At 38.3% G+C, this 72,089-nt stretch overlaps 1 non-coding gene and 3 pseudogenes across 1 annotated transcript; 2 read left to right on the forward strand and 2 right to left on the reverse strand.

Annotated features, from left to right (window-relative positions):
• The first annotated feature begins 3,866 nt into the window (after nt 1-3,866).
• Nucleotides 3,867-4,408, forward strand: LOC124965997 (protein FAM3C-like; annotated as a pseudogene).
• Nucleotides 4,409-15,794: 11,386 nt separating this feature from the next.
• LOC124967371 (zinc finger protein 875-like) lies at nt 15,795-33,534 on the forward strand (annotated as a pseudogene).
• On the reverse strand, nt 25,312-25,417 carry LOC124967672 (U6 spliceosomal RNA). The gene has a single exon (XR_007105592.1). It is a non-coding gene; the product is annotated as a U6 spliceosomal RNA (small nuclear RNA).
• Nucleotides 33,535-48,911: 15,377 nt separating the features above from the next.
• Nucleotides 48,912-51,232, reverse strand: LOC124966043 (2,4-dienoyl-CoA reductase [(3E)-enoyl-CoA-producing], mitochondrial-like; annotated as a pseudogene).
• Nucleotides 51,233-72,089: the final 20,857 nt, after the last annotated feature.

Here is a 72,089-nt window from a genome sequence, read left to right on the forward strand (position 1 = left end):
TGTGAGGAGGAGCCCAGGTGGCAGCTCTGTCCAGGAGTGACCTAAGATTCTGCTGTGATGTAGGAAAACACTGTGCCTTCTAGAAGCCACAAAGAACTGGATGCCCAAACTCTTGAATGGCTCCAAATTTAGTTAAATTTCTAAGTGATTTTATTATCACTATACCTTGTCATGTTGCTAATGATAACTAAAGGATCTATGGAGCTTAGTGGAAGAGTGCTTGCCCAGCATGCAGGGGACCCTGAGTTCAATTCTTAGTACCACAAAAAAAAAGAAAAAGAATTTGTGTCTTATTTGTGTAATCAAATAGAAAATAAATAAGCACTACTCCTAGGAAACATGTTGACTGGAAACATAGTTCAGACTATCAAAATCAAAATACACTCCTTACTATTATGAACTACCACAGCTTGCACAGCTAGACTATCATGAACAGCAGTGTCACATTGTAAAGTATGTTCACATTAAGCAGACTATCAAGACAGCAAGAAGGATTTATTGACTAGTAACAAGAAAATGAATATAGTCTATCTTAGGAAATTATGAATATGTTGGAAACATAAGATCCTAACATCAAAATCCTGCAGGACAAGTCAGACACTTTGACACACATCTGTAATCTCTGCCACTTGAGAGACTAAGGCAGGAGGATTGCAAATTTGAGGACTCCTTGGGCTATTTAGCAAGACCCTGCCTCAAAATAAAATTTCAAAAAGGGCTGGGGATGTATGTAGCTAAGTGCTTGCCTACCATGTGCAAGACCTTGGGTTAAGTCTCCAGTGTCAAAAAATTCTCCAGGCCAGACATCTGATCATAGACAACCACAGCAGGTGTAGAACAGGGCAGAAGACATTATGTCAGCCTCCTCAAAAGGATTAAACTAAGTCTGTACTTTGTTCAACTCACAATAGTAATATGTCTAATCTCTGCTTCTACTAATTCAAATATGATAACCCTTTGAAATAGGGTAAAAAGTGTATGTAATTTTCTAGTGAACACAACAAATATAAGATATACTCAACTCCCTTCTACAAGTGATCTTATAAACACATAGGGGCACTGACATGAGAATAAGATAATCATGGCACTTCCCACATTAAATAACCCTAAGTACTAATAAAAAACATAATCTCAAAAGAAGAAATTCAAATTTCTGAAATCAAAAGCATGTTGGTACATTTTAAACAATAGTTTGAACAAAGACAAAACACTTAATAGAGTTCTCCAACAATTATTCCTGAAAATATATGAAGCATCATGCTCATTAGAAGTCCCATCCCCTTGCTTGCAAGGAATAAGATAAACTTTCTGATGAACAGCTTTAATAAGACACATGCATATGCTTCCTAAATTTGAAAAGAAGAAAAAACATGTTTGTTTAAAAAGTTTACTCTTAGTAAATGTCTAGACTTACAAAAAGCAGCTAGGACTGCTCTCATATACTTTAATGATTTGAGTCCTGAAGAAATTTCATCTATAGTGGTTTTAAGTATGCAATATCAATAGTTGGCATTAAAAATATCACCATTCTGTTTCTATCTTCTAAAACTGATTTGAAATTTTTGCTTAGAATCATTTGACCAAAATTTGGAAGCAGTGTATTGTGGTGTATATGCATATATGTAAATACATAATCTTTTAATATCATACCTCTGGGAACTTCTGATGCTTGGGTTCTATGAAAGACATCTTCTGCATGTGGGGTAGGGTAGGCAGGTGTTGGGATCCAAAGGCCTCTCATGTGCTAAGCAAGTGCTCTTGCCACTGAGCTCCACATCCAGCCCCCTAAGACATCTTAATAAGCAGAAATTAATTAAAATCATTTAATATTACCATGGGAAATTTCAAACAAGACAATTCTCTCAATCAAAAACAAAGTAAGTTAGAAGTATATCTTTAAAATATTGCTGATGAAAGATAGCCAGAGTTCACAGGATTAAGAATTTTGTAGAAAACCAAAAAGAGGAAAAATTAAAAGTTGAATAGGAACCTACTGCACAGAACTGGGAACCGGGAAGACATGGGGAATTTTCTTATAAATACAGATATTGCAAAATGACACTAAAATAAGGAAATTACAAATCAATCAATTAGCATATAAAAGCTTGGACTGTTGCTTAGAGATCTCCCACTGGAAAAGACCCCGGTATCACCAGGGCTCACAACTAAGTGTTACCCGACCTTTCACAAATTCTGATTTTATTTCAAATGTTCATGATCTAGAGGAAAGAGAAAGAGGTGACTTTGCTAAATTTACTTTATAGTATATCAAAGCCTAATACAATCAAGGTATTTCATTCAATGTAGGGCATTAATATTTGTACAACAGACATTGTGTTGTGTACCATTATAAACATATTGCCAATTAGCTTACTGAGGTGACAGCCTGCTTATCCTAGCCCAGCAGGAGTGGAGGCCTAGAGAAGGGGTGGGCCTAGAGGAGAGGTGGGGTCAGAAAAGATGGACCTGGAAGAGGTGGGCCTGGAGGAGGATGGGAGGGGCAGGTCAGAAGAGGTGGGCCTGGAGGGGGAGGGGTGTCTGGTGGAAGGTCAGAGGGACCACAGAGAGTGAGGAGCAGCAGTCTTGATGATCCCTAGTTCAGAGTCCTTCAATCTCCAGCATTCCATCATGATATTCCACCCAAGGGAAATGAGCTGGAGCTGGGTGGAGCCACAACATGCCTGAGCAGCCACCCTGAATCTGGGGGCAGTAGTTCCCTGGGCCAGCCACTATCACCTGCTTTGTACCTGCTGGCCTGAAAGTGCTGTGACAGTTGCAGGTATTCATTACACAATGCTAAGAGGAGAGGAGCCAGGCATGGTGGCTGACACCTAAAATAACAGCTACTAGGGAGGCAGAGGAAGGAGGATTGAGGCCAGCCTGGGCAACCTAGCAAGACTGTGTCTCAAAATAAAAAAGAATTGGGGATGTTCAGTGGTGGAGGGCTTACTTAGGATGCATGAAGTTCTGGGTTCAAGTCTCAGTACTGAGAGAGAGAGAGAGAGAGAGAGAGAGAGAGAGAGAGAGAGAGAGAGAGAGAATGCATTGTTAATATTGTAAGAAATTCCCACAAAAACCACGCTGGACATGGGAAATCACATAAGGGAGTTTATTAAGCAAACATTGTCTCCCTGCAGGGTAAGAGAGAAAATGAGAAGAAAAGAGAGGAAAAGAAAAGGGTGCACACTAGAGAGAGTGGAAAAGTGAGGAGGAGAGAGAAAACAAGAGAAAAGATGGTGGGAAGTTAGCCTTAAGCAGTTGAATTCCACTGGGCTAACAGGGAACCAATAATGGAGAAGGATACTTGTAAGCTGACTGATGAACCAATAGCTAGCTAGGATGTTCACAGACTGACAAGTAGTTGGGAGGTAGGGAAAATGGCTGCACAGGAAAGGGCAGGGAGAGGAGCTTTCAGACTGACAAGCTAGGTTGTGATGCAACGGAAAGGGTGGGGATTGCAGTTTTCAGACTGACAAACTAGGTTGTGATGCAAAGGAAAGGACAGGGGGAGCAGCTTTGTATTACAATTATAAAGCTCATTTACTTTTATTCTACTTTCATCATCATTTTAAATCATTTCAATGTTCATGGAAAATGATCTGTTTGGCAGAACTGCAGAACTCTTAAAATCTAAAATATAGATTGGTAGCCATGGGGGAAGCATGGGAGGAGGACAGGAGGCGAGTTGACTTCCTCTTGGCCACTGGCAGCAGGTGAGGGGAAGCCAGAGGAGTCCAGGAGGAAGCTGAGGCAAGCACAGAAGGTGGCTCCCATTGGCCTCCGGAGGGACTGATCTCAGGGAGACCAGAAGGCGGGCTCGGCAGGAGCACCTTTAATGAAAAGTTTCAAAGCCTGAAAAACTAAACATGCGGGTAGCAGGTATTGCAAATTTGGTAGCCGTGGCAGTGTTTTTACTGGCATTTTATGATATTTCTCAAGTATTTGAAATAAAAATGGATACAAGTTTAGGAAATCTCTTTGCAAGATTGGCATTGGACACAGCTGACTGTAGTGTGAAGAATAGTGTTGGAAGAGGGATCAACTTGCCTTGGCAAATGGGAAAACAGGAGAAGTATTAGACACTAAGTATTTTGACATGTGGGGAGCAGATGTTGCACCATTTATTGAGTTTCTGAAGGTCATAAAGAATAGAATAGTATTAATGGGAACATATGATGATGGAGCAACGAAACTCAATGATGAGGCAGGATGGCTCACTGCTGAATTGGGCAGCACGTCTATAACTAGTCTTAGATTTAGATACAACTGGGTCTTCTGTGGTGGGAAGGGCGTTAAGACAAAAAACTCCTTTGAAGTGCACATAAAGAACAATAAGGATACAAATAAATATGAAGGATTGCCTGAAGTTGTAGAAATGGAAGGATGCATTCCCCAGAAACAAGACTGAAGGAAATATGGAGAAAATTGAAGGAAGTGCACTTTCAGTATTAATGAGACACTCAAAGAACAAACTACCTGTAAATATTTTAAGAGCATGCAGTCATCTTGGTGTGTGATGTCAGGATTATTGTGTTGCTAACGTAAATAGCTGTCTTTGTAAGTAGTCCTCATGGGCAAATCACTGAACATTTCCTTGGAAGTACAGCATTTAGACTGCTATGATAATGACACATATCAATTCTAAAAGCATAACCAGTGAATTACTGATCAGATTGTGAACAACATATTGATATATATGTGGTCACTGTGAAAATTGATCATGGAGTAATATGGCCTTTATGAAGGGGATTTTGTTTATAAATATATGTATAGGTATGTATCTGGCCTTGTGATAACATTATCTTTTAAAGTCAAAAGAGATTTGGCTAGTTGTGTGTGCAAAATCACCTTATAGTCCATTTCTCCTGATGTAACTCTTATTCTTTATTTTCTCTTCCAAAGAAACCAAGAAATAAAGTGTTGGATATGAAAACTTATATCAGATTTGTGAAAAGCACAACAAATTCTTTAATGCACACAGCAAAAAGTCAATATGTAAATGTAGGTGGTCTTCAGGACCACACCTTATGAAATTTGTGTTAGTGATGTCAAAAACTTGATCTTGTATAAGCTAGTAGAGTGAAGCTGGAGGTGGAAACTGCACAAACCTGAAGAACCAGGCCAAGTCCCCTCCCTGATCTAATTAGGTCACTTAGGACAGCTAAAACAGTATATTTAGAGCAACACAGGTATATATTTTCCTTGTTATTGGCATATACCAAGTGGTTTGAAAAGGGGCATGTTTAGTATCATGAAACTTTGGATTTATACACTGAGAAATTAATTTTATATTTACTTAACCTAACTTCATAATGGCAATTATTGCCCAAAGCTACAGTGGCATGTTTAGAAAAGTCCTAATTACCCAGTAGAATGATAACATTTTTTAAACAATTTTATTTGACCTAAAATGATTTTATTCCCAATTCTACATAAAAATATAGGATACCTAACTTTTTCTTTAAGATGTTTACTAAATTACTTAGTTTTATTTTATTTTGCTTTAATTTTTCTAGGGCATTAAATACCTATTATGTATGAAGTATCTTAAACTGGAACATAAACAAATTTAACGATCAAACTGCCTTTCACATTATAAGGCAGCACTTAAATTTTGAATTTAAATTTTAGCTATTGTGTATAAAAACAACCTATAAGCACTAGTGTTATTTTTCTGTAAGTTGAATGTATTCTGGATATTTCATAACTATTGATAACCTTTGGGGTACTATTTCTTCCCTCCAACTGAATATCATTCATAAGTAAATCCACCTTATGTGTTTAAATAGTTTTTGTAAACTTTTTAGATTTTTGGTGCTTATATACTCAATCACATTCAGCATGATATTTTGACATTTAAAATACTTCTCTCAATTTTGTAAGTTAAAATAATAGCTGTTTTACAGTTCCAGGGATCATACAACAAATGTTGCAGCTTTTAATAATGAAAATAAATGCATCTTGTTTTAAGAAAACTAAACTTTAAAGTCTCATTTGTTATAGATCAATCAATTCAACATAAAGAATTTATAAAATGAAGGTGTAAGTTAGTGGAAAAGCTAGATTGGGCTCACAGAAACCTGACTCTCCAACATATTGGCACAGGCACTGACTTTCTTAACAAGACCCACACAGGTTAAAAAATAAAATAGAGACTCAAGAAGAGGAATGGCTTCAAATTATAAAGCTTCTGCACAGCAAAGGAAACAGGAGATAAGAAGAGACCTTTGGAATGGGATAAAATCTTTTCCAGCTACTCTTCCAACAAGGGATTAATACCCAGAATAGATAAAGAACCTCAAACACTTAACAACAACAAAATTAGTAACTCAATAAATGAGTAAAAAGAACTAAACTGATAATTTTCAAAAGTATAAATAGAAATAGACAACAAATATAGGAAAAAGTGTTCAATATCCCTGCCAATCAGGGAAATGCAAACAAAAACTACACTGAGATTTCATCACACTCCTGTTAGAATGGCAAACATCAAAATTACAAATAATGAGTGCTGGGGAGGGTGTGGGGGAAAGGTACACTCACGTATTTTTGGTGGGACTGCAGACTAGTACAACCACTCTGGAAAGTAGTGTGGAGATTTCTCAAAACCCTAGGAATGAAATCACCATAAGACTCAGCTATCTCACTTCTTGATATTTATCCAAGAGAAGTAAAATCAGCATACTATAGTGGCATGGTCACATCATTATTGTAGCAGCACAATTCACCATAGCCACATCATGGAACCAGCCCAGGTGTTCATCAACAAAGGAATGGATAAAGAAAATGTGGTGTGTACAAAATGTAGTTTACTTAGCCATAAAGAATGAAATTGCAGCATTTGCTGCTAAGTGGATGGAACTGGAGAATATCATGCTAAGTGAAATAAGTCAGACTCAGAAAGTCAGGGGTCAAATGTTTTAGCTCATATGCAGTAACTAGAGAGAAATAAAAAAAATATATAAAAAGGGTATGGTGCCAAGAGGGTATAAGAGAGGTTACTGGAGTAGATAGAGGGGATAGAGGAGGAGGAGAAAGAATGGATGGGAAAGGGAGGAAGTTTTGAGTTCTGAGGAAGAAAACTGACCAAATGATGCTATGTGCATATATGAATAGACCACAGTGAATTCTATCTTCACATATATCCATAAATCACCAATTTACTAAAACAATATATACATAATATGAAGGCCAGTAGAGGATGGGAGAAGGATAGAGAGGAAGAAAATAAAGTAGAAGTACTGGGGATGAAATGGAGAAAATTATATTCCATGCATGTATGCATACAAAGGGACTCCACTATTAAGTACATATATATATATATATATATATATATATATATATATATGCTAAGAATGAATATATTCAATATAACTAAAGTCTTCTAATAAAAATATTTTTTACAAGAGAGAAAATAAACATGTACTGCAAATTTGACTCTAACTTTATCAACCAAAGAAAAATGTGGTATTGAGATTAGTTTCATGAAAGACTTGAAATAAATTTTTAATAAATTCTGACTGTGTTAAAAGTAATACTTTTACTTAAATAACTTTGTGGACTTAACACATTTACTTTTAATTTTTTATTATTTTTCCTTCTACTTTAACACTGCAAGAGAAAATGAACCATTAAAACATTAAGAAAACAAGTAAGGGGGTGTGCTGGGGCCCCCTCCCGTTAAGCTCAGGACCCTCCCTCAGTGTTCCTCCTCACTCCCTGCCACGTCACAGTCTGAGGGAGAAGAACTTCTGCACAGTGAACCTGGATGAAAGAGTGAAAGAGAAACGGGGTTCACAGCCTGGGTGTCCTCAGCTCTCAGGTCCAGGATGGGGCTCTCTCCTAACCCTCTTATCTTTTTGTCACCTCCCACCTTTTCATTCAGAAGTTTCTAGGGCATCTCCCTGAGACTGGTCTGAGGAGAAGGGCACTCGAGGCATCCCTACAGATCTAACCCAAAAGAGTCCCTGAGGCAGTTGTCTCCCTCAGGCTGCTCTAAGGAGGAAGAGCCCCAGGCATCCATAGAGATGTGACACACAAGAAGAAAAGGGAGACCACCTCCCTGAGACCCCAGCCTCTGCACTCCACCAGGTCAAGTGCAGCTGCAGTCAGACAACAAGCACAGACTTGCACAGCAGGAGGGAGCCCCTGGATGCTTCACTCTTGCACCCAAGAAGGCAAGAAATGGACCACCAGAGAGGCCTCTGGGAAGTGTAGTCTTTGAGACTGAGTGATTTAGCCAGGGACTGCTTCATTTTAGAATGATGGGTTTTAAGAAAATCTGTCAAGCCCATCTCATGGTGACCACTGCAGGGGGTTAGGAGAACCTGAGCTCAGACTAAGGCCCCAGCAGCCTCTGGGAGCTGCAGGCTGCACCCACCTGCCCTGGAACGTTCTAGATAATTCAGTCTGTCCTGCCTGCTCAACTCTCACCATGGATGCCTCTGGGACCTGCAGGCTACTCATTCCTTGAGATTTCCCAGGGATTCTGGACAGTGTAATCTGGTGCTCTGCCCATGTAGTCCTTGCCCTGCAGGACCATGGGAGCCATGTGCCACATGCAGGCCCAGGCACCCTGGAGGACCCTGGCAGTGAAGTCTGGAGTTCTTCCCAGGCAACCTTTGCCATGGTGGACCATGGTGGACCATGGGAACTGTGTGCCACATGCTGGATTAGAAGACCTGGAGGACCCTGACAGTGGGGTCTGGTGTTCTACACATACAGCCCTCACCCCAGAAGAATATGGGGGCTGCAAGTAGCACATTCATCCTCTTACACCCAGGATTCTGGGTAGTGCAACCCAGTATTCCACAATGCAGCCCTGCTGCAGAGGTCTCTGTGAGTTGCAGGCTACACAGTCATCCAGGCACCCCTAGGGATTCTGGACAGTCTGGTTTTCTGCCCATTCAGTCCTCATTATAGAGGATTCTGGGAGCTACAGGCCTCCAAGGATCAAGGACATAGGAGCCTGGTGCTATGTTCCACACTACAGTGGCTACTAAGAATTCTGAGTCCCCAGAAATTCTGAGTTTTGTACTCCTTTCTACTCAGGCAGCCCTGACCTCAGAGATCTCTGAGAGTTGTGGGCCATTGATTATTCTGGGTAGTGCAGTCCATCCTACCTAAGTGGACCTCACCATCAAGGCTCCTGGGATCTACACACCACAAGCCTGCCTAGGCATCCCTGAGGAGTTTGGGCAATACAAAGCCTACTCATGTAGCCCTCAACAGGAAGGTGTATGGGAGCTGCAGGCCCCCAAGGATTCTGGGTAGTGTAGTCTTGCCTTCTGCCACCACAGCCTTCACTGTGGAGGCCTCTGACAGTTGGAGGCAACACAGGCACTTGGGTACTTCCAAGAGTTCTAGGTAGTGTAGTTCAGTTCTCTACCCAGCAGCCCTCACTACTACTGCAGGTCCTGGAAGATGAAGTTTCCCTTGAGGATTCCAGGTAATGTAGTCCAGTAAATTTCTTGCATGCACCTACTGCAAAGGCCGTGAGAACTGTAGGCCATATGCTTGCCTTGGTACTAAAGACCTCACTATGGAGGCCTCTGGGAACTGCAGGCCATTCATTAACCAGGTGTTCCCAGGAATTTTATGTAGTGCAGTCTGGGCTTCATAATGCACAGCCTTCACTTGGGAGACCTCTGGTGATGTAGGACAAATGAGGCTGAACACCTGAGAAAGTAGCAGGAAGGATTTTTGTTGGCTGCAGCTGGTTCAGAATGGCTTGTACCTAAAATTTCCTCTGAACCCAGAGTCTAGAAACTCTTTTGACTTAATACCCAGTTGGGGAGATTTACATTTTTGCAGAAGTCTACATAAAAGTATTTTTTGCCCCAATTTTAGATTAGCCAGAGGTTTTTACAAGTTTTTTCTTCCTGCAAACCTGGCATCCAAGAAAGAGGAAACTACCAACCGCAATGCCCTATGCAGAGATTTTTACACATGTTATCACAAAAGCAGAAGTAATTATACCACCATTTATTGGTGACAAGTTCTGCTGTCTCAGATGTTGAAGTATGATACCAGAGAAGCACACCAAGGCAAGCGTATTAAGCAGGTTTTATTTAAAGGTAGTAACACAGACTTCTCCAAGGAGGGAGAAGTGGGCCATGGCTGATGTTCTAGAATCCCAAGAAGTGAGCATGCCCTTCATCTTTTATAGATTAGGGTCTCCTTTTTTCTCATGTTCTATCCCTCCTTATCTTTCTCCTTAATGCCTATGTGACTAGGCCCAGAATATGCTGGTGACATGCCAAAAAAGTGAGAAACAGGTGGGCAGGGGAAGGGCCAAATAGAGGTAGGGTCCATCCCAGGGGACATTAATTAGCAATTCCTGGTCTGCAGCTTTTGGCAGGGGTAGTATAGGCAGATAATGTTGGTGATCAAAAGGGCTCTGGAGACACTTGACATTCCAATCTCCCAGGAGTGGTCTACAACCTCCCAGACTCTGATGACCTGCACTCCTCCATCTAACCAGATTCCCTATTCTACAGTAAATGCCTGTCCTCAATTCTGGTTTCAGTAACACCATGAATTTCCAAGCCAAACTTAACTCTCACATGACAGAGCAACACAAAATAGGAAGTTGGGCCACATTTGAGCTCTTTTGCAGAAATTTCTGCTGATATTTTATTAGCAACAGTTATGGTGAGGGTCTCTGGAGAAACTTAATTCTTTGGTGAAGGAGGGTGTGCCACTATAATTCCCCCCTGTAATGATGCCTCCCATGATTTAATGTTTTAAGTTAAAGTGCATCATTACCATCTTCTTGACTTAAAACCTTATATATTGCCAAAACCTTGGTTGTTGTTCTTCTTTCAATGGCTGCTTCAATAGTGGACCCAATAGTTTTAATGCACAGGGGAGCCAAATATGGGAGTAACAAACAAATTAATATCAGAATATTCACTATACCAATTAAGTTTTTAAATCTTCCAAGAATTGAAAACCATACTCCAAATAGTGAGCTTGGATTTCAAGCTTTAATGCTCTTCCAAGTTTGAACTGGCACATGAGCTAGTTTTCTTTTATTGTTGGCTATGTATTGAACTGCCTGTCCATTGTCATCTGTTTGGATGCAACAGTCTGAATTGTTGAACTTTCCACATACGCCCCCTTCCTCAACCAGTAGGTAATCTAATGCCAAGCAGTTTTGATGGATAGCTGCTTGCATCTGGGTCTGTCATGTGGCTAGGAGATCAAAGACTGTGGCAGTCTGATTAGTAATAAATTCCAGTACAGTGTGTAGGTGAAGAATTCTGTGTAGCATGTAAATAGGTGTTCTTTAGCCCCAACTGCCATTATGTGCCCAGGTAGCAGGACCATAAGTGACAATAATCCTCTGGGGTGGCCAGTCATCTTCACCCCAAGTTTTTTGACCTCCTTACAACTCCTTTACTAATGAACCTCTTTCTCCTTGGTCCTAGATCCTCATACAAGGGGATCCCTAGGTCTTTTCCAGAGACAAATAGTCATTCAATTATAGCATCTGTCTGGTGAGGCAGGTCCTAAATATGTATTTTTATCACCCTGTGATTATTATAAATTGATTCAACACAAGGTTAACATAATTTCCATCATTGGTGCAGGACTTGGATAGAGCCCCCTAAGACTAAAAAGGAAACCAAATCAAGTGATAGACCAATGTTTGGCTTAGCATGGGTTAAACAGTGTAAGTTAACAAAGTCAAACTAATAGCACCAAACAAACCCTAGAAAACCTACATAAGCAAGGTAAAAAAGTATAATTTTTTTTAACCAAAAGTAGAACTGTAGCAAAAATCAGAGAACTATTATATAGGACTAGAAGTAAGGGTTGGCACTGCACTCCAGTATAACTATCTTAGAGGATGAAAGGGTCTTTTGCCTGGTGATAAGTTGATCTTCCACCATGTGTTGATCAGCCAGTCCCTGAGTCACTGAAGCAGAGTCACTGAAGTAGTTTCCTCAAGCTTAGGCTGTGTGCAGGCTAGTCAGCTTCCAGAGTGACCAGAGCAGGGCTGTTGTCTTTCTGATACTCAAGCTTCTCCTTCTGGAGGAAGGAGGGCTTCCTTCCTCCAGATGGTCAGGTTAAGAGGTGCAGCAGGGTATGGAATGCACTCCCAATCCATGATTCCAGGCTTGAGCCTGGAATAATGAATCCAGGAACCTATCTCTATAGTCTTTCCTGCAGTTGGGATGGATAAAATAACAGCTAAAATTCTCTTCCAAAGAGGTTTTGAGGGCTAAATTTTCCATTCTTTGACCCAGATTGAATCTCCAGTGTGGGGGTCCTCTCTGCCATGTCCCATGTGGAGGAGAAAAGGGTTAACTGCCAGAGGAAGATGTTGGAAATTTTTCTAATTACCCAAAAATCGTATCTACTAAATGAACACACAAGAGTCAATACTCTTTTCTTATGAGAGGGGACAGGATGGGTCTGGCCATACCAGCTCTGGCTTCTTACAACAACATGGAGTCACACAACTCTCCTCTATTTATACAGGTGAAGGGGGCAAGGACTGGGAGGAGTTTCTTCTGTGATGGACAGAATAGGGTGGAGTTAGGGAAGCCATTGTCTTAGGGTGCAAATTCCAGAAGGAGACAGGGAACCACTCCAATGCAGCACCACATGCTTCCTGGCAGTTCCTAGAAGCCAGTCCTTTGCATCCCATGGCTCAGCCTAGTCTGATTCTGCTAAATAAGGATAGCTTCCCACATCTCCACTCATTTAATATCTTAAAATGCAAATAAAGGGCAGTTATCTTGAGGCTCTGGATCTTGGTTCTGAGAGCAGGTCCAAGGTCCCAGTTGTTGGTTTGGAGGGCTGCTCCAAGGTCCCAACTCTTGGTTCTGAGTGTATGGCAACCTATTATCATAACACAAAAAGAATTAGTAGCAAACATATCATTCCAATAGCATTCAATTTAGGAAATATCTGATCAACAAGGAACATAGAGTCCATGAGATCAAGTCTATCTTTTGAATATCCTGGGTGTGGTAATGCAATTTTACAAAATCCAGGCAATTATTACTGCTATGTCAAATGTCCATTACATTCTTATTTATTTCTTAGTCCCATTGGGAAGTATGATATTTAGTTGCAACAACACACATGTTTACAATCACTATGGCATTTAAGTCTTTGTTTAAATTTGAGAGCAAGAGGCTCATCCCTGATATTTGAGATAGTGGCTGAGATTTAATTTAATCTCAATCATTCTATTAATACTTATCTTTCAGGGGCCATAGCATCTAAACAGAAAGAATCTTGCTCCTAGATATAATGAATGTGGGAATAGATAGAAACCTAGAAGAATACATTAAATACATATGAACCAAATTATCAACTGTTAGAATATATATGTGAATTATCCATCTTTCTAGTATAGTATCAATCAGTTTGTTATATTTTAATTTGGTCTTTATTACATGATTACTAGTAGTGCAAAGTAATATCCAAATAATAGGGAATAGTCCCAATTACATGGAATTTCAAAAATCAGAATGATTGTATATTTAATCTTATTTTGTGTATTGAAAATAGTTTTAAAGAACTTAATTATTTGCCTAGTTCCTTAGATCTTACATAGCCTTAAGGGTTTAGATTACATATGGTTGCTTGTAAATTATTTTCAAGAAGAATTAAAGTGAAACATTTAGTGGCAATGTTGCCACGTTAGGCCTTTTTGGCTTTGTATCTTCTAAAGGAAAATATTTTGTTATAACTGTCTTTCATCAATTTTTTTAAAGTAAATCAAAAAACATATCCATCACCTTTAGAAATAATATGTAACATTGACAAGACATTTGTATATTTTATCCATTTAGGAAAGGTGCCAGATTCTATCACAGAATAATTAAGATATTGGTGGATATCTCATAGAAATATCTGACCTTATATAATAAGATCCCATTACAATAACTGTTTGAACATACAATCCTAAGTTTGCTAAGTATAATTGGCTGGCCTAGGTGTTCCTTATTCTGTCTTTTTCTTAAAGGTTACATCTAGACAGTCAGAGAGTCTATCATGAGGCCTGCATAAAGATAAGTTTCCATTACAGCCAGTATAGTCAAATCCTGTCACATGGATGGGTGTAATGTGAATATCTTCAAAACCTTATATCATATAAATATTGTCAGTAAATATTGGAATTGATTCTCCAGTCCACATAGTTGGATATACTAAAGTTGGATCTGGGAAATGGACCCAACAGATTTCCTATGTATTTCACTTACCTCAAAGAGCTGCATATAAATATTGTGGTTGGAGATTTAAGATCTACTTATTATAAAATCTGGTGCATTCTATTGCTCCATTTGTCACTCAGCAGTGGTGAAACTCCTAATATCATAATTTTAGGCAATATTTTTTAAACTGAGTGGGTTTAGATAGGTATCTGTTTTCCCCCTTCTTATTTTTATTTTTTTTAAATTATAGAAAGAGATTGCTATAAACTAGAGCATTATCAATCTTAAATTGTAGACAATGACCTAGCATTGTACAAATATTTAAACCATAAGAAGTGACAATAAATATTTGTATTTGACCAGGAAGATAAACAAAAGTTACCTGTTATTAAGGCCAATGTTGTTAAGTTGAAAGGGCATTACAATAAAAGAAGAAAGGTCCAACTTCCACCAAATATATTATTTGATTTTGTCTCTAATAATAGGCTGAGTTACAAAGCTATGAAATGCACTCAGTACAGACATAGAAAATTAGTCTGATGAACCGTTTGTTTTATAGGTAATGACCTTATTATTCTAAAATAAATAAAACTATTATATTAGAATTGGTAGTATCTGTCAGGATAGTGACTCAATAAATTATTTAAAAATCTCAGACTTTATGTCATTGATCTAGCAATTGTATTTTAAGGGATCTATGGAAAGATAATCACTATGTATAAAGATATGTGTATGAATATCTTTAATAACCTTGTTTTTAAGGTAGGAAAACTAATCCAAATGTCCAAAATAGGGTTTTGGATAAATGAACTACATGACACAAATCTGACATTAAAAGTAATTTCGTAAAAGAATACTAATTGTGAGCAATCTAAAACAATGTTATAAGCCTTAAAATGAACAAAATAATTGTATATGTACAAAATATGTATATCTCTGAGTTTATATATGGAAAGCAGTTTGGAAGATTTAGTAAATGTTAATAATAGTTGGTGGAACCTCAAAAAAATATTTTTATGTATACTTAATTTTTCCTAAGTGGGTCTCTTGACAAAATCTAGGGAAGCTATTTCAATATTGAAATCATCTTTAGCCTCTTTATCTGAATATTATTTTATAAAACTTCCATATATAATTCTTTGGTTAATATACATTAAGTAGCATAATCTAATATCACATCTGAAACATAAAGCAGATAAGCCAAGAGCTTCCATCCCTTCTTCGGAAAAGGTGTAAAAATATATGTCAGCCTTAACTAGGCTAGTTCCCCTCAGAGTCATAGGATGTTTGTCGGTAGCAATTTCATTTAACTTGGATAATGACCTGTAAGGTATAATATCCATCTTCTAAGGAAATTGAGACATGGGGAGAGGAGAGTGATGACTGCCATTTGAACACAGTTTATTGCTAGAATTTTACTTTGGGTGACTGAGTATTTCTCTAGCTGAGTAGTTCTCTTTCAGTAGTCTTTCGCCCTCTCATTCTAAACTGCAGGCAAGGTGGACTTCTGGATAAGCAGGGATGTATTTTGTGTTGAAGGCTTTCGTGGTGTTCAGGGACGTGACTGTGCACTTCACCCAAGAGGAATGGAGGTTGTTAAGCCCTGCTCAGAGGATCCTACACAGGGAAGTGATGCTGGAGACCTATAGCCACCTGGTATCATTAGGTAAGTATGGCATCCATTACACTACAATTTGTCCCACAGAATTTTTTTCCACTTGTCATAAGAAAGGTTATACCTTTGGGTTGGGCTTAAAAACAGTAATTTATCTTTTTCCTTTTAGTAAATCTGGATTTAGCAGGGTTGAAACAGATAGCTTGATTTACTCATGTTATGTATGACACTGCATTTCCAGGCCTCTTTCCCTGGAAAAGAGAGGCTGGGACTCTCATTTTACCTTCTCTTTCTCTAGACACAGGAGATTTTCATCCCCCAAATATGATTCATTTCTGAATGGAGTTCCCTTTCCTTACTCAACCCTTCATCCCTGGAGAATCCACTATTCATGGGTCTTTTGTAACCTCGTGAGTTCTCTTCGTTTTCTTTCCTATAAACAGAAATTCCACTTTCCAAACCAAAACTCATTACTCAGCTGGAGTGAGGGAAAGAGCCCTGGAGAGAGGAGAGAAAACATTTGCCACACCTCTGTCCAGGTGAGTGTGAGCATGGAATAGATGGGACAGCATACGACTTGGCAGATAGGGCAGGAAGAGGCATTTCTCAGATGCTGGGAAGAAGCTCCTCTGCAGGCCTCCTAGGCCACTGGTAAGGCTTTCTGGCATTGCCTTCCTTGCAGAATATAATCTTCAGTTGATGGAGGGACTTTTCTGAGGGAGGATCTCTTCCCTCCTCCTGAAATCCTCCCTTACTTGTCTTTGTCTTCTCTATAATGCTTTCCACGTTCCTAGTGTTTTTTCTTTCCTCCAGATCTTAAAAACTATACCTACCACATTGGCATTAAATCTTCTGGATGCTGTTTTCTCTTATGCTAAGAATAACTGCTTATCTCCACTTCTCCAGATTTTTGCAAGCTGTGAATAATAATAAAATACATACTCATGTGCCAGTACTCTGGTTACAGTAATAAAACATTACCTAATCAGTTGAAGCCGCCATTTCCAAATTGTATCCCCTGTCCTGCCCAAAGGGAACTCTATTTCAATATTAGGAATTTATAATGCCCAATTATGTCTCTCTGGGAAACTGTGAGTATAATAAGCTTTGTTTTATTTTTTTTTTCTGACCCTCTCTTCTGTATTTTCTCTTGGCCATACCTGAGTATCTCGTAAAAGAACATAAAACAGGACACAAATATCTTGCATATGTTTTGGTACATTTATCTGTAGTATTTATATTTATGTTGTTATGCTTTTATATGCTTTTCTAAATGGAATTGTATTTTAAATTTTGACCTTCAGTTGTTCCCTGCTAGTATAGGGAGAATACTGCCTGTCTGTTGTCCTTGTTTCCTGTCACTGTGCTTAATTCATTTATGAATTATAGCTTTTTTTCTAGATTCTTAGAATTTTCCATGTGCAGCTCATGTCATCTATGAGTAATGACAGTTTTACTCTTCCTTTTTAAACAGAATGCTTTTGATCCTTCCTACCTCCATCCCTTCCTCCCCTTCTTTCATCCTTCCCCCCCTTCTTTCATCCTCCTTTCTCTCTTCTTATTTGTCTCTTTTCTTCTTCTTTTTGTCTTATTGCAATTGCTAGGAGCATTGGTACAATGTTGAATAGACATTGTGAAAGTGAACATTCTTTCCCTGTTCTTGCATTGGGTGGGAAGTGTTCACTTTTTCATCACATAGTATGATGTTACGTTTATCAGGTGACCAATTTCCCTTCTGTTTCTAATTTGTTGAGTTTTTATCTTGGATGAGTTGAATTTTGTCACATGAATATTATGTTTTCATTTAGATCACAAAATTAGAACTGGGGTTGTGGCTCAGTGGTAGAGCACTTACCTAGCATGTGTGAGGCACTGGGTTCAGTCCTCAGCACCACATATAAATAAATGAATAAAATAAAGGTTCATCAACAAATAAAAAATATTTAAAAAATTTTTTAAAAAGTCACAAAATGACACCTTGGGTGATCACGTTTTTTCTTTGTAAATAGAATTCATATAAATAAAGTTTTATTAGAAAACAGTCAAACCCACTTAATTTACATATTGTCTCTTGATGCTTTCATATTATCAGTAGAGCTGAAACTTAAAATAGATTGTGTGTTCTACAAGCCTATAACATAATTTATTTGACTCTTTAAGAAAAATATTTCAGACCCTTCCTTTAGGAAATATTACAGCATTTCTTCTTTACATTGTTAATATGATGAATTGTATTGATTGATTTTTGAAAGTTGAATAAGCCTTTCATTTTTGAAGTAAACTTTATTTCATCATATTATATATTTTTAATATATTATTGAGTGTGATTTGATAATGTTTTGCTAAGAATTTTTATCAGTGTTCATGAGGGATTTTGATTGGTACTTTCTTTAAGTCTTAATCTGGTTTTGTTATGAGAGTAATAGTAACTTCATAAAATGAGTTCAGAGTTATCCCTTCTGTGTTTTATTGAAAGTTTATTAGAGGGGCTGGGGTTGTGGCTCAATGGCTCAATGCTCACCTAGCACACATGAGGCCCTGGTTTTGATCCTCAACATCACATAAAAATAAATGTATTGTGTTCACCTACAAAAAAATTTTTTTAAAGTTTATTAGAATTGGTATTCTTTTCTTAATATTTGAGAGAATTTACCAGTGAGGTTTTCCTTGAGGGAAGATTTTAAATTTCAGATTCTATTTTCTTAATAGATATGTGATGATTTTCATTCTGTTTCTTTTTATATCAACTTAAAATTTTTGAGGGGGAATGAACTCATGAACTCATGAGTGTTCAGGGAATGAACTCAGGGGTGCTTGTCTATTTCAATGAATGTATCCACTTAATCTACTTTAGCTAGAGATTTGTTAAATTTGTGGGTTTTTTTATTATTATTGTATACAAATGGGATACATGTTGTTTCTATATTTGTACATGGAGTCAAGGCATACCATTTGTGTAATCATACGTTTACATAGGGCAATGATGTTTGATTCATTATTTTTTTCCCTTCCCCCCCACCACTCCCACCCCTCTTTTCCCTCTATACAGTCCTTCTTTCCTTCATTCTTACCACACTCCTTATCCCTAACCCTAAACCTAACCCTAAACCTAATGCTAACCCCTCCCACCCCCCAATATATGTCCTCATCCACTTATCAGCGAGATCATTCGTCCTTTAGTTTTTTGAGATTGGCTTATCTAACTTAGCATGATATTCTCCAATTTCATCCATTTGCCTGCAAATGCCATAATTTTATCATTCTTCATTGCGGAGTAATATTCCATTGTATATATATGCCACAGTTTCTTTATCCATTCATCAACTGATGGGCATCTAGGTTGGTTCCACAATCTGGCTATGGTGAATTGAGCAGCAATGAACATTGATGTGGCTGTATCTCTGTAGTATGCTGATTTTAAGTCCTTTGGGTATAGGCCAAGGAGTGGGATAGCTGGGTCAAATGGTGTTTCCATTCCAAGCTTTCTGAGGAATCTCCATACTGCTTTCCAGAGTGGCTGCACTAATTTGCAACCCCACCAGCAATGTATGAGTGTTCCTTTTTCACCACATCCACGCCAACACCTTTTGTTGCTTGTGTTCTTGATAATCGCCATTCTAATTGGGGTGAGATGAAATCTTAGGGTAGTTTTGATTTGCATTTCGCTTATTACTAGGGATGTTGAATATTTTTTCATATATCTTTTGATTGCTTGTACATCTTCTTCTGTGAAGTGTCTGTTCATTTCCTTAGCCCATTTGTTGATTGGATTATTTGTATTCTTCGTGTAGAGTTTTTTGAGTTCTTTATAGATTCTGGAAATTAGCGCTCTATCTGAAGTATGGTTGGCAAAGATATTCTCCCACTCTGTAGGCTCTCTGTTCACATTGCTGATAGTTTCCTTTGCTGAGAGAAAGCTTTTTAGTTTGAATCTATCCCAGTTGTTGATTCTTGCTTTTATTTCTTGTGCTATGGGAGTCCTGTTAAGGAAGTCTGATCCTAAGCCAACAAGTTGAAGATTTGGACCTACTTTTTCTTCTATAAGATGCAGGGTCTCTGGTCTGATTCCGAAGTCCTTGATCCATTTTGAGTTGAGTTTTGCGTAGGGTGAGATAGGGATTTAATTTCATTCTGTTGCATATGGTTTTCCAGTTTTCCCAGGACCATTTGTTGAAGAGGCTATCTTTTCTCCATTGCATATTATTGGACCCTTTGTCTTGTATGAGAAAATTGTATTTATTTGGGTTTGTGTCCATGTCCTCTATTCTGTACCATTGATCTACCTGTCTATTTTGGTACCAATACCATGCCGTTTTTGTTACTATTGCTTTGTAGTAGAGTTGAAGATATGGTATTGCAATACCCCCTGCTTCGTTCTTGCTACTTAGGATTGCTTTAGCTATTCTAGATTTTTTATTCTTCCAGATGAATTTCATAATTGCTTGCTCCATTTCTGCAAGGTACATCATTGGGATTTTAATTGGAATAGCATTGAATCTGTATAGCACTTTAGGTAGTATGGCCATTTTGACAACATTAATTCTGCCTATCCAAGAACATGGGAGATCTTTCCATCTTCTAAGGTTTTCTTGAATTTCTTTCTTTAGTGTTCTGTAGTTCTCATTGTAGAGGTCTTTCACCTCTTTTGTGAGATTGATTCCCAAATATTTTATTTTTTTCGATGCTATTGTGAATGGGGTAGTTTTCCTAACTTCTCTTTCTGAGGATTCATCACTTATGTACAAAAATGCATTGGATTTATGAGCATTGATCTTGTAACCTGCTACTTTACTGAATTCACTTATGAGTTCTAAAAGTTTTCTGGTGGAATTTCCAGGTTCCTCTAAATATATAATCATGTCATCAGCAAATAGGGATAGTTTGAGTTCTTCTTTTCCAATTCGTATCCCTTTAATTTCTTTGGTTTGTCTAATTGCTCTGGCTAGAGTCTCAAGGATGATGTTGAATAGAAGTGGTGAAAGAGGGCATCCCTGCCTTGTTCCAGTTTTTAGGGGGAACGCTTTCAGTTTTTCACCATTTAGAATGATATTGGCCATGGGCTTAGCGTAGATTGCCTTTATAATGTTAAGTAATGTTCCCACTATCCCTATTTTTTCTAGTGTTTTGAGCATGAAGGGGTGCTGTATTTTATCAAATGCTTTTTCCTGCATCTAATGAAATAATCATGTGATTCTTGACTTTAAGTCTATTGATATGGTGAATTACATTTATTGATTTTCTGATGTTGAACCAACCTTGCATCCCTGGGATGAAACCCACTTGATCATGGTGCACTGTCTTTTTAACATGTTTTTGTATGCGATTTGCTAAAATTTTGTTGAGAATTTTTGTGTCGATGTTCATTAAGGATATTGGTCTGAAATTTTCTTTCCTCGCTGTGTCTCTGTCTGGTTTAGGTAGCAGGGTGATATTGGCTTCATAGAACGAGTTTGGGAGGGTTCCCTCCTCTTCTATTTCATGGAATAGTTTGAGGAGTATTGGAATGAGCTCTTCTTTAAAGGTTTTGTAGAACTCAGCTGAGAACCCATCTGGTCCCGGACTTTTCTTTGTTGGTAGGCTTTTGATGACCTCTTCTATTTCATTGCTTGAAATTGGTTTATTTAAGTTGTGTATGTCCTCCCCGTTCAGTTTAGGTAATTCATATGTCTCTAGAAATTTGTTGATGTCTTCGAGGTTTTCTGTTTTGTTGGAGTATAGATTTTCAAAATAGCTTCTAATTATGTTTTGTATTTCAGTCGTGTCTGTTGTGATGTTTCCTTGTTCATTCCGAATTTTAGTAATTTGAGTTTTCTCCCTCTTTCTCTTTGTTAGTGTGGCTAAGGGTTTATCAATTTTGTTTATTTTTTCAAAGAACCAACTGTTTATTTTGTTAATTTTTCCAATTGTTTCTTTTGTTTCAATTTCGTTGATTTTGGCTCTGATTTTAACTATTTCCTGTCTTCTACTACTTTTAGTATTGGTCTGCTCTTCTTTTTCTAGGGCTTTGAGCTGTAGTGTTAAGTCATTTATTTGTTGATTTCTACTTGTTTTTTTGAATGCGCCCCATGAAATAAATCTTCCTCTAAGTACTGCTTTCATAGTGTCCCAGAGATTTTGATATGATGTGTCTTTGTTCTAGTTTACTTCTAAGAATTTTTATTTCCCTCCTGATGTCTTCTGTTATCCATTCATCATATAATAGTGTATTATTTAATCTCCAGGTATTGGAGAAATTTCTGTTTTTTATTCTGTCATTTATTTCTAATTTCAATCCATTATGATCTGATAGAGTACAAGGTAGTATCTCTATCTTCTTGTATTTGCTAACAGTAGCTTTGTGGCATAAAATATGGTCTATTTTAGAGAAGGATCCATGTGCTGCTGAGAAGAAAGTGTATTCGTTTTGTTGGATGGTATATTCTATATATGTCCGTTAAGTCTAAATTGTTGATTGTGTTATTGAGATCTATGGTTTCTTTATTTAATTTTTGTTTTGACGATCTATCCAGTGGTGAGAGAGGTGTGTTAAAATCGCCTAGTAATATTGTGTTGTGGTCTATTTGATTTCTGGAATTGAGAAGGATTTGTTTGATGTACGTGGATGAGCCAAAGTTCAGGGCATAGATATTTATGATTGTTATGTCTTGCTGCTTTATGCTTCCCTTAAGCAGCATGTAATGTCCTTCTTTATCCCTTCTGACTAGTTTTGGCTTGAAGTCCACATTATCTGAAATGAGGATGGGAACTCCAGCTTTTTTGCTGTGTCCGTGTGCATGGTATGTTTTTCCCCATCCTTTCACCTTTAGTCTATGGGTATCTCTTTCTATGAGATGAGTCTCTTGCAGGCAGCATATTGTTGGATTTTTTCTTTTTAATCCAATCTGCCAGTCTATGTCTTTTGATTGATGAGTTCAGGCCATTAACATTCAGGGTTATTATTGTGATATGATTTGTATTCCCAGTCATTTGATTCATATCTGTTTTTTGACATGATTTGGTTTCTCCTTTATTTGGCTATTCCTTTAGGCTAACACCTCCTGTTGCTGATTTGCATCGTTGTTTTTCATCTCTTCCTCATGGAATATTTTGCTGAGAATGTTCTGTAATGCTGGCTTTCTTTTTGTAAATTCCTTTAGCTTTTGTTTATCATGGAAGGATCTTATTTCATCGTCAAATTCGAAGGTAAGTTTTGCTGGGTATAAGATTCTTGGTTGGCATCCATTGTCTTTCAGGGCTTGGTAAATGTTGTTCCAGGCCCTTCTAGCTTTTAGGGTCTGGATTGAAAAATCTGCTGATATTCTTATTGGTTTCCCTCTGAATGTAATTTGATTCTTTTCTCTCGCGGCCTTTAAAATTCTGTCTTTATTTTGTATGTTAGGTATCTTCATAATAATGTGCCTTGGTGTGAGTCTGTTGTAATTTTGTATATTTGGAGTTCTATAAGCCTCTTGTACTTGGTTTTCCATTTCATTCTTCAGATTTGAGAAATTTTCTGATATTATTTTATTGAATAGATTGTTCATTCCTTTGGTTTGTTTCTCTAAGACTTCCTCAATCCCAATCCCAATAATTCTCAAATTTGGCTTTTTCATGATATCCCATAATTCTTGTAGATTCTGTTCATGATTTCTTACCATCTTCTCTGTTTGACCAACTTTGTTTTCAAGATTAAATATTTTGTCTTCAATGTCTGAGGTTCTGTCTTCCAGGTGTTCTACCCTATTGGTTATGCTTTCTATGGAGTTTTTAACTTGGTTTATTGTTTCCTTCATTTCAAGTATTTTAGTTTGTTTTTTTTTCAGTATCTCTAACTCTTTATTGAAATGATCTCTTGCTTCCCGTATTTGGTCTTTTAACTGTTGATTGGTGCGATCATTTAATGCCTGCATTTGCTCTTTCATCTCCTCCTTCAATGCCTGCATTTGCTCTTTCATCTCCTCATTTGCTTCTCTGATTGGTTTAATTATGTACATTCTGAACTCCCTTTCAGACATTTCTTCTGCTTTGCTGACATTGGGTTTTATTGATGTAGTATCTAGGTTTGTTTGGGACATTTTCTTTCCTTGTTTTCTCATAATGGTCAGATGTCAGTGGGAATCTGAGATACTGCAGATTTCCTCTTTTGGCTTATAGTGTCCCGGTAGATTTCCAGTGTATCAACTCCCAGCCTTCAGTAGCCTGAAGTCTTGGAGGAACTTGATAATGCAGTGCTTCCAAAGAAAGCTGCCCCTAGCCCCTACTGGTTCCAGGGCTTGGAGCTGGCTCTGTGCGGAAAGGCTCTCACTGGGGGCCTGCACCGTGCAGCTGGCCGTGTGGGGGGAAGCCCACCACCAGAGTGTGGAAGGCTACCTTGGGAAGACTCTAGCTGCCCTACCCTGCTATGATAAGCCACCCCTATCTGTGCCTGCCACCCAGGCCAAGTTTCGCCCAGTGGGGGAGACTCACCCCGTGTCTCTATTTTTGTCCAAGTCTCTCAATGCCTCCCCTTCTGGAGTCCTGGGTTCTGGAGCGACTAGAGATGCAGTCACCCTCTAGTCCGCAATCTTGAATCGCCCCGTGGAAAGAGCCTGCGGCCGGAGTGGGCAGAGATGCCTGAAGAAGTCTCTGGCTGCCCTGCCCTGATCCCAGAGGCTGCTTGCAGATCAAAGCTCTCCATTGGCTTGGGGACTTGTGGCTGTCTTTATGTAGAAAAGCTCTCACTGGGCGGTCTGTTCCGAGAAGCTAGCCTTGAATGGCACCTCCCACGGCAGGGGTCCAGGCTGCTTGGGGAGGTCGCTGGCTGCCCTGTCCTGGTCCCTGAAGCCGCTTGCGGCCCGAGTATGCCCGGCTGGCTCCGGGACTTGGAGCTTGTTCTGATCAGAAAGGCTCTCAGTAGGGGGCCTGCTCCGAGAACCTGGAGAAGCTGGCTGTGTGGGAGGGGCCCAGCGCCGGAGTGCGCAGGGCTGCCTGTGGAAGACTCTAGCTGCCCTGTCCTGCTCCGATAAGCCACCTCTATCTGGGCCTGCCACCCGGGCCGAGCTTTACCCAGTGTGCAGACTCACCTGTGGCTCTATTTTGGTCCGAGTCTCTCAATGCCTCCCCTTCTTAACTCCTGGGTTCTGGAGCGACTGGGGATGCAGTCCCCCTCTAGTCCGCCATCTTGGATTGCCCCATGAAGAGAGCCTGTGGCCGGAGTGGGCAGAGCCGCCTGAAGGAGTCTCTGGCTGCCCTGCCCTGATCCCAGAGTCTGCTTGCGGATGGAAGCTCTCCGTTGGCTCGGGGACTTGTCAAATTTGTGTATCTTTGCAAAGAACCAACTTTTGATTTAATTGATATATTTGGTGGTACTTCGGATTGAACCCAGGACCTTATACATGCTAAGTAAGCAATCTACCACTGAGCTATTTTATTGTGAAACAGGGACTTGATAAGTTGTTTGCACTGACCTGGAACTTGACCCACCTGCCTCAGCCTCCCAATTAGCTGGGATTTCAGGCAAACAGTACCACACCCAAGAGTTTCAAATTGATTTTCTTTTCTTAAAATATGGAACACTTCACAATATGTTTGTCATCCTTGCACAGGGGCCATGCTTACCTTCTCTGAATTATTCCAATTTTAGTATGTGTGTGGCTGAAGTGAGCCCTCAAATTGATTGTTTCAGAAATTTTTCTTTTTGTCCCCTTCAACTTTGTGCTTAACTTGCTCTTTCTATCCTCATTTCTTGATGTAAAAGCTTAAGATATAAATATAGACCTTCTTTTCTAGTTCAATAATGTATAGCTATCCATCTCTTTCTAAGCCTTGCCTAGCTGACTCCTATAACCTTTGATATGTTTTCATGATCATTTAGTTCAGAGAATCATCTCATTTATTTTCTTCTTTAAACTACAGGTTGTTTAGAAATGAGTTGCTTGATTTCTAGATATCTGGAATTTTCTAGATATTTTAATATTATTGATTATTAATTTAATTGCATTATTGAGAGAACATATACTTGTTTTCAGTTTCCAAAATCTGTTGAGAGTAATTTTATGACACAGCACATGTCTGTTTTGGTGGACATCCTAAAAGCACTTAAAAATAAAGAGTATATTCTGGGCTGGGATTGTGGCTTAGTGGTAAGCTCTTTCCTAGCATGTGAGGCACTGGGTTCAATCCTTAGCACCACATTCAACACTAAATAAAATTGTTATAAAAAATCCACTAAAAAAACCTCAGTATGTACATTCTGCAGTTATTGGTATAGTGTTCTATAAATGCTAGTTAGGTCATGTTGATAATATTGAGATAATTTACATTGTTGATTATGTCTAAGTTTTTTACCATTATTTCAAAGAGTATTCTTTATCATTTTAGATTTTTCTGATTATCTTTAATGATCTCTCAAATTTTGATTCATATAGTTTGAAAAAAAGTTTTGTTTTGTTTTTCCCTGTGCTGGGGATTGAACCCAGGACCTTACACATGCTAGACAAGTGCTCTACCACTGAGCTAAACACACAGCCCTACTTTGAAACTTTGCTATGAGGAACATGTACATTACTAATGATTATAACTGCTTACTGCATTGATTTTTATCATTTTGCAGTTTTCTGATTTTATTAATATTTTTTGTTTTAGAGTTTATTGTCTGATATTAAATAACAGTTCCAGTTTTTTATGATTACTCTCTGCCTGGCCTACTTTTGTCCCTTTTTTTTTTTTCATTTCAATCTATTTATTTGTCTTTGTATTTTAAATAGGTCTTTTGTGACACTGTATAGTTGATTCTTTTTGTTTGTTTGCTTGGTTTTGTGGTGCTGGGGTTTCAACCCAGGGCTTTGTGCATGCCAGGCAAGCACTCTACCAACTGAGCTACATCCACAGCCCATTGGTTCTTTTTTATTCAGTTTGATGATCTCTACATCTTGATTGCAGTTTTTAGTGCATTTGCACCCAGTGTTACTATAGATGTAGAAATTTTATTTCATTTCATTTATTTTTTTATTTGTTCTAATTAGTTGTATATGACTGGAAATTTTATTTTTGTCAGATTTTTATTTTCTCTGTCTGATCTGGTTTTCCCTCCTCTGTACCTTCTTCAGCCCACATTTTTTTAAAACCCAATACTTTTTGGTTGCTTATGTGAATTTGTGGGTGTGTTTTTTTTTATAATGTAATATAAAGCTGCTCCCCCACCCTTTACCTTGCATCACAACCTAGCTTGTCAGTCTGAAAGGTGTTCTCCCCACCCTTTCCACTGCAGTCATTTCCCCACCTCCCAACTACTTGTCAGTCTGTGAACATCCTAGCTAGCTATTGGTTCATCAGTCAGCTTGCAAGTATCCTTCTCTGTTATTGGTCCCCTGTTAGCCCAGCAGAATTCAACTGCTTAGGAATAGCACCCCTGCCATCTTTTCTCATGCTTTCTCTCTCCTACTCACTTTCTTTCTCTCTCCTCCTTGCTTTTCACACTCTTTCTTGCATGCACACTTTCTCTTTTCCTCTCATTTTCTCTCTTACCCCACAGGGAGACACTTTGTTTGCTTAATAAACTCCCTTATGTGATTTCCCATGTCTGGCGTGGTTTACGTAAGTTTCTTATGCTTTTCCAGGGTTTACAATATGTCTTAAACCAATTTAATTTAATAATTTAATTGCTTCAGATAGTGTAAGAATCTTGCAAGAGTGTGTTTACATTCTCCTCATCTTTAGTTCTGTTATGTACATTATGCCTGTATAATCCTAAACCCAAAACTATAGTGTTAAAATATTTTTTTATATTCTATTTAATTTTGCAGTATTGGGGATTGAATCCAGGGCCTCACACATGGTACACAAACACTTTACCAGTGAATTATATCCATTGCCCATCTTACAGCTTTTAAGCAGTCATATAATATAGTCATATACTTTTAAAGAAACTAGAAGAAGTAGGCATATAGAAGATGTGTGAGCAAGTGTGGGGGGGGAGTGTGTGTGATATCTACCCATATTTCTGTTACCTGTCACTCTTTCATATGACACAAACTATTATCTGGTGTCATTTTCCTTTATATGGAAAGACTTTCTTTAGAATTTAATACAGTCAACTGGCTTTGAATTTTTCAGTTTAATCTGAAAATGTTATTATTTCCCCTTTCATAATATAGATAAAGAATTGTTGGTTAAAACATTTTCTTTCAAGGCTGCAATGTTTTCTGGTTTTCATATTTTATAAGAAATTTTTTTGTAGTTTTAGGTGGACAGAATGCCTTTTATTTTATTTTATTTTATTTATTTATTTATTTTTTTGGTGGGTACCACAGATTAAATTCACGGGCACTCGGCCACTGAGCCACATTCCCAGCCCTATTTTGTATTTTATTTAGAGACGGGGTCTCACTGAGTTGTTTAGCACCTCACTTTTGCTCATGCTGACTTTGAACTTGAGATCCTCCTGTCTCAATCTCCCAAGCTGCTGGGATTACAGGTGGGTGCCACCATGCATGGCTACTTTATTTGTTTACTTTTGTGTGGTGCTAAGGGCCAAACCCAGTGTCTCACATGTGCCAGGTAAGTGCTCTACCACTGAGCCACAACCCCAGCCCCTCTAAGAACTTTTTACTTAACCCAAGATCACAAAGATTTTCTTCTTGGTTTCTTTGAGAAGTTTTATATTTTTAGTTCTTACATTTAGCACCATGATCCATTTTGAGTTACTTTTTGTGTATTATGTGAGGTGAGAGTCTAAACTCATTTTCTTGTATTTGAATATTCAATTGTCCTGACATTCTTTGTTTAAAAAGAGTGTTTTCTTTCTGCACTGAATTACCTTGGCAACTTCTTCAAAAATCAGAAAACTGGAAATCTAGGGATTTGTTTCTGGTATCCCAATTTTGTTCCATTGAATTCTATCCTCCTTATGACACTAGCATACTATCTCCATTGCTATAGCTTTATATTAAGATTTGATGTTGGATTGTCTTAAGTTCCTTTTTTTTTTTCAACATTGTTTTAGGTATTTTATAAATGTTGAATTTCCATATAAGTTCTAGAGTCTTATTGTCAATTAAAAAAAAGGAAAACAAAGTCTTCTGTGGTTTTTTTAAACATTTTTTTAGTTGTAGATGGACTCAATATGTTTATTTTATTTATTTATATGGGGTGCCAAGAATTGAACCCAGTGTCACACATGTGCCAGGCGAGTGCTCTACCACTGAGCCACAACCTCAGCCCCCTGCCTGTGGTTTTGATACAAGGATTACATTGTACTTATAGGTCAGTTTCATGAGAATTACTATGTTAATAAGATTGAGTCTCCTAACCCATGAATGTCTTTCTGTTTATTTAGGATTTTAAATAAACATTCTCTTAGCATTTTTTTTTTTTTTGGATTATAAATCTTACTTTTGTGTCAAATTCCTTTGTATTTTATTTTATGACACTGTGAATGGTATTGTTTTCTCGATTTCACTTTTGGAATAGTCATTGTTGGTATACAGAAATATAGTTGATTTTTTATATTGATTTTGTATCATACGACCTTACTAAAAATGATTATTTCTGGTTGCTTGTTTGAAAATTTGTATATACAAAATCTTATCATCTGTAAACAGAAGAAAGTTTTATCTATTCCTTTTCAATTCAGATGCCTTTAATTTTTTCTACTCCTCTGTGGCCTGCCTGCCTCACTTTTTCTTCCTTGGCATTTTGAGTGGAACATAACTTATGCTGGATTTTCCTCCTGTACCTGTTGAGTCCTTTTCCTCTTGCTCCTCTGCAACATTATCTTTTTGCCTCCTGCACTTTTACTATGACATCTTTTTATGACTATCATACTTGAGGTTTGTTGAACTACTTGGATCTGTAGAACAATTTTTTTTCATTAAATTTGGGAAGTGTTCAGCTATTTTTTATTAAGATTTTTTTTCTCTGATCTTGTTTTTCTCTTCTTCCTGAGTCCTCATCACACAGAGGTTGGTTGCCTGTTGGCGTCTTATTCTGAGGGTTGTGTTTTTCCTTAATCTTTATTTTACTCTCTTCAGTTCATTTCTTTCAATTTGTCTTCAGATAATATTTGCACACTCAAATATTTACTGTTGTATCTCTCTAATAATTTTGTAATTTCAGTTGCTTCACTTTCGTATTCCAGAAATTTCCTTTTGTTTCTTTTTAATAGTTTCTATTTTTAGGAACATTCCCTATTTACTAAATCACTGATAGCACACTTTAATTTTTTATATATTGTTTTAGTTCTTTGAACATATACATAGTACCCACTTTGAAGTCTTATTTTTTTCTTTTCCTTTCCTTAAATCTGGGTTCACTCAGTGACAGTTTGTATTAGTGCATTTTTTTTTTTAGAGTTGGTGTTACTCTTTCCCATTTTTCTGAAAACTGTATATTTTAAATAATATATTATAATTCCTCTGGTACCTGAATGTATTTCCTGCCCGAAGATTTTTTTTTGTTGCTTTTTGTTTGTTTTAGTTAACTTTTCTAGATAAAATCTGTAAAATATGTCTCCTCTGTGAAGACGATGCTTTCTTGTTTGTTAAATTTTATCTTTTATTGCATTTTGCTATTGGGGATTGAACCCAGGGTACTGAGACTGGCTTTGAACTTGGTATACTCCTGCCTCAGTCTCCCTAGATGATGGAATTACAGTGTGTGTCACCATGCCCAGCTCATGTTTATTTTTATTGAAAAGAAAAATTTTTTTAGTTGTAGATGGGCACAATACCTATCTCTTATTTATTAATTTTTATGCCATGCTAAGGATCAAACTCAGTGCCTCACATGTGCTGCGAAAGTGCTCTTCCACTAAGCCACAATCCTAGCCCTAGAGTTTATTTTTAATTCTGGCTTCCTTGATGTCAGTCTTGAAACTGCAGAGCTTAGTGGTCTCTAAGAATTGGCTATATTTGTATTCAACGACTTTGAGTTAGAAAGGCTTCCTATATATTTGTAGTCAAATGTGTGGGTTGGGAGAAAATTTAAAGTTCAGGTGGTTTCAGATCTTTCCTGAGATGGACATGGTAATGCACACCTACAGTTCTAGCAATTTGGGAGGAAAAGGCAGGAGAATTACAAGTTTCAGACCAGCCTCAGCAATTTTGTGAGACTCTAAGCAACTTATTATGAACCTGACTCAAAATCAAATATAAAAAGAGGCTGAGAATATAAACCACCTTTAGGTTCAATCCCCATTACTGAAAAAAAAAGAGTCTTTCCTAGCCTTCTACTTTCTACTGAGTCCTCTTATTTTCCCTTTGCCCTGTTTGTCACCTTCTTGTCAGGGATATGTAGAGAGCCCAAGCTCATACAGTCTGCAGCGGGGTTGTGTGGAGAGTTTTCCAAGCCTCTCTCTGGTAGTCTCATTTTCAGGGTCTCCCTGTTAAATTCTGGACAATTTTTTTTTCTTCAAGACCATAATCCTCAGATGGCAGTTGCTTGTCTTCCCTGTTCATTTACTACCTCGACCTTTCCTTTTTGAAAAATATTTTTAGTTATAGATGGACACAGTACCTTTATTTTATTTATCTATTTTTATGTTGTACTGAGGATGAAACCCAGTGCCTCCACCTGAGCTACAACCCAGCCCTAGGCCTTTACTTTTAGGAGAGTCGCAGTGGGCATTGGTTTCTCATCTTCCATTTCAAATCAAGTGAGCCCCTCTAGTAGCCTCTGATGACTTGGTGGCCTGTCTTACTATAAGCTACCACATTAACAACTAAGCTAGGATGGAGGAAGAGGTCAAGACAACTTCAGCAATAATGTTGCAAACTCTTTATCTGAAGTTCAATGTTTCTCATGAATAAACACTTGTTGATTTCTTTTTGTTTTTGGGTGATTTTTTGTACTGCTGAACAGTACCCGAGTAATGTGATAATGTGAAAACCTCTAGGTATGAGTTGTCTACAATAATATGGAGGTAAACATACTTCTTTAAAGGACTATATAGTGAATAGTTTAAGTTTTTTTTTTTTTTTAAGCTGGTAGGCCTTACATAAATAGGTTGCAAGCTGAACTTGGCCTGTTGGATGAGTTTGCTAACTCCTGCAACAGAAAATGTAATGTAAGAGAAATGAAAAACAGGACTTGTGAAGGATTTCTGTGTGGGAGATAGCTTGTAATATGATTGTATTATGGCTGATTAGTAGGCAAGGCAAAATGACCTAGACAGTCCTACTTGTGACTTCTCTGAAAATGTTTTTTATTCAGCAGGATCAGTCAGAAATTGAATCTTGTCCTTCCTGCCCTCTAGTATTCTGCAGTCAGCAAGCCCTTAGCCAACATGTGTGGCTCAGTCATCTGCCTCAGCTATTCTCAATTTTATATGAAGGAAATCATTTCCACCCAGGGAAACACTGCACAGAGTATCAGAAACAACAGCAGGAACAAGTGTTTGATCAATTCTGCTTCACTGACAAAGCAAAAATTGAAGAAAGAGAACAAGACTCCAAGCCACTGTTTGGCAGCCCAAGTAAAAATGCCACTTCAAAGCTGTCCTCCAACCCAGGTGAAGAACATCCAGTGAAGTCCAAGGTAGACAACATAACAGTGGATATAGGGCCCAGCCAAAAACAGAAGGCAGACCTTGAGGAAAGGGACAAAGTATCACATGATTTGGAAGTCCCAGGATTTGGAGCAATCAAATTTGAAGAGTTCCAGCCAGACTTTATTGAGGAGTCAAACCTACTTAGCCTCCAGAAGACACACACAGGAGAGACATCATACATATACACAGAGTGGGGACCAAACTACAGCAGTATGTCAGTCCTTGTCAAAAACCCAAGGACACATCCTGGAGAAAAGCCTTATGTGTGCAGGGAATGTGGGACAGGATTTACCTGGAAGCCAAACCTCATCATACACCAGAGGACACACTCAGGGGGAAACTTTATGTGTGTAAGGATTGTGGATAAGTCTTTACTTGAAAATCAAACCTCTTCACACATGAGCGAACACACTCAGGAGTCAAGACTTACATGTGCAAGGATTGAGGGCAGAGCTTTAGCCTAAAGTCAAACCTCGTTACACACCAGAGGGCACACACAGGGGAGAAGCCTATGTTTGCATAAAATGTGAGCAAAGTTTTAGTCAGAAGTCCCACCTCATCAGACACTTAAGGACACATACAGGAGAGAAACCTTACATATGCACAGAATGTGGGCATCACTTTAGCTGGAAATCAAACCTCAAGACACACCAGAGGACTCACTCAGGAGTTAAAACTTATGTATGCCTGGAGTGCAGGCAATGCTTTAGCCTGAAGTCAAACCTCAACAAACACCAGAGATCACACACAGGGAGAAGCCCTTTGTGTGCACAGAGTGTGGATGAGGCTTTACCAGGAAATCAGCCCTCATTACACACCAGAGGACACACTCAGGGGAGAAGCCATTTGTATGCAGGGAGTGTGGGCGAGGCTTTAATGATAAGTCAACCCTGATTTCACACCAGAGGACACACTCAGTGGAAAAGCCCTTCATGTGCAGAGATTGTGGCAGAAGGTTTAGGCAGAAACCAAACCTAAAGGGCACACTCAAGTTCCTTTGCATGGAAAGTGGGCAAGGGTTTTGTGATAAATTAACTCTCATTAAACACCTGAGGGCACACTCAGGAGATAAGCCTCATGTGTGCAGGGAGTGTGGGCAGGGTTTTACTGGGCAGTCACACCTCATTAGACATCAGAGGACACATTCAGGAGAAAAACCTTATGTTTGTAGGAAGAGTGGTCGGGGTTTTAGTCAGAAGTCAAATCTCATCCGACATCAGAGGGTACACTCAGGATAGAAACCTTGTTGTGTACAAGCAGTGTAATGAAGTCTAGCAAGGAGTTACACTTACCAGACATCAGAGGACATGCAGAGAACTATGGCTTTAGTAATAAGTCACCCACGGCTCAACACCACAGAGGAGACATCTTCCTTTTTACAGTAGTGTGCACTCCTCTGTGTTGGTGAGAGTCGCATCTCCATTCATCTAAAGGAGAGTTGATGGCCCATTTTCAGGAACTCTGGCTTCTCTACTGAGGATGGTATGTTGTGGAATACTTTAAAATAGGGAATGGAGGGCTGGGGTTGTAGCTCAGTGGTAGAGTTCTCCCCTACCACATGTGAAGTACTGCGTTGGATCATCAGCACTACATGAAAAAATAAGTCAGTAAAAGAAAGGTACTCTGTCCCCCTACAACTAAAAAAATGTTTTGACAACAGGGAATGGAGACTATTTTAGTGTTATTTTCCAAGGACACTTGAACACTCCTTCCCTCATACCCTTGATGTTACAAAGATGACAGTACTAGAGCCTGTTTTTGAAGTCTGTGTGACCTGAGAACAAGAGACTTGGCTGACAGCATGGTTGATTTAATGTTGGTTCCTCAGCAGAATAGCCTCAGGGAGAGTTTGGGGTATGGTGAATTCTTGGAGATAGAGAACGCATGGATTGATGAGGGTTTTGATACATAATAAGCTGACAGGTGGGAAAGACTCTAAATATCTTAGCTATAGGTTTTGGAAAAAGGGAGCCAGTTTTTAAATACTCTCCCTTTGCTTGCTTGCTGGGTTTTCTCTGCTTTTATGTTGAATTCATACTGAAGATATTTTTATTGACCGGTGTCTTTAGACTAGAGATGTATTGTGTGCTTTTACAAAGAAAACACACAATATGAAGAAATAGAAATGAAATGACTTTCTGTTCTTTGAATACAACATCCCCCACAGGTAATTCTTGGATGTAAACCTTTCCATCTATTGTAAAATATGCCATTTTTTTGGGTGAGAATATTCCCTTTTAAAAATGGTAATATTCCACAAATTAATATAATTTTATTTTTTTAATTTAGATATATATGGACACAATGCCTTTATTTTATTTTTGTGTGGTGCTGAAGATTGAACCCAGTGCTGCACACATGCTAGGCAAGTATCTACCACTGAGCTATAGCCCCAGCACAAATTAACTTTAAATTTATGGGTTAGGTCTCTCTCTCTCTCTCTCTCTCTCTCTCTCTATCTCTCTTTTCATTGGAACTTGACTAAATGATCCTGAATCTTATTTGGAAAATAAGATTTCCAAGATGCTTAGAATGAGCAGAAAAATATAGAAACTAATAATAAATGTTTTTGTCCAGATATGGGTATTTAGAACAGATCTTTAGAATCGTATAAGAAATAAGAATATGATGAAGCAGGTCTCCAAACTAGTACCAAAACAGCAATTACAAGATTCAGTGTTTAGGTCACTGACTGTCAATTGAGAGAAAAAAATAAATGTAGATCCTGAAGTCTCAACATTCAAAAAACTAAGTAAGGGAATCACTCATCCAAAATGGTATGAGTTCTAAGAATCCTAATTTTGTTCAGTGTCTGTTTGAGAAGACTTGGTTAAAAAAGGTTGTAAGTATTCTAGATGGAGCCATTCTCCTGGCCCAACTGCTCATCTCTTCCCCATTGCAATTCCTGGGCTGGCTCTCATACTCCTTTTCAACAGAAAGGTACCTTTTAGTTTTAATCCCTTTCAGTCTAGAATTTAGGCACTCTTTTCCATAAGATTATGTCACAAAATAATGGTTCTGAAATTAAACATGTACCTTTTACTGTTTCTAACTTTTAGAAAGACTATCACAGTATTCAATTTAATTTATCCACAAAACAAAATATTTTGCTTTAAATTGTTAAAAAATTCTTAACAAAAAGTAGAATGGAGATGCTACATGAAGACTCAAATAGACTTGTAGAGATACAAACCCCAAGAGGCAATTTCTAAGGAGCAGAAAACAACAGAAGTGGAAGTGTTTTTGAAGACAGAAAGAAATACCATCCTTTGGCTTAGTCCAGGCCTCAGCTCTGATAATTCTTAAGCCAATATCAGACTATCTAACTGTCTCAGAAAAATCAGAATTAGGAACAGTAACCTGAGATGTCCACCCTGGACTAACCTGGGACTAAAACCCGAGAAACTTGGAAGCTGATTAGAAGGCAAGCACCACATAGTAGTCAGATAATTATTCTTCATAGTCATGTGTGTTTTTTTTTCCTCCCAAATCTGTGTCTAGAGGGCCATTCACTAGTGCCTCATCTTTACTATCCTGAAGGTGACAACTCTAGATGTTTATAACAAACAAAAACTATCCCAGAGCAAACTCCTTCCCACCCACCACTCCCATGGCAAGTAGAGACTACACTGTGTTGAGAAAATTTTGAAGAAAAGATTGTAAACAATGTGAAACAACATAAAGTCTGTTATGGTCACCATTAGAAGGTTTCATTTTAAAAGGTGGTAATGATTTTAAAATAACTAATTAAATTTTATTTAATTTTATTTTAATTCTTAATTATGTAACAGTCATTAGATCTAAGTGTGATCAGATGATGTCTGGAGGCCCTGAGACCTTTTTGGGGATTTGATTAAAAATTTCATAGTAATACTCATAAAACTTGCTTCTGTGCTGAAATGTGCACTGATGGTACAAAAGCAATGGTCAGAAAAACTAAGGAGGCCTTCACACAAATCACAGCAGTGTCACTAAACTGTACTGGCAGTTACTGTGTTTTTCACCAGCATACACTTGGAATAAGCAAAGGCCAGTTCCACTTAGTAATGCTCTTTATAGTCCAGCTTTTACAAGTCCCTGAGTTCAATCCCCAGCACTGCAAAAGAAAAAAATAATGAATGTTTCTCATAAAGCATAAAGGTTTTATCAGTACTTGAATACAATATTTTATAATTACAGTTTTTATTTTGAGATGATTATAGATTCATGTGCAGTTGTAAGAAACTATATATAGAGATCCTATGTAGTATTTGCCCAATTTTTTTTTTTTATTGGTACCAGGGATTGAACTCAGGAACACTTAACTCATTGAGTCACATCCCCAGCCCTTTTTATTTTTAGGGATGGGATCTCACTAAATTACTTAAGGCCTTGCTAATTTGCTAAAGCTGGCTTTGAACTTGAGATCCTCCTTCTCAGCCTCCCAAGCCACTAGGATTACAGGCGTGTGCCACCATGCCCTCTATTGAACTAATTTTTAAACTCCACACAATATCACAAGCAAGATACTGAGTACATTTTCAAAAATATTTTCTATGATGAAATGGGAAATGCACACAAAGCTCTTCTATATCTTTAAGAACAACAGATTATTTCAAGGAAACATTTCCATGATTGAGTTATGAGCTGAACTAGCCACATTTTTATGGATGTTATTTTTATTTGAAAGACTGATTCATACTCACATATTCAGTAGACATTTTGTTAAAAATGAAGTGATTTTTGGGTTGGGGATGTAGCTTAGTGATAGAGCACTTGCCTGGCATACAAAAGGACCTGGGTTCAGTGCCTAGTACCTCACATATACACACCAAAAATGTGACTTTTTTTTTTTGGTACTGGGGATTGAACTCAGGGGCACTTTACCACTTTACCACTGAACCACATCCCCAGCCCTATTTTGTATTTTATTTAGGGACAGGGTCTCACTGAGTTGCTTAGCACCTCACTGTTGCTGAGGCTAGCTTTGAACTTGAAATCCTCCTGTCTCTGCCTCCCTAGCCACTGAGATTACAGGTGAGCACCACTGTGCCTGGCACTAAAAAGCAACTTTAAAAAATATTAACAGGAATTTTTGCTAATTTTAAGCAAAAAAAAATCAAATTATAAAAACCACGTATTACCCCTATGAAATGTGACAGTTTCCTAATACTTAGTTCTTTATGATGAGATTGGTAATATTAGTAAATATGAATTTATAATACCAAGTAATACAATTTATCAACCTTGGAAGGTCTGCTTACCTCACAGAGCCAATGTCCAAATGATTACTATGTGATGTTAAAAAATCATACCTGGGTAAAGATTCATCTTCCATATAAAGTAGACAGATGAATTTTAATTTAGTAAATGTCCAATTCATTCCACATTACAAGTAAGCTTTAAGAAATTGTACTTGTTGATTTTTGATGTGCTATCAAAGAGTAACATCAACAAGTTTCTGAAAATGCCATTGAAATGCTCCTTTATCTTCTAACTCTATATCTGTGTTAGGTCAGATTTTTTTCTCTCCTTCCTTCATCTCTCCCTCCCTTCCTTTCTTCCTTCCTTCCTTGGACCTTCTTATGTATTGATTTATTTTTATTTTTTATTTATTTATTGAGACAGGATCTTTCTAGGTTGTCAGTGCTATCTTCTAGTTTGCAATCTTCCTGCCTCAGTCTTCAGAGTCCCTGGGATTTCAAGAATGACCACCATGCCTGGCTCTTACCTTGATAGGTTAAATGCAAGAGGACATATAAATTCCTGCTGTCTTCCATTAACTTAGACATTAAGTTATATGCCATAATAAGTAACATTCTCTTTATGTTAATATCCTCTGTGGTTTATGGTTCTTTTGATAAAGGTGGTTGATATTAAGGAGTAAACCCAGGGATACTGTACCACTGAGCCACATCCCTAGCCCTTTTCAGTTTTTATTTTGAGCTATGGTCTTACTAAGTTGCTTAGGGCCTTGCTGAATTATAGAGGGGGGCCTTGAACTTACAATTCTGTCAAAAGTAGTTGGAATTTTTGGCATGCCCCACTGTGCCTGGCTAACTTTGCAATTGTAATCACCTCTTTGGTGTGTGTGTGTGTGTTTTTTTTCTTTTTAATTTCATTAATTTATATTAATTTCCTCAAACTGACTTTCTTATTTTATTGCTTTATCATGCTAATATAATAATAATTTATCTTCTTCCTTTTAACTGTTATTTCAAAGTCAGTTCATTTCTGTGTAACATAAAATTTCAATTTTTACTTTTTTCTTTTATTCAAGAATAAGGGCTGGGGATATAGCTTAGATATGTTTCAGAGTACTTACAAATGGCTAAATGTATACAAGCTCAAAGCCAGCCTCAACAAAAGCAAGGCACCAAGCAACTCAGTGAGACCCTGTCTCCAACCAACCTGAGTTCAATCTCTGGTACCCACCAAAAAAAGAAGCTGTCATGAAAAATATCTGAATTATAAAAATGTTTTATGCACACAAAGATGTTCATATAGTTTTATTTACAAGCCTGAAAAACTAACCTGATATCATTTTCATGTTGAATCTAGTTGTATTAAACTCAGAAGTAGGAAGTAGAATAGTGGTTTCCAAAAGTTGGGGGTGGGTGGGGAGTGTTGATCAAAGGAATTTTAGACAGAAGGAACAGTTTTTTGAGATCTATTGCACAGCATGGGAACTACAGTTAATAGTAATGTATTTTAAATTCCAAAATGTCAAAAAGAGCAAATTTCAAATATTTCACCATTAAAATAATATAGATCAGCCAAGTGATGGATATGCTAATAAGCTTAATTAATCATTTCACATTGTGTATATATATATATATATATATGTATATATCTCAAAACATCAGATTGTCTGTAAATGTGCTTGTTATAATGTATGAATCAAAAATAATAATTTTAAAATGCATTGCCAGAGGACAAACCAGTAAGGATACTTGAATGAAAAAAATTTAACCAAAAATAAGAATTTTAAGAACAAAGAATTACACTATGCTACATATAAATCACAGAACACGAAAAATCATACTTTTACAAAAAGTAAGATCTGATTGGTCATATAATCTAAACTGTGAAAAGAAATGGAAGTGACTGAGGAAACGCTAGAGAAAAAAAAATTTTGCAGGGGGAGGGATTGAACTCAGGGGCACTCAACCACTGAGTCACATCCCCAGCCCTATTTTGTAGTTTATTTAGAGACAGGGTCTCACTGAGTTGCCTAGTGCCTTGCTTTTTTCTAAGGCTGGCTTTGAGCTTATGATCCTCCCACCCCAGCCTCCTGAACCACTGGGATTACAGGCATGCACCATGGTGCACAGCAAGAGAATATTTTTTAAAGTATAAAAAATAAATATTATATTAACCAAAAGTAGGTATATGGATATATTGGTAGAAGTAATGAAGGGAGTGTGTCTGAATCCATGTATTTTTGGTGACAGGTGGTGGGTTGAAGGTGGGTATGGAAATGGAATAAGAGTGCTAAACTATCATTCATGGAAGAAACAAACTCCTAAAACTGGAAAAATTCAAGAAATTTTAAATTAGTATGTTTCTTTAAAAAAACAGAAGTGTATTCTAGAAAAAAAAAAGAGAGGGGTTTCAAGATGGCGGACTACAGGGTGGCTGCATTTCATGTTGCTAAGGACTCAGGATTCAAAAGAGGAGATAGTGAAAGACTTGGGACCAACTCAAAGCCACCGGTGAGTCTCTCCCGTTGGGGAGGCATCCCGGATGGGGCGGTAGTCCCGGAACGCAGGGAACTTTGTGAAGTAGAGTTGCCCGGCGAGACACCCTTCTCCCTGCTAGAGCAGTGAACTCGGACAACTGGGAGCATTGTAGAGGAGGCGGCTCAGCACATTGCTTGGACTTGAAGCAACCACTGGGGCTCCGGGCAGCTGCCCAGAGGAGGAGCTGTGTGGCGAGCTGTTTGGACTCAGAGCAACTGCTCCTGAACAACGGGGCCTGCCCAGAGGAGGAGGAGGAGGAGGAGGAGGAGGAGCATGGTGGGTCGCTTGGACTTGGAATGACTGCACCAGAGCTACAGGTGGTTGCCAGAGGAGGAACTGCGTGGTGAGCTGTTTGGACTCAGAGCCACCGCTCCTGAACACCAGGGCCTGCCTGGAGGAGGAGCACGGTGGGTCGCTTGGACTCGGAGTGACTGCACCAGAGCTACAGGTGGTTGCCAGACGAGGAACTGCACAGCAAGCTGTTTAGACTCAGAGTGACCACTTCTGAACATCAGGGGGGACTGCCTGGAGGAAGAGGAGGAGTGCGGCAGGTTGCTTGGACTAGGAGTGACTGCATCAGAGCTCCAGGTGGCTGCTCGGAGGAGGAGGCAAGTGGTGAGTTGTTTGGACTCAAAGCGACTGCTCCTGCACACCAGGGGGCTGCCCGGAAGAGGAGGAGGAGGAACAGGGCAGGTCACTTGGACTCGGAGTGACTGCCTAGACCAAGGGTGGTTGGCGGGAGGAGGACACGTGAAGTGAGTTGCTTGGACTCCTAGTGACCGCGTCGGAACACCTGGTGGCTATCCGGAGGAAGAGGCATGTGTCGGGTCGCTGGAACTCAGAGCGACTGTACGGGGCTCCAGGTGGCTGCGCAGAGGAGGGACCGCATAGCCAGGCGATTAGGTGCAGAGCAGGGTCCCAGAACCTAGGCAGCTTCTTGGTGGAAGAGCCACACAGAGACATGCTTAGGGTGGATCAAAGTTTCCAGGACTGCAGGCAGATTCTCTGAGGAGAGGCAACCTAAGGAGACTCGTCTGCAAAGGGTGAGGCTCCCAGGCCCAGGAGGTAGGTCCGGGCCCCTGGGAACATTGCAGAGGAAGGCAGCCCAGCCCAGGCGGGAGTTGTAGATTGAGGGGAACTTCTAGGAGGGGAACTGACCAGTGAGACCTCCCCACTGGGTGAGTCTTCCCCGCCAGGTGAGGTTTTACCACAGGGACAGTGAAACCAGAGATACAGGCAAAAACAGGCATTGCCTCAGCCCGCAGTCTAGTTCCCCTTTGGATGACCATTGGTCAACAAGTGGAGGCACCTCTGCCCACTATCAGGGAATATACCCCACCTGAAGATCACCACCCCTAGAGAGGCAGCTTCCTTGTGGAGCACCGCATTATCAAATTCCTCCAAGACTTCAGGCTACTGAAGGATAAGAGGGGATGTACTAGCAATCTTCAGGGACATTATAAGTCAATAGAGGAAATGTGCAATATCTTAGCAGTTCACTGATACCTGAACAATATGAGAAAACAAGGGAATAAAATGCCCCAAACAAATCTAGATGTTACATCAATAAAATCCAATGACAGCATGGCAGAAGAAATGACAGAAAGGGAGTTCAGCATGTACATAATTAAAATGATCAGGGAAGCAAAGATGAGATGAAAGAGCAAATGCAGGCATTGAATGATCACACCAATCGACAGTTAAAAGAGCAAATACAGGAAGCAAAAGACCATTTCAGTAAAGAGATAGAGATATTGAAAAAAAAAAAAAAACAGAAATCCTTGAAATGAAGGAAAAAATAAAACAAATTAAGATCTCCATAGAAAATATAACCAATAGGACAGAACACCTGGAAGACAGAACCTCAGATATTGAAGACAAAATATTTAATCATGAAAACAAAATTGAACAAACAGAGAAGATGGTAAGAAATCATGAACAGAATGTCCAAGAAATATGGGATAACATGATAAGGCGAAATTTAAGAATTATTGGGATTGAGGAAGGTTTAGAGAAACAAACCAAAGGAATGAACAATCTATTCAATGAAATAATATCAGAAAATTTCCCAAATCTGAAGAATGAAATGGAAAATCAAGTTCAAGAGGCTTATAGGTCTCCAAATACACAAAATTACAACAGACCCACATCACGGCACATTATGATGAAAATACATAACATACAAAATAAAGACAAAATTTTAAAGGCTGTGAGAGAAAAGAACCAAATTACATTCAGGGGGAAATCAATAAGAATATCAGCAGAGTTTTCACTCCAGACCCTAAAAGCTAGAAGGGCCTGGAACAACATTTTTCAAACTCTGAAAGAAAATGGATGACAACCAAGAATCTTATAACCAGCAAAACTTACCTTCAAATTGGACGATGAAATAAAATCATTCCATGATAAACAAAAGCTAAAAGAATTTACAAAATGAAAGCCAGCATTACAGAACATTCTCAGAAAATATTCCATGAGGAAGAGATGAAAAACAAAGAAGCAAATCAGCAAAGGGAGGAATTATCCTAAAGGAACTGTCAAATAAAGGAGGAACCAAGATGTGTCAAAAATTTTAAATATGAACCAAATGACTGGGAATACAAATCATATCTCAATAATAACCCTGAATGTTAATGGCCTGAATTCATCAATCAAAAGACATAGACTGGCAGATTGGATTAAAAAGAAAGATCCAACCATATGTTGCCTGCAAGAGACTCACCTCATAGAAAGAGATACTCATACACTAAAGGTGAAAGGATGGGGAAAAACATAACATGCACATGGACTCAGCAAAAAAGCAGGAGTATCCATCCTCATTTCAGATAATGTGGACTTCAAGCCAAAGTTAGTCAGAAGGGATAAAGAAAGACATTTCATACTGCTTAAGGGAATCATAAATCAGCAAGACATAAAAATCATAAACATCTATGCCCCAAAGAGTGGCTCATCCATGTATGTCAAACAAATCCTTCTCAATTTCAGAAACCAAGTAGAACATAACAAAATAATACTACGTGATTTTAACACGCCTCTTTCACCACTAGACAGATCATTCAAACAAAATTGAACACAGAAACCATAGTTCTGAATAACATAATCAATTATTTAGACTTAACGGACATTTATAGAATATACCATCCAACAAAGAGAGAATACACTTTCTTTTCAGCAGCACATGGATCCTTCTCTAAAATAGACCATATATTATGCCACAAAGCTAATGTTAGCAAATATAAGAAGATAGAGACACTACCTTGTATTCTATCAGATTATAATGGATTGAAGTTAGAAATAAATGAAACAGTAAAAAACAGAAACTACTCCAACACCTGGAGATTAAACAATATGCTATAATATGATGAATGGATAACAGAAGATATTAGGAAGGAAATTAAAAAATTCTTAGAGGTAAATGAGAACAAAGAAATATCATATCAAAATCTCTGGGACACTATGAAAGCAGTACTTAGAGGAAAATTTATTTCATGGAGCGCATTTAAGAAAAGAAGTAAAACTCAACAAATAAATGACCTAACACTACAGCTCAAAGCTCTAGAAAAAGAAGAACAGACCAACACCAAAAGTAGTAGAAGACAGGAAATAGTTAAACTCAGAGCTGAAATCCACGAAATTGAAACAAATGAAACAATACAAAAAATTGACAAAATAAATAGTTGGTTCTTCGAAAAAATAAAAAAATTGATAAACCTTTAGTCACACTAACAAAGAGAAGATGAGAGAAAACCCAAATCACTAAAATTTGGAATGAACAAGGAAATATCACAACAGACACGACTGAAATACAAAACATAATTGGAAGCTATTTTGAAAATCTATACTCCAACAAAATAGAAAATTTCAAAGACATCAACAGGTTTCTAGAGACATATGAATTGCCTAAACTGAACGAGGAGGACATACACAATTTAATTAGACCAATTTCAAGTAAGAAATAGAAGAAGTGATCAAAAGCCTACCAACAAAGAAAAGTCCAGGACCAGATGGGTTCTCAGCCGAGTTCTACAAAACCTTTCAAGAAGAGCTCATTCAAATACTTCTCAAAGTATTCCATAAAATAGAAGAGGAGGGAACCCTCCCAAACTCATTCTATGAAGCCAACATTACCCTGATACCTAAACCAGACAGAGACACATCGAGGAAAGAAAATTTCAGACCAATATACTTAATGAACATTGATGCAAAAATTCTCAACAAAATTTTAGCAAATCGCATACAAAAACATGTTAAAAAGATAGTGCAAGATGATCAAGTGGGTTTCATCCCAGGGATGCAAGGTTGGTTCAACATCAGGAAATCAATAAATGTCATTCACCATATCAATAGACTTAAAGTCAAGAATCACATGATTATTTCGATAGATGCAGAAAAAGCATTTGATAAAATACAGCACCCCTTCATGCTCAAAACACTAGAAAAAATAGGGATAGGGGGAACATTCCTTAACATTGTAAAGGCCATATATTCTAAGCCCATGGCTAATATCATTCTAAATGGTGAAAAACTGAAAGAATTCCCCCTAAAAACTGGAAAAAGGCAGGGATACCCTCTTTCAACACTTCTATTCATTTTTGTCCTTGAAACTCTAGCCAGAGCAATTAGACAGACCAAAGAAATTAAAGGGATACGAATAGGAAAAGAAGAACTCAAACTATCCCTATTTGCTGATGATATGATTATATACTTAAAGGAACCAGGAAATTCCACCAGAAAACTTTTAGATCTCATAAGTGAATTCAGTAAAGTAGCGGGATATAAGATCAATGCACATAAATCTAAGGCATTTTTATACATAAGTGATGAATCTTCAGAAAGAGAAATTAGGAAAACTACCCCATTCACAATAGCATCGAATAAAATAAAATACTTGGGAATCAATCTCACAAAAGAGGTGAAAGACCTCTACAATGAGAACTACAGAACACTAAAGAAAGAAATTAAAGAAAACCTTAGAAGCTGGAAAGATCTCCCATGTTCTTGGATAGGCAGAATTAATATTGTCAAAATGGCCATACTACCAAAAGTGCTATACAGATTCAATGCAATTCCAATTAAAATCCCAATGATGTACCTTACAGAAATAGAGCAAGCAATTATGAAATTCATCTGGAAGAATAAGAAACCCAGAATAGCTATAGCAATCCTTGGCAGAAAGAGCGAAGCAGGGGGTATCACAATACCAAATCTTCAACTCTGCTACAAAGCAATAGTAAGAAAAACAGCATGGTATTGGTACCAAAATAGAAAGGTGGATCAATGGTACAGAATAGAGGACACGGACACAAACCCAAATAAATACAATTTTCTCATACTAGACAAAGGGGCCAAAAATATGCAATGGAGAAAAGATAGCCTCTTCAACAAGTGGTGCTGGGAGAATTGGAAATCCATATGCAACAAAATGAAACTAAACCCATATCTCTCACCATGCATGAAACTAAACTCAAAATGGATTAAGGACCTCGGAATCAGACCAGAGATCCTGCATATTATAGAAGAAAAAGTAGGTCCAGATCTTCAACATGTCGGCTTAGGACCAGAGTTCCTCAACAGGAGTCCCATAGCACAAGTAATAAAAGCAAGAATCAATAACTGGGATAGATTCAAACTAAAAAGCTTTCTCTCAGCAAATGGAACTATCAGCAATGTGAAGAAAGAGCCTACAGAGTGGGAGAAAATCTTTGCCAATCATACTTCAGATAGAGCACTAATCTCCAGAATCTATAAAGAACTGAAAAAACTCTACACCAAGAATGCAAATAATCCAGTCGACAAATGGGCTAAGGAAATGAATAGACACTTCACAGGAGAAGATCTACAAACAATCAACAAACATATGGAAAAATGTTCAACATCTCTAGTAATAAGAGAAATGCAAATCAAAACCACCCTAAGATTCCATCTCACCCCAGTTAGAATGGCGAATATCAAGAATATAAGCAACAACAGGTGTTGCGAGGATGTGGGGAGAAAGGTACACTCATACATTGCTGGTGGGGCTGCAAATTAGTGCAGCCACTCTGGAAAGCAGTGTGGAGATTCCTTAGAATACTTGGAATGGAACCACCATTTGACCCAGCTATCCCACTCCTTGAGTTATACCGAAAGGACTTAAAATCAGCATACTACAGAGATACAACTACATCAATTGTCATAACAGCTCAATTCACACTATCCAGATTGTGGAACCAACCTAGATGTCCTTCAATTGATGAATGGATAAAGAAACTGTGGTATATATATATATATATATATATATATATATATACATACACACACACACAATGGAATATTACTCAGCCATAAAGAATGATAAAATTATGGCATTTGCTGACAAATGGATGAAATTGGAGAATATCATGCTAAGCAAGATAAGCCAATCTCAAAAAACCAAAGGACAAATGATATCGCTAATAAGTGGATGATGACACATAATGGGGGGTGGTAGGGGTTAGAGTTAGGGTTAGGGAGGGGGGTAAGAATGGAGGAAGAAGGACTGCATAGCGGGCAAAGAGTGGTTTGAGGGGTGGGGGGGAACGGAAAAAATAACAGAACGAATCAAACAACATTACCCTATGTAAATTTATGATTACACAAATGGTATGCCCTTACGACATGTACAGAGAAACAACATGTATTCCATTTTTTTACAATAAAGAAAAGAAAAAAAAAAAAGAAAAGAAACAGTCAAAAGAGCTTAACATAGTTGCTATGGGAAATGAGTGGTGGAATGGGGAATACAGTAGACTCTGTAAATTATGTAGAGATTCCATCCATAAAAATATTTAAGTAAATGAGCAAAAGACTGAAAAATTATTCCAAAATATGTATATAAGTTTCCCTTAGGAAATTGGTGAGCATGTCCTTTTGTATCTCTTGCATTCTCACTTTTTCTATAATGATAACTAGGTCTTAAAAATAAAAGAGTACAAAAACTAGAAAGGCCATCTTTCATTTGTTTGTTTGACATTTTACAGTGTTTATTCTCACTTAATTCTCATAACAACCCATGAAGCAGATATTCTAATCTTGTATTAGATGAAGAAATAAAAAATAAGACACAATGTCTGGAGCCAGCAGGCGACGCCCCCGCCTCACCACATGTTGAGCTAAGATGGCGCCTGCCAGATGCTGGCGGGGCGTGCCTCTCCTGCACACCTAACTGTCAGACAATACCAGGTGTATCAGACTAGATTGAGTGGTGCTTCATGACTGGCCAAGTACACTTCCTTGTTTGAGCTCTGGCATGCGGACTAGTCTTGCCTTTGCGTACTTTCCCCTGATTGGCTTTTGTACTTTATATTAACTGGGTTTATTCCCCTAATAATGAGACTTGATCAGTCTTTTGTCTTGTCTCCATTTCTCATGTCTCTTGTCTCTCCCAATCCCCGCTCCCCCCTCCAGGTTCCCATTGGAGTCCTGCAGGTCGGGACAACACAACTCCCAACACTTTTCTTTTTTAAGAAATTGTCAGTACAATTGTCAGTACAAGATGACTGAGAAGAAAATAAGGATTTATGTTTAAGGTAAAATGGAGATGGGGTATTTGTACTGAAGAGCATGCAGAAGTACTAACATCCTAAAATGTCAGTGAAAACCAAGGTCATTTATTCCAAATCTATAACATTATCCTGAGTATATCCAATAGAACACAATAAATGTAATTGATACATAACTGTCATAGTAAAAAGGTTGTAATGAGGGCATATAGCATATAATTCAAATAGGAAAACTGAATTCTTCCATGGACCTATTCATATAAGATAAGATAGAAGCTGGTTCCCAATCTTGGCAATTTGGGCAACAGGAATTCTCAGTCTAGTGAAGATGTTATCAGTGATTTCTATGAAAGCATATGGCCTTTTTAAAAATATAGGCTCAAAATTGTAACTGTAGACTTGAGTCTTTGGTTTTCTTATGATTTGATTCTCAGAATTATAAATTAGTCAACACAAATATGAAATTACACATAAAAAGTATTTTGTAAGCTTTATTTATCCTCTCTACCCCAAGAAATCTGGTTTCTTTAAGTCTGAGATGGAATGCTGTCTCATGGGAGCCACTTTCTTTGAACTTCAGAAACATAATGAATAACTTTTTCCTCCACATTTTGATACTACTGGAATAATGTATCATGCCTAATTGTTTATATGTCTATCTATCCTGCTAGATAATAAAGTTTCAAGAGGGCAAGGGCTGGGAATAGGAAAGACAGTAGAATGAATTGGACATAACTTTTCTACATTCATATATGAATACATGACCAGTGTAACTCCATATCATGTAAACCACATGAATGGAAAGTTACACTCCATGAATGGATAATATGTCAAAATATATTCTATTGTCATGTATAACCAAAAGGAACAAATTTTTAAAAAGATAATTCACAAGTCCAATGGAAAAGAAATTATTGGAAAGGCAGAATCCATTGAATTTAGTGTAGATTTCTTTCTTTTAGGCCCCAGCACAATAAGCATAGTGTAATATGTAACTTACATACTACTCTCACCATCAGGTTTCCCCTGACTTACCAGATCACAACTATTGATGCCTCACTCTTCACTTTTAAGCACTTTTTACCTCTAAGCCTTTCTCTACTCTTCTTCCTATTAAAAAGAAAGAAAGAAAGAAAGAAAGAAAGAAAGAAAGAAAGAAAGAAAGAAAGAAAGAAAGAAAATTGAACACGTGATATCCTATCTTATTCATCTTCAAATATATAATAGCGTCCACTGGCTAGGTACATGGTATGCTCTCAGCAAATGCTTGTTAGTTAACAATTTTTAGACTTGAAAATACTTGAAAGATGACAGTCAATTTATATCATTTATAGTCTAAATTTTACTGCACCCAAGATGAAGGCCAGAGTGGTTTTAGGAGCTCTTAGTCTTCCGGATGAGTCCCTCTATCGTGTCCCACTCCTCCTTGGTGACCTTCCTTACATTGTTGAATTCACCTGACATAAATACTTCCTCTCCACCATCAAATCTAATAGTTGCTCCATTAATGCAAGAAGCATAATCACTACAAAGAAAAACAGCAAGGTTTGCAAGTTCTTCCACAGTCCTAGCCATCCACAGGGAATTCTGTCAATCATATGTTTCTCAAATGTCCCAGTTGGGTCCAAACAGCTAAAGGCACCTTTGGTTTTTATAGGCCCAGGCTGAATTACATTGGATCACATTCCATAATTACCCCATTCAGCTGCAAGGGATCTTTCTGTGCTTTAATAAGTTGTTTTCCAATTTCAAGTGTCACATAGGCTGTGCCATTTAGAACTATGTCTGTTATGGTCTTCCAAGCATTGGGAGAGAGTCTTTCAGTAGGGGAAATAAAATTTCCTGCTGCATTCTTTATCACAACATCAGGAAGTCCTGCAACTTTGATCAGTTCTAACACAGTGTTGTGAACTATATCAGGTTCCCTCGCATCACACTGAATTGCATGAACCTTATTTCCAATTCGAGAAGAAATTTGTTCTGCAGTAGCTTTCAAAACATCAATCTTCCGGCTGGCTATCACACATGGAGCACCCAGGCTAGACAGAAAAGTTGTCATGGCTTTCCCAAGGCCAGTACCTCCTCCAGTAATAAGCACAAATTTCCTTGAAAGCTATTAGGTGGCAGCATCACTTTTTGAAGGGGTGGAAAGAATTTTGAATGTGAAGCTTCCATGTTTTGATACAATATTTTAGTTCTATAACTGAAAAAGTGAAAGGGGACTGTGACCTGGCGTCCGGCTCCTCACTGTGCAAGCGGCTGGGTGCAAGCAGCTGCACGTCCATGCTCCTTGTGCAGTCCTGTGCCTGGGGCCCCAGGTCCCCGCTCTGTGCGTCCAGCCACCTCCTCCAAGGAAGGCTCCAGCAGGGCGTTTGCAGGGAGCAGCTGGACCCTCAACCCCTCTGGCGCCACCTTACTCCCCAAGGACCAAGGCCACAGGGCAGCTGAGACACTCCAGCAAAAAACACATGGCCCAGTAACGCTATGTCACCTCTGGCACTCCTGCCAGAAGGCCCCGAGGTTCTGTCATCAATCTTAAAAGACAAGACACTTTGTTTTTTTCTACTGGATTTAGGCATTTAAAGAGATCTTTTCCAGGTTCCTAAATGATCCTTGAGATAATGGAACAAAAACTTCAGTAAAGAAAAATGACAAGGAATACAGTCTGCAAAAATTTGGGAAAAATTACTAAATGAATGGACAACTCTATACCTCTGAAATCAACAACAGTCCCTGACAGGGATACCAGTTCTCAACAATAAATGTATAAACCATACAAAGAAACAAGAAAATATGGACAATTAACATGAAAAAAGAACAAACTATTTATGAGGCACCCAGACACTGGACTAACTAGAGTTTAAAATTATAGTAATGTACCGCCATGCCTGGCTGTGAGCATATATTTTTAAAAATACCCTGGTGAAAACCAGTATTAATAGTGAAACTTGGAATCCTTCCTTCTAAAATTGAGCACAAGTAGATATCTGCCTTGAGCACTCTTTTTCAATAGAGTACTGGAACTACTTGCCAGTGAAAAAAGCCAGTAAAAGAAAATTGAAGGCACAAACATTGAAAAGCAATAAAACTTCCCTATGTATACTTGACATGATTATCTACATAAAAGATCTCAGAGAATTTACTAAAAAATCAACTGGAACAATGAGTGAATTTAGCAATGTTACAAGACACAAGGTTAACACAAAAAAAATCATTTCTTTATTCTAGCAATGAATTACTGGAAACATTAATTTAAAACACATTATAATTTATAGTTTCCTCCCCAAAATTGATACTTTTGTACAAATCTAGGAAAACATACATAGAGGGGAGATCCAAGAAGATAGACTCGAGGGAGGCTGCATTCCTTGTTGCTCCATAACTTGGGTTTCAAGCAGAGGATATCTGTTTCTTGGTGTGGCAGTTTTTGATGCTTATCAATCCCCTGCTGTTTACCCCATTTGTCTACTACGAGCACCTGCGGTCTGCCAGCATATCGATGACTTTTTGAGTGCAGATTGCCTATTATCTGCCATTTGCCTGCCTCTTGCCTGCCCATCACCTGCTTTTCATCTACCCATTACCCACTGCCTGAGATCCACCTGCTGATCATCTGCCGGTACCCAGCAGACTGCAAACAGCCAGTGGATCACCAGCTGTCTGCTGTTGCCTGGAAGTTCACTGTCACAATACATTTAGGTTTGGTTACATGTGGCTACTGCCATTTTGAGACAACAACCAGGATGAGTAGGACCCCAGGCCAGACTGAGCGAGCTCTATCTCTAGTAACCCTCAACCAGACCGACAACTCCCAGCCTGTAGGAACCCTGGTCAACCACAATCACATCCTGAGCTGCAATTCCCCATTTGCCAACACATTTGGAAGCAAGAGTGGCCATCTTGGATTATCCTGGAAGTGGTAACTCTCATCTTTAGGTGGGGCAAATTCCATCCTAAGATGCCTGCTAGAGACTAGAAGCTCATTGTCAGGTATCTCTCATGAATCAGGCTACCGCAGAATGGGAGGTTTGAATACTATATGACTGCTATAGTGTAATTTTTTTTTCTTTTTTCTTTTTTTTTGTCCTTTTTGAAAATTTTTATATTTTTATTTCTTTACTTTTCTCGCTCTATTTTCCTTTTGTTTACATGTTTTCTCAGAGTCTTTCTCCCATTTCTCATTCTAACAACCAACTTCTTTTGATTATATGTTCACACTTTCTATGATCTAGAACTTCTATATAGTCTTTTCTTATCTCATTAACAGCTACATCCTACACTCCTCCCCATTCTCTTTGTCCTCCATTAGAAACAGTGGACCTTATTGGAAATCTATTTGTTATACTGTAGATAATAATTGAGCTCATTCTGTTTATTATGACAATATTGTTAACATCTTCATAAGGGCTATTTGGTTTAGGGCTGCATATTGTCTGCACTGGGCACTGCTAACATTGATCTCCCCCTTAAAGAAAAGGTTTTGGAAACTTATAGGGTCACTATAAGCCTATAGGGGGGAAACTGCAATACCCCAGATCTGCACTGCTAGAGGAGAAGATACATGAAGAACATGAAAAAACAAAAAAACCCAAGGGAATAAAATGATCCAAAAAAACCTAGGTTCTATATTAATAGATTCCAGTGACAGCATGGTAGAAGAAATTTCAGAAAAGGAGTTCAGAATATATATAATTAAAATGATTCATGAAGCAAAGGATGAGATAAGAGAGCAAATGCAGGCAATGGATGATTGCTCTAATAAACAGTTGAAAGAGAAACTGCAGGGAGAAAAAGATCATTTCAACAAAGACATAGAGATTCTCAAAAAAAAATTGGAAATTCTTGCAATGAAGAAAAAAATAAGCCAAATTAAGAAAAAAAAAAAAAAAACTCAATGGAAAGCATCACCAACAGACTAGATCACTCGGAAGAAAGAACCTCAGACAATGAAAATAAAATATTAAATCTTGAAAATAAAGTTGACTGAACAGAGAAGATGGAAAGAAATCATGAACAGAACCTCCAAAAACTATGGGACATCATGAGAAGACCAAATTTAAGAATTATTGGGATTGAGGAAGGCACAGAGATACAAACCAAGGCTTGAATAACCTTTTCAATGAAATAATAACAGAAAATTTCCCAAACTGAAGAATGAAATGAAAAATCAAATACAAGAGGCTTACAAAACACCACATGTAAAAAATTATAACAGATCCACACCAATGAATATTAAAATGAAAATGCCTAACATACAAAATAAATCTAGAATTTTGAATGCTACAAGAAAAAAGCATCAGATTCCATATAGTGGGAAACCAATACAGATAGCAGATTTCTCAGCCCAGACCCTAAAAGCTAGAATGGCCTGGAACAACATATTTCAAGCTCAGAAAGAACATCGTTGCCAACCAAGAATCCTATACCCAGCAAAACTAACCTTGAGATTTGAAGATGAAATAAAATCCTTCCATGATAAATAAAAGTTAAAAGAATTTACAAATAGAAAGCCTGTGCTAAAGAATATTCTCCACAAAATATTCCATGAGGAGGAAATGAAAAACAACAATGTAGGTCAGCAGAGGGAGGAACTATCTTAAAGGGAGAACCAATCAAAGGAGAAAACAAGTCAAATTAAAAACCAAAAATAAGCCCTAGTGACTGGGAATACAAATCTTATCTCAATAATTACCCTGAATGTTAATGGACTAAACTCATCAATCAAAAGACATAGACTGGCAGATTGGACTAAAAAGAAAGACCCAACAATATGTGGTCTTCAAGAGACTCATCTCATAGACAACAACATCCACAGACTAAAGGTGAAAGGATGGAAAAAACCTACCATGCACATGGACTCAGTAAAAAAAGTGGGGGTTTCTATCCTTATTTCAGATAAAATTAACTTGAAGCTATTCAGAAGAAATAAAGTTAGTCATAAGGGATAAAGAAGGCCATTTTATACTGCTTCAGGGAAACATAAATCAGGAAGACATAACAATCATATATAGTTCTGTCCCAAACAACAGTGCATCCATGTACATCCAACAAATCCTTCTCAATTCCAGGAATCAAATAGACCACAACACAATAATTCTGGGTGACTTTAACACACTGCTCTCACCACTGGATAGATCTTCCAAACAAAAATAAAGAAACTCATAGAACTTAATAACACAATCAATAGCTTAGACTTAACAGATATATATAGAATATTCCATCAATCAACAAGGAATATGCTTTTTTCTCAGCAGCACATGGAATGTTCTCAAAAACAGACCATATGTTATGCCACAAAGCAGCCCTTAGTAAATGCAAAAAAATAGAGATACTATCTTGTGTTCTATCAGAACATAATGGAATGAAATTAGAAATCAATGACAAAATAAAAAAACAGAAATTACTCCAACACCTGGAGACTAAAAAAATATGCTATTGAATGAAGCATGGATAACAAAAAACATCAGGGAGGAGATTAAAAAAAAATTCTTAGAGGTCAGTGAGAATGACAACACAATATATCAAAATCTCTGGAACACTATGAAAGCAGTACTAAGAGGCAAATTCATAGCATGGTGTGCATTGAAGAAAAAATAAAAAGTCAACACTAAATGACCTAACTTTACATCTCAAAGCCCTAGAAAAAGAACAACAGAACAACACCAAAAGTAGTAGAAGACAGGAAATAAATAAAATCAGACCTGAAATTAATGAAATTGAAACAAAAGAAACAATTTAAAAAATTGACAAAACAAAAGTTGGCTCTTTGAAAGAGTAAACAAAATAGACAAACCCTTAGCCACATGAACAAAGAGGAGAGAGAAACTTAAATTACTAAAATTCATGATGAAAAAGGAAATATAGTGACAGACACCACTGAAACACATAACATAATGAGAAGCTACTTTGAAAATCTATACTCCAACAATATAGAAAAAATTGATGACACTGACAAATTTCTAGAGACATATGATTCTCCCAAATGGAACCAGAAGGATATACACAATTTAAACAGATCAATCTCAAGTAATGAAATAGAAAAAATCATGAAAAGCCTAGCAACACAGAAAAGCCCAGGACCTGATGGATTCTCAGCCGAGTTTTATGAGACCTTCAAGGAAGAACTCATTCCAATACTTCTTAAAGTATTCCAGGAAATAGAAAAGGAGGGAACCCTTCTAAACTCATTCTATGAAACTAGTATCACTCTTATATCCAAACCAGACAAAGACATATCAAGGAAAGAAAATTTTAGACTGATATCTCTGATGATGCAAAAATATTTAACAAAATCCTGGCAAATTGCAAAAACGTATTAAGATTGTGCACCACAATCAAGTGGGGTTCATCCTAGGAATGCATGGTTGGTTCAACAGCCAGAAATCAATAAATGTAATTCATCACATCAATAGACTTAAGGTTAAGAATCATATGATTATTTAAATTGATGCAGATAAAGCTTTTTGACAAAATACAACACTGCTTCATGTTCAACACACTAGGAAATATAGGGATAATAGGAACATACCTCAACATTGTAAAGGCTATTTATGCTAAGCCCATGGCCAACATCATTTGTAATGGAGAAAAATTAAAAGCATTCCCTTTAAAAACTGGAACAGGACAGGGATGTCCTCTTTCACCACTTCTATTCAATATTGTCCTTGAAATACTAGCCATAGCAATAAGACAGACTAAAGAAATTAAAGAATACAAATAGTAAAAGAGGAACTCAAGCTGTCATTATTTGCTGATGATATGATTCTATATATATTTAGAGGATACAAAAAACTCCACCAGAAAACTTCTAGACCTCATAAGTGAATTCAGCAAAATAGCATGATACAACAACATGCATAAATCTAAACATTTTATTCATAAGCAATGAAACATCTGAAAGGGAAATGAGGAAAACAACTACATTCACAATAATCTCAAAAAAATAAAATAAAATACTTGGGAAAAAATCTAACCAAAGAGGTGAAAGTCTCTACAATGAAAATTACAGAACATAAAGAAAGAAACTGAAGAAGACCTCAGAAAATGGAAAGCTCTCCCATGTTCTTGGATAGGCATAATTAATATTATCATAATGGTCATACTTCCAAAGGTGCTATACAGATTTAACACAACTCCAATTAAAATTCCAATTACATTTCTTATAGAAATAGAAAAGGCAATCATGGAATTTATCTGGAAGAACAAAAGACCCAGAATAGCCAAAGCAATCCTGGGATATCACAATACCAGACCTTAAACTCTACTATAGGTCAAGAGTAAAGAAATGTCATGGTATTGGCACCAAAATAGACAGGTAGACCAATGGTACAGGATAGAAGACATGGAGACACACCCACATAAGTACAGTAACCTCATAGTATACAAAGGTGCCAAAAACTTACAATGGAGAAAAGATAGCCTCTTCAACAAATGGTGCTGGCAAAAGTGGAAAACCACATGCAGTAAAATGAAATTCAACTCCAATCTCTGACCCTGTACAAAACTCAAAATGGATCAAGGATCTAGGAATTAGGCCTGAGACCCCTCACCAAATAGAAGAAAAAGTAGGCCCAAATCTCCATCATGTTGGCTTAGGACCAGACTTCCTTAACAAGAACACCCAGAGCACAAGAAATAAATGCAAGAATCAATAAGTGGGGGTGATTAAAATTAAAAAGCTTTTTCTCAGCAAAGGAAACAATCAATAGTGTGAAAAGAGAGCCCACAGAGTGGGAGAAAATCTTTTCCATACACACTTCAGAGAGAGCACTCATTTCCAAGGATTATAAAGAACCTAAAAAACTTTACTCCCAAAATATAAAGAACCCAATCAACAAATGGGCTTAGGAAATAGGCAGACACTTCACAGAAGAAGATATATAGGTGATCAACAAATATATTAAAAAATGCTCATTATCCCTAGTAATTAGAGAAATGCAAATTAAAACCACCCTAATATTTCATCTAACTCCAATTAGAATGGTTATTACCAAGAACACAAGCAGTAATAAGTGTTGGCATGGATGTGGGGAAAAAGGAACACTCATACCTTGCTGGTGGAGTTGCAAATTGGTGCAACCACTCTGGAAAGCAGTATGGAAATTCATCAGAAAACTTGGAATGGATGTACCATTTGATCCAATTATCCCACTCCTGGGTTTATACCCAAAGGACTTAAAATCAGCAAACTACAGTGATGTAGCCACATCAAAGTTCATAGCAGCTCAATTCACAATAGCTAGATTGTGGGACCAACTGAGATACCCTTCAATAGATGAATGGATAAAGAAACTGTGGTATAAATATATATACAATGAAATATTACTCAGTCATAAAGAATAATAAAATTATGGCATTTGCTTGTATATGGATGAAGTTGGAAAATATGCTAAGTGAAATAGCCCAAGCCCAAAAAAGCAAAGGCCAAATATATTCTCTGATAAGTCGATGATGACATATGACAAGGGGGGTGGTGGGGGGAAGAGAAGAATGAAATGAAAGAACTTAGGATGGTGTAGAGGAAGATGGGGTGGAAGGAGCTAGTGGATGGAAAGAGAGTAGAATGAAACAGTATTACCCTATGTATATTTATGATTACATGAATGGTGTGAATCTACATTGTACACAACCATAGAAATGAAAAGTTGTACCCCATTTGTGTACAATAAATCAAAATGCAGTCTGTAAAAGTAAAAAAAAATTAATAAAAAAGAATGTAGAAAGAACATGGTAAATGGTAAATTAAAAAAGAAAGCATACATAGAACATATATGCTGAGAATTACAAAAGTCTGATGGACAAAATAAAGATGTAAAAAAACCCTGAAATATACCATGTTCATGACTTAGAAGACTCAGTAAAGTAAACATATCAGTTTTCATAAGACTTATATATGTGACATAATTTGATCAAATAACTATCAAGATTTCTTGGGAAAGACAAATAAATTTTAACATTTATAAGGAAAGGCAATGAAGTAGCACAGGTAAAGAAATATGTAAAAAAAATAATGTTGGAAGAATCATACAACTCAATTTTACAACTTATTCTGTAGCAAACGTTATACTGTGGCATTTGTGGAGGACTGAAACAAGGGTCAGTGGAACAGAATTAAGAACCTAGAAACAGATCTACAGAAGTAGGCATAATTGATTTGTTTTAAAACATAAAAGCAATTAAATGAAGGAAAGATGGCTATTTTAAAAATAGTTGTGGGGAATGGTGTTGTAGCTCAATGGTGGAGCACTTGCCTCACCTGTGTGAAGAACTGGGTTCAATTCTTAGCATCACATATAAACAAGTAAATGAAATAAAGGTCCATCAACAACTAATTAAGATATTTTAAACTTGCCAAAAAAAAGGTAGTAGAACGAGTAGGCTTCAAGAGTGAGAAAACAAATCATGTTAAAGCTAAATCTTACATACTATACACTGCTATTATTATTTTAAAATTTTTTGGTAGTTGTAGACAGACAGAATATCTTTATTTTTGTTTCTTTTTATGTGGTGTTAAGGATCAAATCCAGTACTTCACACATGCTAGGCAAGTGCTCTGCCACTGAGCCATAGCCCCAGACATATACATTGCTCTTATTGATATCAAAAATGACCTCCATGTTTCTAAATTCAACAATTCTTGATTCATCTTATTTGAGATATAAATGTCATTTGACACAGCTTATCACTGTCTTCCTTGGATTCCTTCTGTCACTGGGGTTATAGGACAACATACTTCATCTTTTTTCTCCCTCTTGGTTCACTCTTTCTCAGTCTCCTTTCCTGGTCTCCCTCATCTTTCTGAGTTTTCAATGTCAGCATAACCCACTACAGTGTCCTTGAGCATTTTATTTTTTCTATCTAAATTCATTAAGTTGTTGGTGTTGTTTAGCCACTTCTTAAACAACATCTATATGCTGAGAACTCTCATGTTTATAACTCCAGTTCAGACTTCTCACCTGAATTTTAGAAATGCAATGTTGAAATACATTACTGTTATTAACTCCCAAACCTCCAAAACCATACCTTTGGTCTTGCCTCTAGTAACCAAACCACTGGGTAATGCCATCCCCTGGAGGGTAAGTGACACCTGTGAACTGCTTCTAACCAATGGAATATGGCAAAAGTTGTGGAATATCATTCTTGTTTTCATGTTGTTACATAGCAAAGATGAAGAAGAAGACTCCAAGCCTCCAGATTTAAAACATGGAAAAAGTTGGGGATTTTGTGGGCTGTTCATTTTCCTTGTGTTTTGTATAAGCTACTTTCAGTTGAATTCTATCAGTTCAAATAGAAAGAATGCTTTGTGGGTGTGCTCTCTAGCTGCTATTTCCTTGGACAATGTGTAGGGTCTTTGACCATTGAACACCTAACAATTGGCACATTTTGTTGATATTAAGGTCTCTCTGATTTTCTGGCAAGATCCCATATCTCTTTGAATTCTGTGTCTCACCATACCTCTAACTAAAAGCATCAGAAAATGTCACATACTGACATGAATACCAACCAGTGCTTTAGACGATTTGGGGCTGGAGTTGTAGCTCAGTGGTAGAGTGCTTACCTAGCATGTGTGAGGCATTGGGTTCGATCCTCAGCACCACATAAAAATAAATAAAAATAAAGGTAATGTGTCCATCTACAACTAAAAAATAAATTTAATGATAAAACACTAAAGAAAAAAATGAAAGATATTAGAAGATGGAAAGAACTCTTATGATCATGGACCAGCAGAATCAGATATAAACCTAAAGGAAAGAAAGTCAGCCTACAAAGGAGATATCTGCATATCTATCTTTATTGTGGCCATACTCACTGTAACCAAGTAACAGAATCAGCCTACATGCCTGTCAACAGATGAATGAATGAAGAAATTTTGGTATATGTACACATTGTTATTTGCAGGAAAATTAAGGGTACTGAAGGTAATCATGTAAGCAAAATAAGTAGTGTAGAAACTAAATGTAGCATGTTTTCTTTCATATATGGTGACTAAAAGAAAAAAAAAATGACCTGAAAGTGCAAGAGGGACTGTTCACATAGGGGACCCAATAGAATGCAAGAGAAGGTTGTGTGGAGTGTGTATACAATTAAAACACAATATATATGTGCATAGAAATGTCACAGGGAAACCCACTAATTTGAACATTATCATGAGTTAATGTTTATGATGATGATGATGATGATGATGATAAGCATATCTCTGTGTATTTAAGAATATAAAGTGAGAGAAAAAATACCATACTTTGTAGGTATATAAAACAGGGACCAGGGACCATGAAAAGTCACAAGAAAATAGATTATGGAGTTTGGATTTCATCTCAGAAGTAATGAGAAATCATTCTGCATTTTAAAAGTCAGGTTAAAAAATAGTTTCAAAGTGATATAACAAAATTGGTATAAGAGGAAAGATAGTATACCCAATTTGAGGGGTTTGTGAAATATTCATGTAAAGCAAGAGGTATGAATTGGGCCAAGGACACAGATTTCAGTGTCATAATAGGACTTTGTGTATTTTGCATGAAAAGCAAGGAGCTGGGCAACAAACTGTGGACTGAAATATATCTGTATTTGGAAAGCAGAAAGGACTTGAGAAAAAAACCTGTATGGATGTCAGGCGATGTTACAAAGAAAACAAGAAATATCCATTGCCCTGAAGAACTGCTATTTCTATGAAAAGGAAGGGTATAAAAAGAGGTAGTAAAAGGAGGCATGGAGATGTGTGGGCCATTCAAGGTGATAAAAAAAAAGAAAGTGAAGAATTCAATGGTTATTGGTGTGTTTATAAATATATGGAACCCTTCAACTCAATTTTATGTGTACCTTTTAGTTGTTCCACACCCTCCACACTTTGCCTGTCTCCAGACTTAAATAAAGAGTGATCTAGCACTGCATGCTGGTGCACACCTGTAATCCCAGCAGTGTGGGAGGCTGAGGCATAGGATGTTGAGTTCAAAGCCAGCCTCAGATACTTATCAAGGCCCTAAGCAACTCAGTGAGACCCTGTCTCTAAATAAAATACAAAAAGGGGCTGGGGACGTCGCTCTCTGGTCTCTATATATTACCCTATCATGACTTTCATTCATATGTGGACTCATGACTGGTTTCTTTCATTTCTCAGAATGTTTTTAAGGTTCATCCATGTATTCATTCCTTTCTAAGGCTGAATAATATTCTGTACATAGACAGACCACCTTGTTTACCCATTCCTCCGGTGATGGCAGGTTCCAAGTTTAGGCTATTATAAAAGATTCGTTTTGAATTTCATGTACAAGTTTTTGTTTGAGTAACTATTTTGTAATTTTCAGAGTATAATTTATTTTATTAATTGTATTCCTAAGTATCTTCTTCTTTTTGATGAATGGAACTGCCCTCTTCATTTCAATTTTAAATTGTTTAATGCAAGTGTACAAATATACTACTCATGTATACCTTGATCTTCTAGGCAAAAGTGTTGCTGAGTTTGACCCTATTAATTTTTTTTTTTTGGTGCTGGGAATTGAACCCAGGACTTTTTCATGAGAGGCAAGCACTCTACCAACTGAGCTATGTATCTCCAGCCCTGATCCTAAGTGTTTTGGAGGGTTTTGTTTTGTTTTGTTTTAGTGTTAATTCTTTAAAATTTTCTTCATAGAAAATTATGTAATCTGCAAATAGAGATGGTTTTACTACTATTCAAACCTGGAAACCTGTGTTAACATTCCTTGCCCAAATGCCATTGGGGAAGAACCTCCAGAGCATTGAGTGGAAGTGACAAAATTAGACGTCCTTATCTTCTTCCTGATCTTAGGGAGAAAATAGCCAGTCTTTTACCATTAAGCATGATGTTAGCAGTGACTTTTTTCTAAATGCTCTATGTCATGTTCAAGAAATTGCATTTTGTTCCTGGCTTCTTGAATGTTTTCTTTTTTTTTTTTCATTTTTTAAAAATAGCTTAAGTACTTTATTTGCAACTAAGCTTGTAAACACTATATAATGAAAATGTACACAGAATAATATTGCATTTTTTGGTTAAATTTAAGTCAAAGACATTCATTAATAAGGAATCTTTGAATGTGAGTATTCTAGAAATTTCTTTAAGTCGTCTGATCAGAAAAATTGTCTCTGAATATTACCTTACTTTGGAAGGTATTTGTGTATATTTGAATTAAACTCAAATTTTCAAAATAAGCCATAATTATAAAAACTATTCTATATTCAAACTAAAACAATTTTAATAGAATGTTCCTTTCCAGAAACAATAATAAAGGAAACAAGGCATTTTGTAAAATGTGGTCCTGAAAAAGTCAGAGTAAAAAATAAACGTATACTAAACTCCACTTCCTCAAAACAGAGGTTACTTTCTGCTCTGCAGCCTTGGGAACAAGGTGAAGAACAGCCTACAAGCAACTTCGGGTAGGGGGTTGCCAAAACAAAGTTCAAGCAGTTGAATATGGACATGTCACAATTTGGGGGAACCTGACCAAAAAATCTGAATTATATTTTTAATAACTGATACAAAGTTGAAGTGGTTCGTCCCAAGTAGCAGAACTGCTGGGGCCTGGCCCAGTCCCTTGCTTACCTATGCTATGCTCCCGAGCAAACCCTAAGGCTTCTGCTCCAGGAGAGACTGTTTCCCTTTAGAGGTTCAGTGTCCAGGGAGCTCTTTGAGGGTATGAATGAGGTGAGCACTGACTCCACAGGGTATTTTAATGCTTGGAGTTAAAAGATTTTTTTTTCCCTAACACGACTAGGTAGACTCCATGTGTCAATGGCCTGTGTCCAATTTGTTCTAATTTCTCACCACACATTTGTAGATCTAGAACCACAGACATTTGCTATTTCCTCATAATCACATCTAATTTTCATCCTAACTTATGATTCATATTCTGTGCCTGGAAACAGTCCCTGTAGTTAACAATAATACCTACATATAAAACAATCCACTGTTACAACTTATATGGTCACAAAACATTAATGATCTTCTGTAGACCAAGCAAATGTTTTTAACCATAATTGTTCTGCATCAGATTCACAGCCAGAATCCACAAGATCAAAAAAAATTGCATAATACAAATAAAAACTTAAAATATACATACACACACATACACACACTCTCAGACTCACTTCTTACAGAATGGTTCTTGGCGAAACTCCATTTGTTGAGTGCCACTGAAGGCATATTTTGCTAAACTGATGTTCCAAGTATTTTTGTTTGGAAAATCTATCCCAGTAGGGCACAGCTGTTTATTAGATGAGCAGAAAAGAAAGATATGCTTGTGGCAACCACAAAGTTTTAAGGTCTTTCAAGTTGTATAAAATGGACCTGCAGAAACATTTAAGTGTTCTCAGGATGCAAAGTTTGGAGTTGAAATGTGATATCAAATCAGTTGCAAAAAGTGTACAGCAGCCATCTCTTGAGGTCAAAGCTGGTACTCAAACTTCAGCATGCATAGTTTGTTAGTCTTGTCCCATATCACCACATAAACTGATCATGTGTGAATTTCACAGAAGATTGCTACTGTTCTGCTAGTTTGGTATTGAGGATTTGCTCATACTCCTCCCGAATCTTACCTTCATAGTCTTTTAAGAGCCTCTCACATATTATTCCAACTCATGAGATCACAGAGAACTGGACAAAAACAAGTGGTATCTTCATGAACTGGAACACTATTTAATACAAATAAACATTCTTTGTTTTTCATTCCTTTCTTTTTTTTCTTTTTTCCTTTTCTTTCACTTTTTTCTTTTTTCTTTCTTTCTTTTTTTTTTTATTTGGTACAGGGGATTGAACTCAGGAGCACTCAACCACTGAGCCATATTCCCAGACCTATTTTGTATTTTTTTTTTTTTTAGAGACAGGGTCTCACTGAGTTGCTTAGGGCCTTGCCATTGTGGAGGCTGACTTTGAACTTGAGGTCCTCCTATCTCAGCCTTCCAAGCAGCTGGGAATATAGGCATATGTCCCTATGACCGGCCAAATGATCTCTACATCCAACAATGTGGATGGCTCTCACAAACATGATGTTGAACAAAAGAACCAGGACAACACGGTACACACCCTGCCTGATTACATCTACACAGCAGTTCAAAGAGACAAAACTGATGTAGGGTGGTTACTTTGGGGGAGCTACTGGTTGAACAAAAGCTCCACAGAAGCTTCTAGGTTGCAGGTATAACTGGACCTAGGTACTTAACATAGTTGTTTCCTTGTGGTCCTTCACTTAAGTCAGCAGGTCAGCCAGTCCACCAGGCTGAGGAACCCATGACAGGAGCTCCTGTCCCTGGAACTCCTTCAGAGGAAGTAGAGCTCAGGGCCCAGGAATATCTGCAAGAAGATGTGGTCAACCAGAAGGAGGAGTTGGAAGAGGAGGAGGAGGGGAACATGGAGGAGGAGGAGGAGGAGGAGCACACGAAGGAGGAGCCGTAGGAAGAGGAGAAGGAGGAGAAGGAGGAAGAGGTTGAGGGAGAGAGTGGTGATCCACAAGGGAGGCTTGAGGAGCTGGATACAGGGCCCCTGAGTCAAGGGGAAGCAACACCAGCAAAGTCTGTGGAGACTCAGGGAAATCTCAGTGCCCTGGAGCCCAGCCTTGGGCCCCTGGAGACAAACACCAATCCAGAGAGGGCCCAGGTGTTTCCACAGCACTCATCTGGTGGGAGCCCTGCCACCTGCTGCTCCCAGCACCCTGCTCAGGGAGTTCTGGTTACAGCCAAGGCACAGGAAGCTGTGTGGCCACAGTCATACCAGGGCTGCTCCTTGGTGCCAGAGGAATGAAGCAAGGACAGGCAAGATGAACACCATCGGACAATCTCTCCAGACTCCCAGGCAATTAGTAAGGGGCTTCAGGACCAAACACCTTTCTGGGCTCCACCCCATTGCTGTCCTTCACAAGGAGCTGCTACCTGGAGGTCCAGGAAGAGAAAACTGCTCATGGTGACAGCCCTGCCACTATTGGTGCCCTGGCCCAAGGAAGAGCTGGCCCCACCTGCCAAGCAGCCACATCTGTGTCTTCAGGATGTCTCAGACACCCTGAGAAGGGAGCTTCAGACTGCAAGGAGGAAAAAGGGGGAGGATTCAGAGGCCTTGGTGGGTAGAAGGGAGGCTCTGGGCCACCCCTCACCACTCAGTCTCTCCACTCTTTCTTCCCACCTGCAGCCCCTGCCCGCAAGGCACAGTCTCTCACCCCACCCAGTCATGCCTCCCAGATGCCCCATATTCATTCCAACCACCAGATCCAATTCCAGCTTGCAGGACCCCTGAACTTATCTGTCCCTCTACCTTCCCCCATGCCAAAGAAAGATGAGAGGGAAAGCCCCAGTTCAATTCCTCTTCCTCTTCCCACTAACACTCCTTCTCCTTGGAGCAATGTGGGAAGCAATGTGGGAGTTAACCCCAATGACTTTCACCAACCTACACACCTGCCAAGACCTGTGGCACCTCCCAATTCCCACCTCCCCACAACTCATATCCAGGTCCCTTTCCGCTCCAACCCTACCCACTGCAGATCTATATTCCCGATCCCTATGTGTATTGATTCTCTTTCTCCTCCTCCTATTGCTCCTCTTCTTTCTCCACCTCTTCCTCCTCCCCCTCCTGCTCCACCTCCTCTTCTTCCTCCTCTTCAATTTCTTTCTCCTCCAGCTGCTGCTTTTCTTCCTTCTCCTCCTCTTCCTCCTGTTTTTTCTCCTCTTCATCCTCTTCTTTCTCCACCTCCTTCTCCTGCTCATCCTCCTTCTTCTCTTCCTCCTCCTCCTCGTCTCCATCCTCCACATGCTCTTCCTCCTCCTACTCTCCCTCCCCCTCCTCCATTTCATCCACCTCTTCCTTCTCTTCTTTTATCCTCCTTCTCCTCCTGCTTTTTCTCCTCCTAATGCCCCTTCTCACTTGGTTCCTCTTGCTCCTCATTCTTTTCCTCCACTTCCTTCTCCTCCTCTCCCTCCTCCTCCTCTTCCACTTTCTCCTCCTCCTCTCCCTCCTCCTCTTCCTCTTCCTTCCCCTGATCTTCTTCCTCCTTCTCTCCCTTCTCCTCCTCCATTTCATCCACCTCTTTCTTCTCTTCTTTATCCTCCTCCTCCTCCTGCTCTTCCTCCTCCTATTGCCCCTTCTCCTTGGGCTGCTCCTCCTGCTCCTCCTGCTGCTGCTCCTCTTCCTCCTCCTCCTCATTCCTTCCCAAGCCCTACTCTCCTCCCTTGCACCTGCAACCTCCATTGCCAGGGCCACAATGGACCCACTACCAGCATCTCTGCCACCAGCATAGCCAATTCATTGGCTCCCCTTGCTGGCCATGCCACTGTGCAGCCTGAGGACCTTGAGATGGACACTACCCCCCACTTCGATGGCAGTGATTTTTCCATCTTCTCCTACTTCCTGGGGCAGCTCTTGCCCTCACTCCAAGGGCCATGGCCAGAGGAAGAACAGGCAGCCAGCTCAGAGCTGTCTCCACTGGACCTCCAGTACCTCAGGTCACCCACCCCAACTCCAATCTCTACCCTGGTGTTGTCCCACAACCTACCCCTCAGCCTGCATCCAGGAGCCCTCAGCAGAACAGAACCTCTGTCAACACCCCCAAGCTTCTCATGCTGCCACTTGTGAACCATTCACTGGCCTCCACCCCAGCACACAGGGCCTCTGCCCCTTCAGCCTCCAAGGCCTCCAGTGAAGAACCCATGGATACCACCCCTCCTTTGTGGGCGGTCCTCTCCTAGTCACCTCCTGCCTGCAAAGCTCTCATACTGACTCCATTTGGTTAGCATGGCACACACGTTGACAGCTAGTTCTAGATCAGAGGCCTGGTGGCACATGTTTGATGTTCTGATTCCTCCCAGCGTGACTTGGGAGGTGAAATGAGCTTTGCCAATCTGGGTTTTTGACATAATAGCTGGATGTAGAATCACCAAGGAAGCATCCTGCATACACAAACACACACACACACACACACACACACACACACACACACACAGGAATGCCACAGTCTTTGAATCTAAATTTCAGAAGTATGCAAACTTGAAAATTTTCTAAGACTATCAAGGAGACTAAAGAGATGTGATAAGTGTAGGAACTAGGTGACTCGACTTAAACCAAGTATGGAGGATGTAAAATATTTTCTAGGATTTTCTTAGGACAACTAACAAACCTGGGCTAGACATTGGAGGAAGGTATCTATGTTAATTTCCTGAATTTAGAAATGTTCCAGAGTTAGGAGAGACAATGTGTTTTCCTGGACAATTCACAGCACAGTAAAGGCATTAAAGGGTTCAGGGGTATGAGACACAAATATTCTTCTCAAAATGTTCAGAAAAATGGAATTAGGGATAGAGGCAATGATAAAGGATATGTGACAAAACGTGAAAAATTTATGAGTCATCCCAGCAACTCAAAATAATTCTCAGGAAGAGGCACTTGATCAATTTTGTCTAGGCAGCAATGAAGTTATGTAAGTCCTCAAGAGTCTGATAACACCCTTACTTTGACCATGACACAGTGCCATGAGGTGGGGCCTGGTGAGATCCCTGAGGTGCCCACTTAGATGCCCTGTACACTATGCCTTGTTTTTCTTCACATTCTTTATACTTCAGAAGCCTGGAGTAGAGCAGCTTTCCTTTGCTCCAAAAGTTGACATTGAATATGAATTGGAGTAAGATATCTCTATCATGTGGGAGATGAGAAGTTACACTGGGTCTGGCCTAGTGACCCCACTTGGGGTTATTTGTCAGGAAATATACCAGATGTCCTTAGGGAGGTTCAGTATTCAGGTGAAAGCAGCAGAGGCTTTAGCCAATCACACGTGAGAGCAGAGCATTGCAGTTCCCAGGAAATAAGGGCCCTGCTCTGTCTTTTACATCCACGCAGCTACACTTTTCATTTTACACAGGAATATTCAACTATGACTGATCAACTATTATTTCAACAGGAATATCCAGCTTTTCTTTCTCTCAGAAGCATACCAATTTTAGCATAAAAATCACTCTTTTGCCAAGAGTCCTTGTATTCCTTTGAGCCTTTATTGTGTGTCTTATGCTCTGTGCAAATCATCACATCATTTTCTGTAAGTTTCACAATTCTCTGAACCACATATTATGAGCCCCATTTTAGATTTGTAAAATGAGCTGAATGGAGACTGAATTTCTTTTCCAAGACACCCAGTGATAAGAAAGGGCAGAGGTGATTGCATAGGATTTTTAATCTGATTCAAATCCATAATGATGAACCTGCATACTAAACAAACACTACAACATGGACTTGGTGAACAGAAGCTTATGACCTGCTTTATTAAGAGTCTGTTATAGGTAATGTCACTAATTAGGTACCATCCATGTGGTGATCCAATGAGCCAACTGTATTATAGTGCTGTGACCATAAAATAACTAGTTGAAATGAATCATCCAATCTATTGAGAACTAAAAATGCAAAGCAGGGAAATTCTCACAGATTATTTAAAGTTATTCAGGAAAGAATATTTTGAAAGAAAATACTCTTTAGGAATCTCTTTTGAAAATGAAAAACTCTTGGCAGGGCATACTTCTTAAGACTGTAAAAGGAAAATTCACTTCCAAATTGTAATCAATTTTAAAATGCAAGCTTTAAGTCCTGTTTGCTCTTACCAATGCCAAAACATTGAACTAAAGTTTTCTTTCCAAATACAAAAATTTTGATGAGGAAAAGATTTTAACTTCTTATTGTTATTGTTAGTTAGATCCTAGCTTCATTTGGAGTCATATATTTCACATTAGTTAGTTGCATCTTAAACACTAAATCTGTCCCTTCCTTTCCTGATTGCATTTTAAGCAGTAACCCTGTACCTTCATTTAAGGGATATTCAATTTCCCTAAATTATTGAAAAATATCAAATTTCATTCATGGAGTTTTGAAAGACCTTAAAGAACATTAGTTTAATCACATGCTGACCCTGGTTTCTGTTTCACTCATCCTGCCCATGAAGGTTCTTCACACGGCTAACCATTGTTGCCTTAGGTAAGACTGGTTGAACCTCTGTTGATGCTTGCCCTCATCAAGCTTAGACTTAAGCATAAGATACACAGGAATGGCTAACTCTGAGTGAGGGCATGATGAAAGCACCCAACAAAGATGACAATGAACCAAATGTGCTTTTCCTGGAAGAGTCTTTCTGACTCTAAGGTTGTTTTTCCTTCTCTTTACATGACCCTACCTCCTTTGCCTCAGGAATGAACTTACCACCTAGAGCTGCCATGCAAATAAGTCAAACTTCCCCAAGGTAACACTGGGCTGAACATGGAACCATACTCCCTAAGGAGATTATCCAAGTCCTGAGGTGGCTGACTGCTGCAAAAGACAATTTGTCTCTCTCTAAGATCAAGGATTAAACACACTGTGAAATCCTGGAGTTCCTGAGAACCACTTTTCCACTGTGCTTGAGTGGAGGGTTTCCTTGAGACTGAGATCAACACAGAGAAAATCAGAGCCAAGACATCAAATGGAAGAGAGATCCTTGAGGACATTTACCCCACCACTGTGTTCAATCAGGTCAACTACTGAGTTTTCAGTTACATGAGCTAATTCTTTTAATTTAAATAATTCTCCTTTTAATAATAAAGTAACCCCAGGTTAGTATAACATGCTTTCACCTTTTGATTCTGTTAAAATAACACTTAGCTTAAAACATAAATACATATATTGTAAATTTTTTTTCATTATACCCTTAGTTGATAGTTTTATTAAATGCTTTGTTTTATTTTATCTTGATTTTTACTCTTGAAAAATCTGTTAAAAACTAAGAAAAAAGCACACATTAGCCAATAAATATTTCTTTCTTCATCCTAATTTGTTTGCTTTATTAAATCCTAAATTACCTGTAACATCAATATGATCCCTGAATGGATTTGAATTGGAGGGTAAACTGTTTCCATGTCTCATCTATGAATTTTCTCCATTTGAAGGGTAGAGAAAAGGAGGATTATCTTTTGCTGGGAACACACCCAAGGTGTCATGAAGGAAACTGAGTTTGTACTGTGCTAGGATTTCCAAACCTGCAAAGGAATAAGAACTTCCCAGAGGAGGAAAGAGTAAGAAGAGGGACAAATGTGATAGAATCTGGTGCATCCCTACAGCCCTTTGGGACAGAAATACAACACACAGGGAGTGTGGAGAAGAAGCTGAGACTGGAAGGTGTTTGGGAGGGACTGTTGGAAGAGCTTCAAGGTTTGCCAGGTGGTCTAGAGATGTATTATGCAAGGAAATTATCATCAAAGATTTTGTAAGAAAAAACTCAAGATTTCTCACTTAGTTTTGAGATAATCCTGTTAACAGCCTAAAGAAATAATTAAATTAGGAAAGATGGGGATAGAAAGTAATGTAGGATCTTCTTGTAAGCCTGGTGAGAAGTGTTTACAATGTAAATATAGTAAGAACTTCAGAAAAGGGATAAAACTCTGACACCCAACTTGGAAATCAGGATAGGTTCCTCATTCCCCTTGTTTGAAGATTAACACCTGAGTAATGTTGGGGCAAGCTGTTGTGACTACAACAGCTATGATTAAAAGTTCCTACAAGAACCATTTTAGAGGAGAAAAAGTTTATTTAGGGGCTCCCAGGTTCAGAGGTCTCAGTCCATAGACAGTTGCTTCCATGTCCCAGGGATGCAGGTGAGGCAGATCATTATGGCACAAGAGTATGGCAGAGGGAAGCAGCTCACATGATGACCAGGAAGCAGAGAAAGACTCTGTTTGGAAGATACCAAATATATACCCAAGGCACTTCCCCAATGACCCCCCTCCTCCATCAGACCCTGCCCACTCTCAGTTACCTCTCAGGGGATTCGCTGCTTGGGTTAAGGCTCTTATCGCCCCATCATGTCTGATTTAAACCTTCTTTTATTATCTCACACATGCTTTGGGGGGATACCTCATGTCAAAACCATAACACAAGCATAGAAAATGACTTTTATTTATTTATTTTTTTAATGAAAGAGAAGAAAGGTGGCAGACGTATCCAGAGGGAAATAAGATCCCACAGCTGGGTGCCCATGTAGGTGGTGTGTCTTACATTTTTATAGATCCCAGGTTTCTTCTCCATTCCCACTGTCCTTTTCTTCCCTGTATAGAGGCTAATGTCAGGAAGGAGCAGCCCAGGGTGTGATCATTTGTGTTGGAAAGTGCAGATCTGGGAGGTGTGAGCAAGTGGTTCAGTGGGAATTGCAACTGCAGCGGCCCATTTCTTGTTCTTTTATAAACCACCCTTGTCTTTCCCACCTGATCATTTACTCTCTGACTGTCTTTTGTCCCTGTCTCATTCCCCCTGTGAGTAAGGGAGGCCTTACTGCTGAGAAATGAAATTGGCAAGCACTGCTCTGGCTGCTTCAGGCTGAGATGAGTGACATGGGACAAGCATTTTGGTTTCCTTTTTAGAAATGTTGTGGGTGTTGATGGGTCTGAGGTATGAGTCTAGTTTGGAAAAAAAAGTTGTAAAGTCACCTGGGAGGAGGGTGCTGTACAAGAGAAAAAAGAAAACATGAGTTCCGGAATGAGGTTAATAAAACAATAAATGTCCCAGCATCTGAACATCACAGATGATGATGAAGATGATGATGATGGTAGAGATCAGCATGTTTTTTACCAGGAGATGCCAGATGACCAAGAAATAAGAAGTTGTTACCATGACAAGGTCTGTGAGGACATTGCATATAATTGGAATATAAATTTTTAGGAATGTTAGTTACATTGCCAGAGTTGTCAGGAATGTAACCACAGCATTTAGTTTGTGTAATGTCACAGATGCTCCCATAAGATGTAGCTACGATATCTAATGCCACATGATTTTTGTAAAATACCTTTTTATTGGCATAACCTCTGTGTTTAATAGAGATCCCTTTATTTCTGACACTTAGGCCTACATAATCATATTAGCAAAGACAGATCAAGCCTGCCTATGTAGGACATTATGAAGATTTGTAGGTTCAAATTCCCTTCTGTCATATATATCTAAGAGGAACAAACAGATTTGAAAATTAAATTTACAAAAGTCTTGTGTGAGAAGTAGTGGAATGCAAATGGCAGCCTCTACCAGAGGCAGTTTCCAATTTAATTCACCAAGGGATCTGAGTTTACTCTTATGTCAACCCCAGATTCTCTTTCTATCTAGAAGCTTAGTAGGTGTATTGAACAACTGGTCTGAGTATCTGCTTTAGAAAAACAACTAGAATAACACAGGTGAAATGGTCCCAGTAGCAAGATTTCAAATGCAGAATCAACCTGAATTCACAATCTTATCTTTGGGAGACACACCTTGATAAACAATGATCTTTCCATAACTCCCTTTGACCTTTAGGTCAATATCTCAGATTTTAAACCCATGTGCAATTTGGAAACTGCTTTTTAAGGGAACATGAAATGGAAGTTGTTCAGTAGTTAAAAGGCTAATTACAAACATGAATTTTGATGTGACCCTAAGGAATTCCGCTTTCTTGCAGCAACAGTTTCCTATTTATCCTAAGGGAACCTTAGGGCCTGTACTCAGTACAAGAGCATGTGTGCTCCCAGGAGCAGGAATGAGGTGCAAGTGGAAGGTGCCCTCCAGCAGCAGCTTCACACCAATTTCATGAAGGG

This window comes from Sciurus carolinensis, chromosome 16 (genome assembly GCF_902686445.1).
Source record: "Sciurus carolinensis chromosome 16, mSciCar1.2, whole genome shotgun sequence".
In the NCBI taxonomy this organism is placed as follows: domain Eukaryota; kingdom Metazoa; phylum Chordata; class Mammalia; order Rodentia; family Sciuridae; genus Sciurus; species Sciurus carolinensis.